Here is a 60948-nt window from a genome sequence, read left to right as displayed (position 1 = left end):
GCCACCGCTGGGAAGCCCACTGCACCACGCCACGCCCTGTGGGGGCACCAGGCTGTTCCATACATGTGGCAAAGCCCCGCCCTCGAAGACCCCAAAACCAGTCGAGGGTTAGATGTGGCCCCCATGTCTGCTCCCCCATCCACACAGCGGCAGCAGGGGCAGGTGTGCGGACCAGAACCTCTCAGGTAGACCCAGGTGCCCCCGCCCTGCTGTCCCGGGACGGGTCTCGTACAAGGACAGCTGAGGGAGGGAGCTGGCCGTCCTCAAATTTTGGCAAATAACTGCTTCGGGGACTTGTTGGCACTTTGGGGAACCTGCTTCCGGACTTGCTCACCCCATGCCAGGCCGAGCTGCCCACGCTGGACAGCCCAAGTCCTTGTGCTACACCCACCTCGCACCTCCCTCTGCTGGCTGCCCCCTCCCCCTCAAAGCCTCCAGCCACGCCCACGAGATTCCTGGGGGGCCGTGGCCTTTTCAGGTGGCCGAGGTGTATTGATGATTAACGTGTTCCTACATCTGCTCTCGGAGGAAAGCTGGGTTTGCGTTCACGGGAGCCCCACGCCCCCCGGGAGGAAGCAGAGAGCAGAGGGGGTGCTGGGACACGTTCCCATCTGTGACCAGAGGTCCTCGGGCAGAGCCCCTGGCGGGCCTGGGTGGGCTGGGCCTGCGGCCTGAATCTTATATAAACTGACGGTGATGGGGACCCTCCCGCAAGGGAAGAAAAATAAGGTGATGCACTCTGAAGTAGGTAGCAGACAAATACCTAGAGAAAAACTTAAACACCATCAAGTCACAACTTCAAAACTTTTCAAAAGCAGGCGAATAGCACAAATAACCACAGAATTCCGCGAGGCACTTCCACCACTTCATTCGACAGCACCCGCAGTCTTTCCTGGCTGTGTCCTCGACCACGTCCTTGACTGAGGAAGTCACCCTGCTTTCTCCCTGTTTCCCTGACGCTGGTGTTTGCGGCTTGCTCCCTTCACAGCCACAGGAGGGCCTGGGAGGTCTGTGAGCCGCGGGGTTCTCGGGACCTGGACCTGCTAGCGTGACCTCTGGCCTCACGGGGCAGCCGGTGGTCATGTCCGGCCTACGCGGTCCTGAGCCATCTGCCTGCCCGCCCGCCCTCCAGCGTCCAGAGGGAACCTGGGGGGCCTGCCTCTCAGCCCTGATGAGTGTGGAGGGAGACGTGTCGGGGCGCCCCGCCCAGCCCTGGGGGCCACACGACCCCGGGGCGAAGGTGGGTCCGTCCTGAGTGACCCCTGACAAACTGCCGGTGCGCTGCTGGCTAACACCCGTTTTCCGGGGCGTCTGCAGCATCTGCCTTGCCCGGAAGGCCTTGGGTCCCAACCCACGCAAGACGAAGAGACGGTTCTCCCGATGCCGCAGAGAAGCCTCCTTCCCCTCCTGGGCAGGGGCCCCCCCGCCGGCCTTCGCGGCCTCCGGGCGGGCGGGACGGGGAGGGCGGCCGCTGCGGGCGGGGCTGGAGACCCGGGCGCGGTGCCGCCTGGCCTCCGACCGTCCTGCGCTCGCCCAGCCCCCGCGGACCGCCCGGTGCTGAGCGGACACTCGGCCGCTTGCCGTGTCGTGTCTCCGCAAGGCCCAGAGGGAGCGCAGAAATAGGAACAGAGCTCCGGTGGCTTCCGGGGTCAGCCAGCGGTCCCTGCCGCCTCTTCCGCCAGGGACACAGGGGCTGCGCCCAGCCTCCCTCGGCCCCTGGCGCCGGCCACCCTCAGGTCGGGGTGGGTTGGATCAGGGGTGACAGACGCAAGCGCAGCCCGCGTTCGGAGTCGGGAGCCACGCGGCCTGAGCGGCCCGGCCCGGCCCCGCCCCCAACAGGCCCAACCCCGAGGCCACGCCCCCGCCTTCCTGAGCCGCCCCTGAGCCGCGCGCGGGCGGGACGCGCCCAGGTCCCCGCCGCCCCGGAGCCACAGCGCGCCGCCAGCGCCCTCTCGTGGCAGCCGCGGGGCGCGCGGGGGCGGGGCGGGAGCGGGCGCTCAGACGCCGGCGCTCCGAGTCCCCGCGAGGGGCTCCGAGTGGGCACCCGGTGAAAGCGTCCCTCCACCGCTCCGCGCCCACTCACCCCTTCTGCCCACGTTCGTGTGCACGCGTCTGCTTGCGTGTGCACACGTATGGGTGTGTGTGGGACAGCAAAGCAGTCCGTTAGGCTGGGCTCCTGCTCCCAAAATTTCCTTTAAAGGGCCCTAGACCGGGGCAGATGCAGCCTCAGTTCTTACCATGGGGACCCGACTCTGTGACCTCGGAAACTCTCGGAAAAGCAGGGGCTCAGGCCCGCAACAGCTCTGGATGCCCATCCCCGCCTTCCAGGGCCCCGGCCACACCTCCCTCGCCACCTGCTCTTGTGGCCACAGGCTGGGTGTCCACGGGAGCCCTGTTTCGGGGCGGCCCAGCGGGGCATGTGGGCACCTCCTGCACAGGGGACTCTGAAGGGCAGCTCGGGAGGTCCAGCAGCACCACGGCCGACCCCGGCCCTCACCGCGCGCCTGGCTGGGGGGCGCTGCCCCCGCCTGGCGTCCACCCAGTGCTGGCACGTGACCTGCCTCGGTGACGTCTGCTTAACGAGGGAAAGACTGAGCAGATGAGGCCACCTCGACCGACCCCTGGCCGCCTGCCGGCCCGTGCCCCACGGCAGCAGTGGCCTTCAGCCACCCCCACCAGGCTTCTTTAAAAAACGAGTTAGACAGATATGAACTCCAAGGGCGGGGGCTGGTCTCCCCTCCAAGCTCCTCCGTCCACGCAGCGCTAGGGCACCGTGGTTCCTCACGAGGTGAAGCTTTCCGTGTCCAGGAACCTTCACCGCGAGAATCTAGTACCCGTGTGGCCGCCCCGCCCAGCCTCCCGGCGCCCCGCCCCCGGCGCAGGCTGCCCAGGTGCAGACACACGGACGTGTGTGCAGCCCTTCATTACACATGCGCGGTGTGTGCACGAGCAAGATTTCCTTTCACAGGAAGGACCAAGAGGCCCGGTTAGGACCAGGCTGCACACCCCGCCCCCTGGGCTCAGGCTCCACCCCGTCCCCCAAACACGGCCCGTGTGGGGTCCTCAAGGCGTGAGCAGAACAGGGAGGGGACGATGGTGTCTCGGGCACAGTGCCTGGGACTATCCGACAGTGACACACAGGTCAGTGCATCCAGACAAAGAGGGCAGCAGGTGTGCAAGGGGGGAGGGCCAGAGGGACGCACAGGTGAATTAAGCCACACCACGCCACGTGCCTGTCACCAGCCTCAGGCTGGAAGGGTGGTGTTACCCGTGGAGTCCCACCTGTTCCAGAGCAAGGAATGCAGGGCCCAGCTGGGGTCAGGAGACAGGTGAGACACGGCACCAGCCCTGCCTTTCCCTCTGGGGACACAGAGTGCCAGCCTGAGGCCAGCTCCCTCCACCATCTGGGCTCAGCGCAGCCACTCTGCACCGTCCATGAGGTGGACGGTTCGAGAAGGCCCCCTGCACGCAGGGCCCTGGAGGCGCGGTGGGGGCCACGTCTCAGCCCTGGGGCAGCTGCCCTGACTTGGATGGGAAAGCACAGCGTTAACTACAGCCCACCCTCCTGGCGCCCCGAGCCCGGCGGGTCCAGCCCCAAGTGGGACACTCGGCCTGCTCACCGGCCTCTTAATCACCGGCCAGTACGGCCCCCAGCGAAGGTCAAAGTCCCTCAATACGCTTTTCCAGAAATCGCTGTGAAACTCCACTCAGCCGTTCAGCCACTGGTGGAGCCGCCAACTGGAGAGGTGGCGAAGCGCGGAAGGGGTCTCCTGCCCCAGACGAGGGGGGGTGGCGGTCCGGCCCCATCCCTGTCCCCCCCTCCCATCCAGTCTGCTGACTCGGGGAGGGGGCAGTGGCAATGAATGGCCGGTGGGCGGGGGGTGACCAGTGCTGACGAGATGTCCCGGCTCCCTGGTGCCCAGACGCCCTCCGGGCTGGGTGGACACCGGGGCAGGAGGTGGGGAAGGACCACCTTCAGAGCCGGACTTGCGATGGGAGAAGAGAAAACTCAGGCTCTGCGCGGGGGGCTTTCTTCTGGAGCCTTCCTTCTGTGGGTCAGAGTAGATGACGGCTTCCTCCTTAGCCTGCCCCTCCCACTTCCTGCCACCAGCCCCACGGGACCAGTGTCCACGTGGCTGTGCGGTTCCAGGCCCGGTGCCTCTGTGTACCCACGGCGGACAAGGTGGGCTCTGCTGAGGGTCTGGGGTGACGCAGCTGGGCGCACGACTCACAGAGGCGCCTCTGTCCAGTGGGCCCAGGGCTGTGAGCAGCAGGGGCTGCAGGGAGGGTGGTCTGGGGACCCTGTGGCCAGTGCAGTGACAGCGATGGTGACCGTGCGCTCAAGGACTCCCGGGAAGCTTGCTGTTCCTGGTCTCACCATCCATCGAGGAGTTGGTGGCAGGGGAACCCCAGAGGTCTCTCCAATGTCCGCGAGCAGCTAGGACATTGGTCCCCAAACTTTCTGGCATGAGGGACCGGTTTGGTGGAAGACCATCTTTCCACAGGCGGGGTGGCGGCGGGGGTCGGGGGGGGAAATGATGCGAGCTCCGGAGGCCATGCTGTGCGGCCCGGCTCCCAACAGGCCGCGGCCGGGCGGTTGGGGACCCCTGAGCTGAGACACCTTCCCTCGAGCGTTAGAGGCAGCGCGGCCCACGCGCCACTGCGCAGAGACTGGAGCCCCGGACCTCGGCTTCTGCCTCCTGGAGACGCGGACGGAAGATGCTCAGACCGGCCATAGTCCGAGCAGCAGGGAAAGTGAGACCTAGTCGGCACCGCCAGGCCTGACAGAGCTGGCTCCACCCCTCAGACAGGTGAAGGTGCAAAGCCACCAGGTAAAAGGGGCGGTGCCAGGGGCCCCGTTCAGCCTGGCGGTGGTGGGAGGCGGGAGCCTCCAGGGCAGAGAGGGCCGGCGAGACGCGGATGGAGAGGTGGACAGAGCCGAGCGGCGTGGACGGAGCCCCGCGTGGATGGAGCGGCGCTGCAGGGACAGAGTGCCAAGTGGGCGGAGGCGTGCGGCGTGGACGGGGCCCTGCGGGGGTGAAGCGGCGCCCCGAGGCGTCTACACCACAAACTCCTCAGGAAGCTGGTCTTCTCCGAGCAGGTCCAGGGAGCGGGAGTTCACGGACCTCCTCGGCCCGGGGTCCAGCGCGCGGCGGACGGGGCAGCTGCGCGGGGCGGGGCGCGGGGCCGAGCGCGGGGCGGGCGCGGGGCGCACATCGTCCACGCTGCGGCTGTGCGGGTCCGCGGGGCCGGCTGCCGCCCGGGCCTCCGGCACCTGCAGGGAGAGACCACGAGGCCGTCCTGCAGCCGCCTCACCCTCCCCTCCACTCTCCCCACCTCCCGCCCCCGCCCCATCCCCGCTGAACTCCAACCCCCTGCCGGCCCCCCCCCCCCCCCGCGCCCGCCCGCCTCCCTCTGACTCAAATCGCACCCTAACATTCACTCCCTTTCCAGGGTCACCACCCGCCCACTGGGGCTTCCCCAGGTCCGCCCTAAGCAGGGCCCGGCACCTCCAGCCCCCCTTCCTCTGCCCCACCTCCCAGGGCCACTGGCTTTGGCCCCCCTCCTGCTCCTGGGGGCCGGGGCGCAGACCCCCAGAGCCCCGCACTCCTGGGGCCCGAGCTGTGCCGGCCTTGTTCACACCGCACACCGCCTGGGAAGGGGGCGGGGCCGGTGGACGCCCCACTCGGCAGGCCTAACTCTCAGCCGCCGAGGCCAAGGAGACCCAGCTCCTGACCCGCCTCGTTCCCTAAAGCCTCACGGGTCCCCCACTGCCCGAGGGAGTCTCCCGGGGACCCTCGGGCTGGCGTAGGGCCCCTGACCTGACGGGGCACGATGTGGAACAGGGAGCGGCCGCCTGGCCCACGTGGGGACCTACCTGGTGCAGGGCCTCAGCGCTCGGGCCCCTCGTGCTCACCAGCGTGACCCGAACCACGGCCAAGGGCTGCTGGGGAGAGGCTGCGAGGAGGGCGAGGGCACGTGAGCAGGGCCTGGGGACACCCGCCTGCTCCCCGCAGAGGGCAGCCCACCCCAGGGCCCCAAACTCTGGGATGAGACTGGGTGCCTCTGTGGTTCCCGCACCCCTCCTCTCAGGCCTCGGGGTCACAGAGGGGTGGGCTGTGACCTTGGCCTCCTGCCTGCAGGTCATCTGGAACCCCAGACTATCACGCGTGTTCTCCACGTGAGGTGTCGGAGCCCCTTCGAGGAGCGATGGTTTCCGTGGGCGACCCGGGGTCCTCCCCTTAGGTGGTCCCCGCCTGTCCCAGCCTTCTCCCCGCAGGGTCCCCCAGGACCCCACCCACTCCCTGCCCCCCACTCACACTGCCCTGTCCTTCCGCACCGGGCTGCTTTAGTTGTCCAAGTGCTCTGATGTCTAATCAAAGCAGGCGCTTACTGGGCAAACACCATCTTATCATTATTATTGCTCATACCAGATTGCAGACCACACACTTGGGCAAAACCTCAGAGATGGAGACCGATCTGTCCTTTATCACTCAGAATGTAAAGATGGACACGGCGGGTTGACCAAAACCACCTGACACTGTGTGATCTTGGGTGACCTTGGGTGACCCTGAATTACTCTGGTTGGTCCTAGGTGATCTTGGGTGACTAGGTGACCCTGGGTAGCACTGGGTGATCCTGAATGATTCTGGGTGACCTGAGGTGACCCTGAATGACTCTGGGTGGCCTTGGGTGATGCTGGGTGACCCTGCATAACCTTGGGTGACTCTAGGTGGACCTGGGTGGCCGGGCCCTGAGGCTGGTCCCCACGATTACCCATTGCATCCACTCTCAAAGACGCTGCAGGTGCTCAGGGAATAGCAGAGCCTGCGTAACCTTCCTGGGGTGACAAGGAACCACTTCAGGGCCCCCGCTCCCAGACCTACTGCGGAAGCATCCCTGAGGACAAGGAGCTCATGCTAATCCGGGTGGGTGCTTGGTCCTAGAATGGCTCATAAGTGGCCGACTGTCACGTGACTTCTACTGACCCCGCGGGTAGCAAGAGAGAAACCTGGCTGAATGCTTTCCGATGGGATCTTACATGAGGGACGCCGGCCAGGCCAGGCTCCCTAGGAGTTACCAGCTGCAGGGGGACTGAAGGACCACCACCCACCACGTCTTGCAGGGAGGGCCCTGTCCTCCCTCCTCTGCTCCCAGGCCCGGTGGTGGAGGGGCCCCTGTGTAACAAGGTCCCCAAGAACCAGGGTCACGAGCACCCCAGCCTCTCCCGGCACGCACAGCGATGACGCAGCCGGCATCTAGCCAAGCAGCACACGCACCTTCCCCCTGGCCCCGGGTGTCGCCCTCAGGCCCACCTCTGCCACCACCAACCGTGCCGCGGCTGCTCTGGCTGGTGCCGGAGCTGCAGGGCGGCTCCTCCCCGCGGAGCGCCGCAGCCCCGACGAAGGGCTCATCCACCGACGTCTCCCCCGGCTCCGCGGGCCCCGCCAGCTGGGAGTCGGCCTCGATGCCCGCGGAGTGGGAGCTGCAGTGGCTGCCAGACGAGAGGAGGGAGAGGCGGTGCGGGGGACGCCAGCCTCCGTCCCCATTGTCCCCGCTGCCAGCGGAGCCAGGGGACGCCCTGCTGGCCGGGTCCAGGTCCAGCTCCAGCTCCAGCACGTCGCTGATGCAGGTCTCCCGGTAGCACTTCTTCTCTGTGTGGGGGGAGGGGGGCGCCGGTGTAAGAACAGCGCTGGAGACGGAGCCGCAAGTGGCCGACAGAGGCCCAGGGGTCCAGCCCACCGCCAGGCCCAGGAAGATGCAGAGTGGGGGGAGGGAAGTGCCACCCAGAGACCAGGGCCCCGAGTGTCCGCTGTCATAGCCCAGGCCCCCAGGTGGCATCTGTCCCCGGCAGCCGGTAAACTCCTAGCACTCGCCCTCGTGCTCACTGCCCTAGGGCTCTCAGGTCTCAGTGCGAGGGACCCCACGCAGCCCCCGCAAGCGGGCGTGCACACACGTGCACACAGGCACGTCATGCTCGCACACGCATGCGTGCGTGCCAGGGCCTCGAGGAACCGCCTGGGGGTTACTGCAGCGCTCGCCTCGCCTCCCCCCCGGCCCCATCTTTAGAATCAGGCCCCAGGAGAGCTGGAGGAGTGGGGTCGCCACCACCCCTTGCCAACCCCCCGGTGGGAAAACAGGGTGCGACGCGGGCTGCCGCGCCCCGAGCGTCCGGCCTCGACCGCAGAGGAGGGGTGGGCGCGGGCGGACGGCCCCACCTTGGGCCTCCTCCAGCTGCCGCAGCCGCTGCAGGGCGGGCTGCAGGGCCAGGCGCAGCTGGTGGCTGGCGCTGAGCAGGCGCAGCAGGTGGCGGGAGCGCCAGGGGCAGCCCGTGCGGTACACCAGCTTCCGGGCCGCGGGCAGCCCGTCCGGCCAGAGCTCGAACTTCTTGCCCTGAGCGGAGAAGAGACGCGACGTGACGTACCGAGAAAGCCAGAGCACAGCATCAGCCAGGCCCTCTGCTGGGGCTGCCCTGTTTCTGTCCTGCCACCTGATTTCTCCTGGCGGTGCGGGTGGGGGAGGGGCCTCAGGGCAGCTGTAACTCGGCGCCCGCCGCGCTGGGCTGGGGGAGGCGGACCCCGTGGCCCACGGCCCTGTTGGGCCCTCGGGTGCAGCCTGCACCTAGGGCCCACCGTCCCTGCCACCCGCCTGGCGCCAGGCCCGGCCCAGGGCGTCTGGATGGAGCGCGTCTGCGGCCTCCTCCTCGCCCCCCTTTATTGTCTCCACCCAGGAGCCAGAAGTTCTCCTGGTGACGAGAACCAGGACACCCAGCCTGGCAGGAGGGCACTGCCAGGGGGCGGGGCCGTCTCCACGCGGGACACCCCCCAGGCCTCAGGCTGTGCCTGCACCTCGTGGGCCATGACATGCCTGGTCAGTGTCCTGAAGGACAAGCGTCTGCCAGGCTCCCCTGGGCTCCTGGGGGCTAAGACACCCCTGCCCCCAGCCCCGACCCCATCAGACACGCACCAGAAAGGCCAGCTTCCCGACGTGGCGCCAGGGGAAGTCGTAGAGCAGCTGTGGAGCGTGGTTCACCTCCTGCAAGACAGCAGGGCCGCGTGCACAGGGCCAGCCGGAGGGAAGCAGCAAGGCCAGCCCCCGTGGGGGAGGGGAGGAGGCGTTAAGGAGAAAGGGGGGGGAGGGGAGGGGAGGGGAGGGGGAGGGGGAAGAGGAGGAGGAAGAAGAGGAGGGCCCCTGCCGGTCACCTGATAGAACTGCACTCCTCTGAGGGTCAGTCCCAGGACAATGGTAGGTCGGTCCTCCTTCTTATCCTAAGAGGACACAGACGTTGGCAAGGTCTAGAGCCCCGGGCCTGGGGTTGTGGCCCTCCTCGCAGACCCTCGCTGGTGGACCAGGGGTGCCTGAGGGCTGAGGTGGGGTCCCCGGGCCTCCTCCCATTTCCCCTCTGATGCTGGGTCGGGGTCCCGGTCCTAGGACAGCCGTGGGGACTCTGTCCCTCCTGTCCTGGGTCGGGGTCCCGGCCGCCCTGTGGACCCTCGGGGAGGTGCGTCCCGGGCCTGAACCGCCCTCCCCCGCCTGGCGTCCCCGCAGCTGGACCTTGTACAGCCTGAAGAAATGCACGGGCACGTCCTCCAGGCGGCAGGCCTCCCGGATGAAGTGCAGCACGGCCTGCTTGGGGCTCAGGCCCCGCTGCTCGCGGTGCAGGGCGGGCGTGTGCCGGAGGATGTAGGCGCTGCCCCTCTTGGTGATGATCTGGGGAGGGAGCCGCAGGCCATCTGTCCAGCCGGCTCCCCCTCCTCCTCGCCCCCTCTAGCCCGGGGACTCCCCCCGCCCCCGGGGGCGGCGGCCAGGATGGAGAGAGGGGCCTCACCCACTGCGGGAAGTAGGCCTGCGGCTCAAAGTAGCGGCCCGAGTGTGCCGGCTCGCGGTAATTGCCCAGGTCGGCCTGCAGCCCGTAGGCAGCCAGCAGGAAGTAGGCCTCCTCCCGGTGGGCGCACTGGGACCGCAGCACCCGCTCCTTCAGGTGGCAGTAGTACAGGTGCCTGGCCCTCCTGTCGCTGACAGGCGAGCGGGCTCGGGAGGGCTGTCCCCCTGCAGCCCACGGCCTCCCACCCCGCCAGTCACCGGCCCCCGCCCGCCAGGCCCCGTCTCGTTGCCCCAGGGCCCCAGGACCCTCAGGGCCCTGTAGCGGGGGAGGTTCAGGTGGATGTGCTGCCGCCCCCCAGCTGCTGAGAAGCCAGGTGAGCCTGACTTCGGGCAGGGCTCCTGGGACCCAGGACTCTGGCAGACCCGGTTTATAGCCGCTCATTCCCAAGAGACGGGCCCCTTTCTTCTGCTAATCTCCCAACACACACAGGGAGCAGGGCCCCCGGGAAGCACAAGTTCAGATCTTCTAACACTACCCCCAGCGACTGGCCCCATAGCACGGGGCAGCCACGCTCCCTCCCCCCAGCCTGCCTGTTCTCCCCTCCGAGACTTTTCTAGAACCTTCCCTCCCCCCAGCTCTCTGCCTGGGGAGGCTTGTGGGGACCCTGGCCCACTTGCACCTGCTCAGGGGATTCCTGGGACACGGGCCCCGCTTACCCGCCCCTGGTCTGGGCTAACTCGTTCCTGGGGCGCCCCAGGGTCTGTATTTTCCCACATGCTCTGGTGGGGTTCTCTCGGGAAGGTAGCCCCAGGAACTCAGAAGGAGGCCCTCCAGGTGTGCCAGCCTGGGGCCCTTTCCCATCCGGGCGGGGCACCAGCAGCTGGGCATGCAGCCCAGAGCAGGAGGATGGCCCCCACTTACAGAGGAATCCGCAGACCCGCCAACGCACACCTGGGAAAAACCCCACCCTAGGGCATAAAAATACCCGTGTTTGAAACACTCTCTTGTTTCTGCCCTAGTCTTTACATGTTGGTTAATTAAAAAGAATGGCTGCGCCTCTACCCCCCAAGCAACAGCGATACCGCATCCTGACAGGTGGTCACCCTTCCGGGAACGTGCCAGAGAACCAGCGAGCAATTTTACCTGATAAGCCTTCCGTTTTCCACGTAGTGCTGCACCCTGAGGAAGGCCACGAAGGGGGCACCGGGCCTGCCGCTTCCCTGGGGGTGGAAGCGTGGAGAGAAGGCGGTACTGAGACCTGGGGGGAGGGGGCTGACCCCCGGCTGGTGCTCAGGAGGGAGCCATCACCTCCGTCACTTCAGACCCAGCCCGAGGCCACAGCTCAGGTCCATACTGCGGGGCAGTCCATGATTTTATGTCACTTTGTTAAAAGGAAAAGCTGAGCACATGTCCAGAACACTCAAGGGCATGCACCTGCACCCACGTGGCTGGCTTCCCTGCGCCCGGCAGACTCCGCACCGGGACCTGGGGTGGGGGGCGGCCCCCCCGGGGGCCAGCAGCTGGGCCTCCCGGGCCCCTCCACCCTGCCCTCCCGCCTGGCAGTTTAGCTCACTCTACGCATTTCTCTCTTCCAGTCCTTTGAGAAGTATTTGCTGAGCTTCTGCTCCAAATCCATGAAGACGTGCTCGCTGTCTACAAAGAGAAGCAGGGCCTGGAGCAGAGCGTGCTGGGAGGGGCCCATGTGCGACCAGTCACACGTGGTGGCCTCCTCGGGGTGGCCGGCTGAAGGAGCGTGTCTCCTGACGTGCAGGCTTTACCGGGTGGTTTTCCAAAGTGTGGAATCTTTAGATACTGAAACCTAGACACTGACATCGCGATGGCACTGGAGCTGGTACTTGCCGGGGGCGCGACCGTCGGGAAGGGTCTTCCTTCCTCCCAACAGCCCCTCTCCCAGCTGTAGACCGAGTCCTTCGAAACTGGAAAGGCCTATAAACCTGGGACTAAGCTCCCCAACTTCAAGTCAACAACCAGGTTAACGTGGTCACGCTGGGAATGGTCACGGGGGACCCTTCTTTCCAAATTCTACGCTCTGTGTTTTCGGACTATTACGACCACGTGTTTCCTTTGTAAGCTGGAGAAAAATGAGATTATTCTAGAGAGGAGCGTGGGGCGGGCCGGCCTCCATCCGTTACCGTCGGGCTCAGCTCCAGAACCGGTGACTCTCAGGGCCTCGACTGCGCCACCTGCAGGCCCCTCTCTGACGACAGCAGGACAGCCTGACCCCTCCCAGCTCCAGGAGGCCGCCTTGGAGGGTATAGGCAGGGCGGTGCCAGGGGACCAGGGCAGGGCCGCCACACCGCTCAGCAGCCCCCGCCTCAGGAGGCGTGAGCCTGCCGTGTGCAGGCTCTGGGCTTGGGACCCTGAGCCAATCCCCGCATCCTCGCGTCCTCAACACCTCGGCTGTACCTATGCTCACTTTGCAGAGGAGGAAACCGGGCCTTGCAGAGGCTAGGAAACACGCCAGTCACACAGCTAATAAAGCCCTGGTAGGGGTCCTAGGGTAAGCCCCACCCCACCCCCAGGCCAAGGACCCTCGAAGCCCGGGGTCAGCAAAGGAGGGCCCTAGGCCAAGCAGAGCTCAGCCAGGCTCCTCTGTCTATGCAACGTCTGTAGCCGCTTTCATGCTGCAAAGCCAGAGGCGCTCACTATCTGGCCCTGTACAGGAAGTGTGCCCACCTCTGCTCTGAGCAAACACTGCTTTTCATTCATCTAGACCATCCTCTGCGGCCGGGAGGCTCCCCCAGGGTGGTCGGAGCCCATAGGCTTAGCCATCGCATGCCGTCTGACCTTGGCGGTGCTGTTAAAGGATCGGGGTTTTGTCTGAGGAGCCCGCATGTGGGAACAGGAGTGAAAAGCCAAGCCCGCCTTGCAAGGCGCTGCAAGGGCCCTTTTTCGCACATGATTATCTAAATCACCTTCCTGCTCCTTCCAACCTCCCCCCCAAATTCACAATAAAGAATAGAAACAAACAAACCACCTTCAGCTTAGGTTCAAGCTCTAGAAGAAAAGTCCTGACAGCGTCACTAACCTAGACGACAAAGGCACTAGAAACGGATCGAATGTGTTGTTTCTCAAAGTCGCCCACTAGCCCCCCAGCTGCAGCCCACCCGCTGGATGTGGGCTTCCAGCACTGCCCACCTGAACCCACGGGCCAATCTTGCACCACTAGAAGTAGGGCCCAGACGTGGCGTCGGGTGACGGACACGCCCGGGGCCAGGCCTGGGGTACGTGTGATGCTGTCCCACCCAGAAGGCTGATTGGAGTGACTGAGCCGTCCAGCCAACCTCCGGGACAGGGAAGTGTGGGGTGAGAGCCAATTTAGGTGATGCTGGGAGGAAATGGGACCCTAGAGTGTGGGGCTGCCAGCGGGACAGTGGATGCACTGGCCTCAGCAAGCCACTGGCACGAAAAAGGGGAGGGGTGTCAGGAGCCGCATGTGTCCCCAAATTCTTATGTTGGAGCCCAAACCCCCAGGACCTCACAGTGTGACTGTATTTGGAGCTGGGCCTTCTAAGAGGTGATTAAGTGAAAATGAGGTCACTAGGGTGGATCCTGTTCCGGGACTGGTGTCCACATAAGAAGAGGGGCTCAGACACAGGTCTGCACAGAAGAACGGCCACGTGAGTTCCAGGGGAGAAGATGGCCAAGCACACGCCGAGGAGAGAGGCCTCAGGAGGCATGGCCCCACTGACCCCGGGATCTCAGACCTCTAGCCTCCAGATGTCTGTTGCGAGACAACAGGTTTCTGTCGTTTAAGCCGCCTGGTCTGAGGTACCTGTTACCTGAGGCCCAAGCAGGGTGCACAGAAGCTGCCCCTGACCCTAAGACGTTTCGGGACAAGGTGACAAAAACACAACGCGGGGACGTTATTTGGGTCCTTATTCTTACAAAACAGCTATAAAAAGACATTTCCGAAACAACTGGGAAATTTGAATATCAAGCGAATATTAAATAATATCAAGAAATTGTTAATTCTGTTTGGGGTACAAATGGCATTGTGGCTATTTAAGAAAATATTCTCTTTCAAGAGATATGTAAAGAGTATTTAGGGATGGAATAGCATGAAGACTGGGATTTATTTTAAATAATCAGCAAAACATTCAGGGTTCAATGGAGCAGGTATGGCAAAAGGCTGGCAATTGCTGCATGCTGTTTTCTCTACTTTCATGGATGTCTGAAAATTCTCAAAATACTTTTTCAGTAAAATGAGCATTGCACCTCTCCTCTATCCTGCAGGGCTACCAGGACGGGGGGCTGGCTGCGCGTCCCTCCGTCCTGGGCAGAGGGAGACTGAGGTGGGCCTGTGAACCCCACCGGCCCCCCTGCTTCTTCCTCTGAGACCTCCTTGCTCCGGTGGCCAGCCTGCCACCCCTCCCCCGACATCCCTCTATTATTTTACTGCCGGTGGCCGGGCTTCAGGTCCATCCTTATTCCTGCGTCTGGAGCCCCCAGTGTGCCCACCCACTGAGTCTGAGCCCGCCTGCACGTCCCACACCCAGACCCCAGCGGGGCCTCAGAGGGTCAGGCAGTGGCGGCACTGCACCTCAAGTCCTGGCGGGGGGACCCAAGGGCTGGCGGCTGTCCTGGACCAGAGAGGCCCGGAGTGGCACACGTCCTCAGCTAAGCCACCTCCAGATGCTCCAGAGGCCCAGGCTCCCAAGTGACAAAGCTCAGGAGGAAGAGGGGACCACTGAACCCAACCACCGCGTCCCAGGGGTAGGGCGCCCCCCAGAGCCTGCGACCCCCCTCCCCCCAGGGCTCCGGGTCTCAATGAGTCCCCGCATGAAGTCACCACGTGTGTGCGTCCCCTGTCTCTGCTTTACCGCCCGCGTGTGCCCGGTCCTACGCCATGAGGCCTGTGCCACGAAGTGAGCAGGTCCCGCCACCTACACCAGCCCCCCCGCTCAGCCTCCACCAGGCCCACCAGGACCCTCTCTGGAACGATGGGGACTTCATTTCCATGAGGTGGGAAACTTCTAGAACAAGACGACAGACTTGTTGAGGAAAGAGCACTGGCAACCCCCTCCTCCCCCAAACGAATCAAACTCCTTAGAAACGCCCGCGTCCTGATTGGTTGTCTGCGAGGACCAGACACAAGGTGGCAGCGTCCAACGGCTAAGACGGCGATTCTGGACAGAAGTGTAAACTGGCAAATCGGGAAAAGTCCACTAATATTAAAATTTAACCCAAAGCTGCTACTCTAGGACGTGAACCCCATGCTGGGCGCCGGGCCCCCTGCCTGCAGCACCATCTTACCGAAGTCCCCCGATTCCGTCCGGGGCCCGGAACTGGGGAGCTCTTTCCTGACAGACAGGAGAAAAGGCTGTTGTCTTGAGCTCTACCACCTCCCCCGGGCCAGCCTGGGGGTCCCACACGGGACACCCCAAGTCCACGCCAGGGGGCGCGTGGCGGGGTCTAAGGGCAGGAATTCCCATCGGGACCTTGACCTGTGACCCCACCTCATCCTCCTTCTCCTCCCTGCTTGGTCCGCGCCTCCCCCACCACCCCCCTAGCCCCTAGGCACTCGGCCACCAGGAGTCCCAGGGCTCGGCTCTCAGCCACGCTGAGATGAAATTACAAGCTGCAAAGAGAGCCTGGCGAGGACGGGAGTCGCACCAGTGACAAGCCCGGGGCCTCCATCTCTGTGCTCGGGGCCCGGAGGGGTCAGGCGGCCCAAGCACGGAATCCTCTCTGCGGCTGGGGCCGAGGGAACCCACGTGGGACGAAGGCCTGGGTCATCACGCGGGGGCCACCGCGGGATTGTTTCCCTCGGAGAAATGCTTACAAATCGGCAGGACACGCTGCACGGACGGCCGAGGGAGAGGCCGGGTCCTCAGAGCCCATGTCCCCATGGGGTCTCCCCATCTCACTGGGCCCCCACCTGGACGCCTGCCTGGGGTGCGCGGGCTGGGGGATCCAGGCGGAGGGTCAAGCTCCCCGGCTCTGCCCTGTGCTCGTCCACTCAGCCCGGGGGCCTGGAGGGAGCCCGGGACGGGGGGACAAGGCGGCCGCCCCACCTCCTCTGCCAGCACTGCCCCTCCTCATGCCAGGGTTCCACGGAGGCTCCATCTGACCCACGGCTCTGAACTGGGCCCTGCAGACCAGCAGGGCCAGGGCTTCCAGAAAGCAAGCTTCCAGCCTGCTCACCCTCTCCCTCCAGAGGAGGGGAGTGTGCAAGTGTATATGTGTGTGTGTGCATGTGTGCACCAGTGTGAGAGCATGTAAATACGTGTGAGTGTGTGCCTATAAGTGTGAATAAGTATATGAGGGTATGAGTGTGCAAGCATGAGTGTATGTAAGTGCGCACGTGTGAATGTGTAAGTATGTAAATATGTGAGACAGTGTGCACGAGTGTGGTTATGTGTGTTTGTGTGCGCGTGAATACTTGAACATGTATGTGTGTGCCTGAGTGTGCATGTGTGTGAATGTGTAAGTATGTAAATATTTGCATGTGTGAGCATGAGTGCACGCGCCTGTGCTCCGGTGCAGTGAGAGGGAATCGCCCAGATAGCCCGGTGCCCCTGGAACACGTCAGCACCAGGCGGCACCAGGCAGAGGCCTGGGGTCTCCTTCAGACTCAGCCCCAAGCACCCGCCCTCCCTGCCCTGGGAGGGGCCCGGGGGCCCAGGGTCGTCGGGTGACGCTTGCTTACTTCTTATCACACTGAGGCCAAAGAAGTGGGCTTCTCTGATGCCGGCCAGGTCGCACACCTGCTGGAAGAGCTCGTGCCCGGTGGCCTGCACCTGCGATAGAGATGGGAGGTGCTCAGGGCGCCGAGCAGGGCGACCCCTGGAAGAGGAGGGAGTCCAGAGGAGGGTCCACCGAGCCGGGCTGGTGGGCAGGGGGTCTGGCTCAGCGGGCTTCCCGCTCAGCAGAGTCAGGGCTCGGGGTCCCTGGTCACTCCCCAGGCTGACGGCTAGAAGTCCCCCCAACGCAGCGGGCCGCCTGTGAGAGGGTGGGACCCTCACGAGGGCAGGGGTGGCGTGCCCAACCCCAGGACAGGAGGCTGCTCCCTGCAAGGACGGGGTGTGGGAGGCTCCGCCCCCAGGAACCCCACCGGGCTCTCTCCTCACCCTAAGCCAGCATCGCTAGGCGACTCCTGAAAGCGGGGCTGGCGTCTGGGCACCCCTGAAAGGGGCGTGTGCTGCAGGGGAGGCCCATGTCTCCCCACGCCCCACTTCTGCCACAGCAGCCGTCCTGCCTCACAGGGACCTCCTGCCAGGCTTCGGGGCCCAGGCCGAGCCCCCAGCGCCGTCACCTCCCCGCCCCTCCCCGCTCCCACGCGGCCCCAGTCCTGGGTGTGCGTCCACGCCTGCACGAGTGAGGTCGCTCTTCCGTCGGTGTGTGCACACGGAAGGGCGGGCTCTCTCCCTCAACACAACTATTAGCCAGTCGGCTTCCCATCACCCACAAATGCTTCATTACGCCTAAAATGTTAACAACAGCCTATATCAGCCATCCCACACGTTCAAATTTCCGGTTGTCTCACAAACGTCAACGTCTTCATGCTTTGTTGATTTGAATCCAGACTCAAGGAAGGCCCCACCCCGGGACCCTTCCCCGGCCGTTGATTTGTTGGGCACACAGGGTCCTTTATCCCGTAGCCGACACATCTCCCTGGTGGGTCTGGCCCTCCGTCCTCTGTGCTTCCTGGGCCGGTGGTTGGTCCCCACAGGCCTACGTTGCCGCCTGGCGCCCGTGTCTGTGTGTGAGAGGCCGGCTGCTGGAGGCTGGGGTTCACCGAATGGAGACCCATTTACGGGGGCAGCTGAGGGGCTGGAGTGCGACGGCCCCGCGGCCCGGCTCTGGGCAGCCTGAGGACGCTGGTCGCAGGCTTCCCGGGGACGGGCGGAGCTCCGGTGACTCTGGGAGTCCCGCTTCTTAGTGGTCAGTGCCCGGGAGGCCGGCCTTGTCATCGTCCATCTGGTTTGGTGAGGGACAATCCCTCCGCCCGCGATGACGGTGACGCATATTCGCAGCAAGGCTTTTCCCAGCCCGTGGCTTCCTAATGCTTGGTGTGAAGACGCACGTGGTACAGTTAAATACGGGGTCCTCCCTCGCTGCTAGCCCAGTGTGCACACGTCCTGGAAGTAACTCGGCTCCGCTGGCTCCGAGTTGCAGGGCCAGGAGGGCGAGGCCGTAGGCGCTGGAGGCTGGGTCCGTGGGCCCCGTCGCAGCCGAGATCCACGTCTCCATCTAGAGGGTTCAGCTCTGTTCTGGCTGCACGGTCCTTCAGGACGGCCTTCCCGTGAATTTCACCGAGGAACCAGGCTCACGTAGGGCAGGGCCAATGCCGCAGGACCTCCCCTCCCCTCCCCCACTCTGCCCCAAGTCCCCTTGCTGCACCCTCCCCGTGGCACAAGGCACCTCTAAGGACACAGCAAACCCCCGGAAAACCCATCGATCAGCTCCAGCATCTCATCGCTGGATGGGGACGCCGAGGCTTGGGGGCCTTGACTCCAGTACAGAAGCGTGTCCCTGAGCAGAGGAGAAATTCCCAGGACTCAGACAAGATATTCCCAGGAGCCATGGGGCATCTCAGATCCCTTCCGCCCCCTCCCAAAGGCAGCCCCAAACCAGCCCTGCAGCGACCAGCGCTCTTCACCAGACCCCTCCCACTTCAAGTGCTGCGTTTTCATAAACCACAGTTAACCTTCAATGAGGTTACCCCCCTCCCCCAGGGGCCAGCCAACTTTCTAGGCGCTTTCCGTTGCCTCTCAACTCAACTAAGACAGGCAGACAAGGTGAGAGTAGGAAGGAAAGACAGACAAAGAGATTCCATCTTCCTCTGATTGGGCCCTAGACAGCCCGAGCATCCGCGATGGCTGAACACATGAGATAGACGTTTCCACGTGGACGTTAGCTTCCCAGGTTCTCCGTCCCCCTCGCACCCTGCCCCCCGCGTTCCCAGAAACAGGAACTTATTTCTCACAGTCAGCAACGTCCATCAGGAACACTCCCTTCACAGGCCAAATGGGAGGGCTGACCCCTCCCCGGCACGCCACCAAGACGGGGCCTGGGGCTCCAGAGCACAGGAGCCCGTGGCCTGTCCAGCTCTGCTGCCCTGGCTCTGCCCCCCTGCGGGCAGGGGCCGCACCTGCAGCGAGAGCGCAGACGGGCTCTGGAACCAGGCGGCCTGGGCTGCAGCCCCAACTCGGCACCGAGTGCTCGCCAACCCTGGGCCTCAGTGCCCCCGTCTGTGAGATCAGACCAACGGGGGGCAGGGCCCCGGCTGCGCGTGGAGAGGGCTAAGGGAGGGGGCAGAGCCGGACACGCGGGGGCACCGGTTAGCGCAGGAGGGGCTGCTCCGGGCCGAGATGGGGAAGAGAGGCCTCGACCTCAGCTCAGACACGCCCGGAAGGCCACTGCAACCGAGCTCCAGAGACCGCCTGGCACCGGAGGACTCAGGCCACTTCATTTCCTCTCGGGCAACTGGAATGAGGTGGAAAGACATCAGAATCCCGGCTGGAAGCGACCTGGCCCTGCACTGACCCACTAGACGCCCCGTGTCCCGAGGGCCGGAGCTGGAGCGCAGGCAGCCCGCGGTGCAGGCTCTGAGTCGCCGCGGGGCACAGCGGCGGGCCCACAGCGTGGCCGGCTTGTCCGGTGTGTCCCCGCGGGTGTCTGTGCTCAGGCCAGGCCCCGCGCACCCCTACAGCTGCTGTACAGAGACGGGGGCTCCCCTCCCCGGCTCTCCGTACCCCTCCTCCCCGGGAAGTCCCGTCGGGGAGGGTCCCTGCGGGGCCAGCGTGCAGCCCCTCCCTCATTCCGGGCTCTCCTTCACAGGGAGGGAGGAGCAGGCGGGGCCGGGGCACCTGCGGGGCACCTGTGTCAGCGGTGCTGGCTGACACAGGTCGCCCTGAAGACGTCTGCGTGACAACCGCTGCCCCTGGGGTGGCCGGGGGCCGGGGGAAGGCGGTAAAGGCGACCTTCGTCCCCAGGGGTGCACTGGTGCTCGCAGACAAAGTGTCATTCAGAGTCGGGCACACGCCACCTCTGTGATGAGGCTTCTTAGCTAATGGCTCTGACTTCAAACAGCTGCCTTGTCTGGTGGGAGTTTGCAGGAGTCACATGCTTCCTAAAGAGAGCCTCCATCCTGCACCTGCGCCTGGGTGTCACCCTGCGTGTGGAGTGAATCCATGGATTCCTAAGCGACAATTCACATCTCCCCTGAAAGGACAACCCGAGTCACGTGGCCACCAGCTAGAGGCCAAGCAGGGTCTCTCACGGACACTGTCGAGCGAACCCCTGCTCCGCTGTCCCCCAGCCCAGCGCTTAGGGGCTGCCCTTCCCAGGGTAGGCGGGAGCCACCTTCTTGGGAGGACAGACCCGCAGTCTCGCCCCTCCAGGCAGGACCTCACGGTCACCCGCGGACAAGGTGTGGGCGGCCTGACTCCCGTCTGCCAGGTCAGAATCTGGTTCCCTCAGCAGCTTTAGTGTTTATTCCAGGCCGAGGACGCAGCTGCCCTCAGATCCACCCCCGCCCGGGTCACGGGAAGAGGCTCCAGAAAGGATGGGCCCCTCGGAACAAAATCAGCCCATGCGGGCACCGGACGCTGCGGACTGTGTCTGGCCTGGGCCACAGCCGGGCGCTACAGACCGAGGGACACACACTGTGTAAAGGTGGCCAGAGCCAGCGTCCGTTTCTCTAAGCTGGGGGGCAGTGGTGTGATTAGAACACAGTGCGGGCCCAGAGGGCAGGCCCGCCAGCACACTGGCCCCATGTGGTCCCCACGGCCACCCCCTCACACATGGCCTGGCTCACCCCATGGCCCCTGCTGTCCCCCTGCTGTCGCCCACCCGGCTCTCCTCCGCACTCACCCCCACGACCAGCCGCAGCCGTTCCCGCGTGGGGAGCAGCACCAGGACGTCCCTGTGCTCCGCGGGCATCTCGCCGTCCCGGGGCCACTTCCACCAGCCGCACATGGGGTCTCGGGACCAGGAGCCCTCCATCCCCTCCTGCGGGAGAGAACTCGTCAGGGGCGCGGTCCCGGAGGGACAGGACCACGTGTCACCATGTGTGGGCCCTCTTCCACCGGCCGGACACAGGCGCGACCCTGCACCCCCAGACTCACCCAGCTCCGGGCTTCCTGGGACAGGCACCCTGCTGAGCTCCAGGCTGGGAAACCGCCCGCGGTGGAGCCCGGCCAAGGTCCAGGGTCATAAATAGCCGGCTACGTGCAGGTTGATTGGAATGCAAATAAACAACGCGCCAGGCTGGCACCGCCCAGCTCCAGCTAAGCCAGCTCCCCCATGTACCACCTTCTCCTTTGCAGGGACCGAGAGTAGGGCCACCCGAGGCCCTTGGCACAGACCCCGGAAGCAGGGCTGCCGTGGAGGGCACTGGAGGAGCTGGAGCTCGCCCGGGTCCCCACAGCAGCCCCTCCCGCTCGCGTCTGGAAATGAATCCCGAGGTAGCAGACAAGGTAGCAGACACCGGTCCCCAAACACGGTCTCCCTGAAGGCCCGCTCTGATCCCTTTGGGCCGAGGTCACAGCCTCCTGCCGGGCCCTGAGCCGGTGAACTGCTGAGCTCGTGAGCTCTGACCCGCGGGGAGGAGCAGTGCCAAAGGGCGGGGCCCCTGGAGCCCCCTGAACGCGGTTTCTGCTCCCACAGGCCGGCCGGCACCCCCGTGTTTCCATTACGGGGTGAGCCTGGAAGGGTCCCGAGCTGTCCCCCTTCGAGAGGGACTCCAAGAGGCTTTTATTTGGCAAACACAGGAAGCTCCTCGACGGGCAGCTGGGCAGGTCCTAGGGAATTCGGTTCCCGCTGTCCCTACGTCTGGCCCTATGGGGTTGGAAGGTGGGGAACACAATGGAGAGAAGGAAACCTCTTCCCGGCTCTATCTGACTGTGATTCCTGCCCCCCCCCCCCCCAAGCTGTACGGGTCGCACATGAATCTGAAGAGGCTTCCGCCCTATCTTTTTCTCTCCAGGGTGAATGCAAAATTATTCTCTTCCGAGATGTGTGTGTCCTTTTTACCGGCAACTTAATGATTTTTAAAATGGCCAAAGAGCCTGAAAACAGATGCCGTATCCCGTGATCCCCTGCACGTGCACCCCGGTTGCTCGATTCACTGGCCGAGATGTCCTGTGACCCACTGATGAGAGGTCCCTGGTGCTCCTGCTGTAAGGAGCAAACTGGGAGGACGTGAGGTGACCGGGCAGCTGCACAAAGTGTGGGCACGCACATACACACACACACACACACACACACACACACACACACACACACACACACAGAGGAACCCCGAGGTGGTGGACGGAGGGACACGGAAGTGGGGCTTCTCCCGAGGAAGGTGCCAGGGACAGACGTCAGCCCCTGCTGGGCAGTCAATGATCCACAGCCGAGATGCTCTGCCCCAGGTTTGCTCCTCTGACCAGCACTGGGTGACGGTGCCTCACTTGCCTGTTCGGTGCTGGCCGTGCCGTAGGTGACAGTTGGCAAAGGAGCTCCAAACACCTCCGGTGACGAAAAGGAAAAGAAAGGCTGCTTCTTGTTGATAAATGCTCCACCTTGCATCACGTATCAGGTATCAGGGCAGTGGGTGCACTTCCTGGAGAGGCTGTAGAGGGTCTGCACCAGGTGCCCCAGGGCCCCCTCCCACCAGCCAAGGACCCCTGTCCTCTGGCTTCTCAGGAAGGTGGGAGTGAGATAAACACACTTCAAACACTCGTGTCTTCAGCAAACATCATTCTCAATCGTGAAAAAGTGAAAGCATTTCCTTTAAGATCAGGAGTAAGACAAGCTTGTCCACTCTCACCACTCTTATTCAACATAGTTTTGGAAGTCCTAGCCACGGCAATCAGAGAAGAAAAAGAAGTAAAAGGAATATAAATTGGAAAAAAAGAAGTAAAACTGTCACTGTTTGCAGATGACATGATACTATACATAGAGAATCCTAAAGATGCCAACAGAAAACGACTAGAGCTAATCGATGTATTTGGTAAAGTTGCAGGATACAAAATTAATGCACAGAAATCTCTTGCATTCCTATACACTAACAATGAAAGGTCAGAAAGAGAAATTAAGGAAACAATCCCATTCACCATTGCAACAAAAAGAATAAAATACCTAGGAATAAACCTACCTAAGGAGGTAAAAGAGCTATACTCGGAAAACTATAAGACACTGATGAAAGAAATCAAAGATGACACAAACAGATGGAGAGATATACCATGTTCGTGCATTGGAAGAATCAATACTGTGAAAACGACTATACTACCCAAAGCAATCTACAGATTCAATGCAATCCCTATCAAATTACCCATGGCATTTTTCACAGAACTAGAACCAAAAACATCTTAAAATTTGTATGGAGACACAAAAGACCCCGAAGAGCCAAAGCAATCTTGAGGGAAAAAAACGGATCCGGAAGGATCAGGCTCCCTGACTTCAGATTATACTACAAAGCTACAGTAATCAAGAGAGTATGGTACTGGCACAAAAACAGAAATATAGATCAGTGGAACAGGATAGAAAGCCCAGAGATAAACCCATGCACCTATGGTCAACTAATCTATGACAAAGGAGGCAAGGATATACAATGGAGAAAAGACAGTCTCTTCAATAAGTGGTGCTGGGAAAACTGGACAGCTACATGTAAAAGAATGACATTAGAACACTCCCTAACACCACACGTGAAAATAAACTCAAAATGGATTAAAGACCTAAATGTAAGACAGGACACTATAAAACTCTTAGAGGAAAACATAGGCAGAACACTCTATGACATAAATCACAGCAAGATCTTTTTTGACCCACCTCCTAGAGTAATGGAAATAAAAACAAAAATAAACAAATGGGACCTAATGAAACTTAAAAGCTTTTGCACAGCAAAGGAAACTATAAACAAGACGAGAAGACAACCCTCAGAATGGCAGAAAATATTTGCTAACGAATCAACAGACAAAGGGTTAATCTCCAAAATATATAAACAGCTCATGCAGCTCAATATTAAAAGAACAAACAGCCCAATCCAAAAATGGGCAGAAGACCTAAATAGACATTTCTCCAAAGAAGACATGCAGATGGCCAAGAGGCACATGAAAAGCTGCTCAACTTCACTAATTATTAGAGAAATGCAAATCAAAATCTACAGTGAGGTATCACCTCACACCGGTAAGAATGGGCTTCATCAGAAAACCTACAAACAGCAAATGCTGGAGAGGGTGTGGAGAAAAGGGAACCCTCTTGCACTGTTGGTGGGAATGTAAACTGATACAGCCACTATGGAGAACAGTAAGGAGGTTCTTTAAAAAACTAAAAATAGAATTACCATATGATCCAGCAATCCCACTACTGGGCATATACCCAGAGAAAACCACAATTCAAAAAGACACATGCACCCCAATGTTCATTGCAGCACTATTTCCAATAGCCAGGTCATGGAAGCAACCTAAATGCCCATCAACAGACGAATGGATAAAGAAGATGTGGTACATATATACAATGGAATATTACTCAGCCATAAAAAGGAACGAAATTGGGTCATTTGTAGAGACGTGGATGGAGATAGAGGCTGTCATACAGAGTGAAGTAAGTCAGAAAGAGAAAAACAAAAATTGTATATTAACGCATATATGTGGAACCTAGGAAAATGGTACAGATGAACCAGTTTGCAGGGCAGAAAGTGACACAGATGTAGAGAACAAACGTATGGACACCAAGGGGGGAAAGCAGTGGGTTGGTGGTGGTGGGATGAATTGGGAGATTGGGATTGACATGTATACACTAATAGGTATAAAATAGATAACTAATAAGAACCTGCTGTATTAAAAAAATAAAATGAAATTCAAAACAAAAAACCACTCGCGTCTTCTGAGCTGGGAGGGTGCTCAGGTGGGAAGCGGCCACCTGCTGAGGGTCTGTGGTTCCGGGTCTGGGGGGAGGGCCACCCCTGCACTGGGCCCTCCTGAGGGCCGCTGCCCCGCGATCCCTTCTCTGTGCAGCCTGCCTTTCTCTGGATGATGGTCTTTGTCCTCTAGCATGAGCTGGACCTGCCAAGAATGTTCTAGAAATGAAGCTTCTGAACCATAAGCCCATAAAGAACAGGTGTCACAAAACAACGCAGGAAAACCATTCAGCAATAAAAGGGAGCAGAGTACTGGTACGTGGACAAACGTCAAACAGTCACGCGAGCCGAAGAGCACATCTTACATGATTCCATGAAATGTCCACAAGGGGCAACATCCACAGAGGCAGGAGGCAGGTGCGCGACGCCTGGGGGGAGGAGCCGCACACGGCGTGGGGACGTGCCACAGCAGACGGTGGAGGCTGCACAGTCCTACGTCTACCAAAACTCACTCAATTGGTCACTGAAGATGAATGTATTTTACAGTACGTAAATCCTGCCTCAATAAGGCTACTAAAATACATGTTATAAAATAGTAGAAAACCACAGGAAGCCATCAATCGATGGCACGGAATGCAATGCAACCATCTGCCGGAAATGCCCCTTCCAGCAGGTGTGTGTGCGCGTGCGCGAGTGTGCACGCGTGCGCGTGCGCGTGCCCTGACGACGGGCTCTCCTGCACCGTCAGTACCGCGTGTGGACCCTTCCCCGTGTGCCTCGCCTGCCCTTTACGGAGCCGGGCCTGATGGTCGCAATGGCCCATTTCAGGGACAGGGGATCTGAGTTCAGGGGTCGAGCTGCTTAGTTAGCGGTCGGGGGGGTGGTGGCCCGCCTGCCTCCCGCCCCACCGCTACGCCCACGTGCACTTTGCCCACTCCCTCTGGTGCGCCTCCGGGCTGACCCATCCCGCGTGCGGTGAAGAGCCCAGCCCAGCCCAGCCCAGCCCAGCCGCCCTGGGCCGTTCTCACACCGCTTCTTAAAGTGCTTCTTTCATTCTCGCCTTTCCTGAAAAGGCGGTTGGCCAGATGCAGCGTATTTTGCTCATTTTATCCGTAGGGAGCGTGAGGCACAGAGAAGCCAAGTGCCGCGCAGGGCCCCTGGCTGCAGCACCTCTGAGACGCCCCCCAGAGTCACGTGACAGGCGCTCATTCTCATGGACGCGTCCAGGGTGACTCCCGCACTTGGGAACGACAGATGTCAGCGTTTGGGGAAGCGCAGGGGTCTGACTGCCGCCGGGAGCTGGAGGTGGGTGCGGAGCGCTGGGGGGTCCCCGATGTGCCTCTGCTGGGCGACGGGAGCTGAGGGCCCCTCACAGCGCCAGCCCGGTGACGGAGACACTGGAGGGGTCCCCCCCGCGGGTGTCCAGGGCCCGGGTGCCTGGGGGGCTGAGAAGAGCCGGCCCAGAGGAGAGGCTAGGCGGCTGCAGCGCTGCCTGCTGCCCACGCGGGCGGGCCGGGCTGCGTCTGCCGCCCGCTCCACCTCTTGACCTCAATTAAAACCGAGGGCCCAAGAGCAGGGTGTGGGGCAGCGTGCAAGCCCGTCGTCCACCCCTTCGGTGCACCAGCTGCTTTTCTTCCAGCTGACCTCTGGCCAGGGTTCCAAAGCGACGCCCTGCAGGGAGTAGCTCCTGGCGAACTCCTCATTTCCCAACAGCAAGCGCTGGCACCCCCCCAGACCCTGCCACGCAGTTGGAAGCAGGGCTCCTGGGCTCAGCTGCCACCCACAGGCCTCACACGGCACATCGCAGGGCGCCTCCGGGCCCTACTCTCAGATGAAGATCCAGGGACACGATGGTGACAGACAAGGAAAGGAAGGGGGCCGAGGGACCGCGTTAGCGGACACAGTGGGACGAGGGCCGGGCCCACCACAGCTACAGGAGCACCAGGCCCCCGGCCCCGGGGGAGCGACCTCCCAGCACACACCGGAGACCGCTGCCCCCAGGCTGTGCTCCGATGTCCCTCTCACGCAACTCTCTAAAACCAAGCCACCCAGTCACTCGCCCTGGCACCGCAGCCCCTGCCCAGTCCCCCAGTCCTGCTGGGGGGCTGCTGTGAGCGAGGGGACCTGCTTCTGGGCTCACTCCCTGGGCCCTGATGCCAGTGCGACAAAGCTCCCGAGTCAACTGCCCATTTGTGGGACACTTGCGTTTCTAGTGTCCACGCAGCTCTCAGGAAGAGGGGGCACAAAAACGAGAACTTGGGGCAGAGAAGCGTATCTCAAAGATGTGTGCCTTTTGCGTGTGTTCTAACGGAACACACGCAATGGTTTCTATTTCAGAGAAATGAATCATAGAGAACAAAATTCTATGAAATCAGAAAATTAGCCAACCTAGTTGAATAAGAAATTAAATAAATGAATTAACCCGAACAGTAAAGGCATCTGAGAAGCACGGTGGGAAGGACAGTGAAACTGTCAGATCGTGGGAGGAGCTGCCCTGTCCCCACGTCCCTGGGCACAGAAATGGATCTGAAAGAATTTGCTGAGACATGGGAACACGTAAGGGCCGACCGTGTGGGGCGTGGACATGGCTGGGGCCCGTTTGGGTCCCGGAGTTCGGGGTCAGCAGGTATGGACGCCCACACTAGGATGGGGGCTGGCAGCAGGAAGTCCGCTGGCGCCCGGCCCCGAGGGGGACACACTGGGGGGCAGCAGAGTGAAACACCTCTTTTCCGTGAAACCCGAGCCCTTCCCAGTCTTCAATATAAATCAACTCATGTGTTACGTGTGACACTTTATTTTCAAGACTCCCTAAGCCAAGGTCTCCCACACCTGCCCTGAAGCCTTGTGGAGGGCATGAGGGCAGGGGGTGCCCGGAGACCTTCCCCCCCAAAGCAGCAGGTGAGGAGGGGGCCCGCTGGCAGCCCCAGAAAGGACTATGGTGGCTGGTGAGGTCAGCTGGCTCACGTGTTCAATTAGCCTTGGCAAGATTTGAAGGAAACCTCTGTTTCAGGCCTCTGCTTCTTCCCCCGGGGAAACAGCCTGTCCCAGGACCACCAGCCCCTACGGACGTCAGATTAAAACAAGCCCGTCACACTGCAGCTGCCACCATCACCGGGCCTGGAATGGAGCTGAGTAGGGAATATCGGAGCGATGCGTGTAGCAAAGATTCCATAAATCTGCACCCGGGGCTGGGACGTGCGCTGTGTTTGTGCTTCACGAGTGTGAAAACCTCATAACCCCTGGATTAAGGAAGCCCAAGGGAGCAAATGCTCACAACATGCCCCTGAACGCGCTGCCCCTTCCCGTCGGTTGCAGGAAGACGAAGCCGGCAGGAAGGGGGAGTGTGGGGGGAGGTGTGCGTGGTGCCCCGCAGCAGCAAGGCCCCCCCCGAAACAGACTGCGCTCGGCCCGGCCCCAAGAACCCCGCCACGCCCCCCGCCCCCAGGAAACGCTCCCCCACACACACGAGCCACCCCCTCCCTCTGTGTCAGTCCCCGCTCGAGTCACGAGTCACGGTGCCCTTTAGATCAGGACAGCGCACGGCCCTGCAGAAACAAAGCAGCCTCCGGGCCCCAGCTCTGCAAGGCAGAGAGGGACACAGGGTCTCGAAGCTGAGAGGCAGCCCCTGGGGCCACAGCCTCGTTTCTCCCCGTCTGAAGGGGAGCAGGGCCCCTGCGACGGGGTGGTGCCCACCACAAGGTCGAGGCGAGCTCACTCCTGCCACGGGCTTGAGTCCACGGAAAGAGGGAGGTGCGAGCAGCCCCATGAGATTACGCCTCCGCAGTGCCCACCTCCGTCACAGGGCTGACTTGGGGGACGGTCACCCTCCAGCAGAGACCACGGCCACGCGCTGATCACGCGCAGACGGGGCTGCAGAGCCGCCTCTGATCTTAGGGCTGGGAGTGAGGCCACAGCTAAGGTCCCACTGGGCAGGGGCCTGGGGACGGGGCCCTGTCCTCCCAGGACTGACGCACACACGGCTGTGGTCAGCGGGTGCCTGTGAATGAACGCAGGGAAACCCGTGTGTCGGGGAAAGCCTGTGGGGTCCAGGGGGCCGGCAGGCGTGGGCTCCGAGGCTGGGCGGGGGGCTGAGGAAGCTGATGTGAGGCCGAGGCAGGAAGCCTGTCCTGGAGGACGCTTGTCATTTGCAGCGACTCCAGCGAAGGTTTCGAGTCTTCTGTAGAGAACAAGGGACGGGTGGCCTGGCCCTAAAGACCATGACAACGGGGTGTGGGAAACGCAGGGGGGCTGCAGCTGCTCCAGCAAACCTGCTCCGTGACCTTCCATGGCTCCCAGCCGCCCAGCACCCCTCCACCTCCAGACACCACCTCCCCAGAACAGGTATCACTCGAAATCTCCGCCTGGCGGGGTGGATGGGGGGTAACTTTGAACATCAGATAGAATGTAAAGGTCACATCAGTTAAGAAAGGAGGGCTCCCTGCCATTAAGGGTGAACCTCGCCCCCAGCCGGGGCCGCAGTTCTGGATGCAGCCCGTCCCGGCGTGCTCACTGTGCCCTCCTGCCGTCCTCCCCAACCCCCCACCTCCTGCTCAGGCCCCGGCCGCAGCCCCGCCCCCAGTCTTCCTGCAGCTGCCTCATACCTCCCCTCCCCCCCAAGCTGGCACTGTGTTATTTCAGGGGAGCGGGTGCTGGGGGGACTGCCCGTGCCAGCGTCCCTGGTCACGGTCCCCTGAGCCGCCCTGGAGCACATCCCCAGCCCCATTTTCCATCTCACCCCTGCATTCCCACCACCGATTTGGGTCTCAGCTCACCTCTCACTGTGAGAGCTGCTTCCCAGAGGGCTGGATACGCACACCAGCGGGGCTCCGGCCAGGAAGCAAGGCGGGGAACCCTAAGCCCAACCCCTCTGAGGCACAGAACGGGAGAGCTGGGGGCCGGCGCGGTGGGGAGGTCCTGAGGCCCCCAGTTACTTTCCCCCTAATGTCGGCTCTCCTCGGGTCACGTCACTTAAAGCGTGAAGCAAGACACTGTCCTCGTACCCCCTCCATTTGGGTAGGGTCTCCCCTGTGGATGGTGGCCCCGTCACCCTCTGGGGCCCTCCACCCCTCCTGCACAGGGCTTTAAGTTGTGCACCCGGAGCACAGACTTGGAAATTGGGAACGGGGCAGGGAGTGTGGGTCACAAACAGACGGAGGGTGTTGGCGGTGGACAGAATTTGGTGTTTGCAGAAACCGCCCCCGCCGCCGCAGGACGGCAGGGCTGGGGTGTCCCTGGGGAGAGCTGGCTCTGAGTCACGCTGATGGGCCCCCGCATCCTATGACAAGCTGGGGGCAAGGACATCCTTGTTCCCATTGCAGGGGTAAGAGCACTGAGGCTGGAGGAGCCAGGTGCTTGTCCAAAGGCTGCAGCTGTTCCTTGGTGGGGCAAACTGGGGCTGTTCCAGTTGGGGACGTGGGGTTCTGCTGCTCCAGCTGCCACCCTCCTGTCGCTGTCACCAGCTCCGTAAGGACGGCAGAGGACCCCTGGGGTTGCCCGGCGTCCACCCTCAGTCTTGCTCTGGGGCGGCCCAGGATGGGAGGAGGGAGTGCAGGAAAGGACAGGACTCAGCCAGTTACTGCAGCTGGGCAGAGGCCCGGGCCCCACCCCCAGCTCCCATTTCCCCCTTCTGCCCAGAGAGCAGCTTCTTAGATTTCCCTCCCTGCCAGCCTCCTCTCTGTGCTGAACTTGCCATGACTGTGAACTTAGGAATTAGAGCCCCCCTGCCGCCGGCAGGCCCAGAAGAACGAAGTTAGCTGTGCACAGGCGGCAGTTGGCCCGACCGTGTGGCGCAGAGGACAAGGGCTTTGGGGAGCAGCTTAGCACCCACGCTCGCAGCCCCGGCCAGCGGACGGCCGTGCACACGGCTCAGCTGCAGGAGCTCCTGCCTGCGATCCCGTCTAGCAAAGCTTACCACTTCCAAACTGTGAGTGATCCAAACCACGGTGCCTGTGATGTATTTGTCTGTCTGCTGCTGGGTGACTCGTTTCCGCCCCTCGAGGCCTGCCTGACAGCTCCGCTGGGTAAGCGCCTGCCCTCGCTGGGAGCCCACGCTGTCCCACTGCTCTGCCGCACAGGGACACTGGAGCTGCAGCTCAGCAGAAAGACACGCTTTGGAAAGTACAGTGGATTTTGGCAAAAGGCTATCCAGGTGCCAGGGCCACACGCTGGGGCTGTCTCCCCTGGGAGGCCGCGTGGGGCAGGGAAGGTGCTGACACCGGCGCCAGGCTGCGGGTTCCTCCCCGGACTGGCCACCGGCAGCGGGGTGACATGGGGAGGGGTCCCCGAGTCCCCGCGCCTCCGCAGATCCTGTGCTAAGCGACCTGGTGGGCGCGGGGCAGAGGGGCGAGGTGGGGACGGCCCACCCCACGCGGGGGGCTGTGCGGCTGACACTCGCCGCGGACGGCGACAGGAAAGCAGACCTGTTCAGTGCGTTTTATTGCTGCTTTTGAATCCTCTACACATGGGGCAGCACGTCTCACCCGCGCGGGGGAGGCCCGCCCGAGGCCTCTGAGGGTCCCATGCGGGCTGCGGAGACCCAAACGCAGACCCGGTCACAGCGGCCCTGCTCATCTGAAAGCAGGACTCTGCCCTGAAACAAGCGTGAGGACCTCGGCAAAGACGGAAGGTCGCGGGACACGCAGTGCCGGCCGGGCGGAGCGGGGCAAGTCACCCCCACGCTTGGCGGGATCCATCCCTTCATTTATCCGGGAGGCGTCTGCTGAGCCCACAGACGAGCTGCCAGGTGCCGCCCGAGTCCCTGGGAAACAAAACAGCCCCTCAGCCACGGTGCTCCGGCCCTCCTGCCCTCTGCTCTGGACAGCAGGCTTGGGAGCGGCCTGGTGTCTTGCTTCTCCCGCCCCAAGTCCAGAGCGTAGCAAATCCTAACGGTTGTATCATCAAACCACCCCAGCGCCTTCCGGCCACGCCCCCCCCCCCCCTCCACTGCCTGGTCCACACCCCTCTCATCTTTAGCCTGGACTACCGCAGGGGCTCCCAAAGTCTCCTCTCTCAGCCCCCAGCCCTGCGCTCTTAACATCTTGGCCCCAAATTCTTGCTACAACACGGGGCAGATCACACACTCCAGCTCAAAGCCCGAGAACGGCGCACACCTCCCACCAAGGAGAGACCGGAGTCCTGAAAGTCACCTCGGCCTTCAAGCCCCTGGACCTTTGCATGTGTCCCCTTCAGAACTCAAGGCCGTGGCCATCACACGCCCCCCCTCCTTGAGAACTCAGGGTCATGGCCATCCGGTCATCCCACATACCCCGCCTTCTCCTGGCCTGAAGAGAAGCCCTGTCAATGGCGGTGGACCAGTGCACTTGGTATTACACTTGGCCACGACCAACCCTAAGCAGAAATGTCACTGTAGACCTTGACAAGGATCCTTCCAAGTTTATAGGTCTGTTTGACTTTTACAAGGTGGCTCAGATTTCCTGGACCAACCCCAAGGGTTCCACCTGCTCAAGGTCACAGCAGTACCCGAGAAATGTAAAGCAAGATGGACTCAGAGTCTTTTCTCAGAACCTCCAATGGGTTCTCAGGTCTGGAGAAGCACACCGGGGCATTCAGAGGCCAAAAGGTCTTTGGAAGTCTTTGGAGATGCTGTTAATGGCACGTGTTGGGAGTGGAATTCACGTAATCTGGACCCTCCCTCATGATGAGACTCTCAGAACAGCCACCTAAAGTGTTGCTCTTCCAGCACTTTCTGCTTCTTCACTTAGGAAGCTGAGTTCTGGGGCTGGGGGACCCAACAGATAAGCTCCTTTTGTTGGCGGGTGGAGTGAAACGAGGCTGTTGTCTCAAGTGTCATGTGCCGTGACCCCAGCGCCCCTCGTTCAGTGTAAGAGGCGCGTGTGCTCACCAGCCACTTGCCGGCAGGGGACCTCGGCAAGCTAGCTAACTCCTCCCACTCAGGAGTCCTTGAATCCCCTCCCTGCTCAGCAAAGCCTGACCTTCGCCTGTCGCCTCCTCCTGCCCCTTCTCGGCAAGGTTCCACCTACGGGGAGCCTGGCTGAGACCTTACGTTTGCACTTTTATGTTTTCTTTAAATATAATGCATTTTACATTTCACTTCTGTACCTTATATTTACACTTTAAACTTTTCCAAATGCTTTTATTTACACCATCCCATAAGACAAAAAGGCTCACCTTACTTCCATTTTACAGTTGGAGGAAACTGAGGTCCAAAAGGGACAAGAGAAGCGCCCAGAAACAGAACCAATCACTGAGACCAGAACCGAGATAGCCGGCCAGTGCTGCGTTCACCCCGCCTCCACAGGGCTAGCAAGACCAGGGGCCTCCCCGCCCGGATGCCCGGGCAGGTCCTCCGTGTGTTCTGAGGGGCCTTGGCTCGCTCTGGACCAGAGAAGTCCTGGGTGCAGACCTCCCCGAGGGGCACAGAGGGGCAGAGCCTCCCCAGCCCCTGGAGCAGGAAGTGAGGCGTCCTGCAATTCCAGAGAGAATTAACAAGACTACTCTAGTGAAAGGGGAGGGTGGCTGCTTTTTCTCGGCTTAACGTTATGAATTTACAAACCAGGGGTGGAAACTTACAGACGGGGTACTGAGTAGCAAGAAAACCGCAGACTGAGCTCCCGCACGCCTGCAGCACGCCAGGCACACGGCACAGCGACGCCCGCGTCAGCCCCTCCCTGCTGGATGACGCCCCCGAGGGACCCTTCCGCGAGGCAGCGGCGCCCCTGCCGAGAGTTGAGGGCCAGCTCTGAGGGGCGCTGGGACTGCAGCGCGATCTGCCGACGGCTGAGAAGGGGAATGAAAGCCCGAGCTGGGCTCTCTAGCTGCCCAGAGCCCACAGCTAGGAAAGCACGGTACTGAGGAAAGGCTGAGCCTCAGGCCAGACCAGCCCAAGCTCCAGCCGACTTCGGGCCCCTTCCCCTGGGCGCCAGGACACTGGGCTCGTGCAGGCAGGCTGGCCACAGACGGGGCGCCCAGCCCGCGGGGCTCGCGTCTCCGACGCCCAGCTCTTCTCCTCGTCCTCCCTCTGCTGAGGGCGTGCGGGTCCTGACTCGTGCCATCTGGAGCCTCAGAGCACCCGGCACCCGGCACCCGGCCCCTGCAGCAGCCCCGGCCCAGTGGAGAAGCCGCGCCTGGTGCCTGCTTTCGGGAGGCCAGGGAAGAGCCACGGCGGGAGCCTCTGCACAGCCAGTGTCTTCAAAGACGTTATTGATCCAAGTTGCTGTTAATGGCGAAGAATCAAGAACGATTTCAAATACACACCAACTTCAAACCAACAGCACCAAACCAACAGTTAAAGTGTGAAACACACACCATTATTCATGAAACGGCGCTGGTTTAAGGGCAAAGCCGTGGTGGGCAGGAAATGGCGGGTGTGGTGACCAGTTATCCGAAGCCAACAGCCCGATCCTATTTCCCAGCGCGCAGGAATGGTTTTTCCAAACCCTGGGTGTTTTCCGAGGGCGCTCCATGTCCGGGCGGGGCACAGACACCCACCCCAGGGCCCGGTCTCAGGGTCCAGCACCAATAAGCGTCCTCTCTTTCCAGAACCCAAAGGAAGAATCCCGACGGCAAACCCCCTCGAAGCTGAGAGAGAGCCACTCAGACCTAAGGTGCATCTGGGTGAGGGACGCTTGCTCTGGGGGAAGAGGCGCCCTGAGAGGAGGAAAGGGAGGCCGCAGGGTGGCAGAGCGTCCTGGGGGGCCGGGGAAGCACCCCTAACAGGGACCAGTTTATCTGGCTCACTAGTCACCTGGCAAGAGCTCTGGGAGAGGCACGATGCCAGGAAGGTGGACAGATGCCCGAGTGAGGGGCTCCAGCACCGAGATGAGTGGGCGTCCACTCCGCCGGCGGGGCCTCATGTGCCCCGAGGACGTGCCCAGGCCGCACGGGGCAGGCCTGACGCTGTGCGGACCCCGGGCGGCGGGGGGCGTGCCCTGGTGGGTGCGGGGAGCGGCTGCCGCCTGCGGGCTTCCCAGACCTTGCTGAGCAACGCCTGGCAGACCGGCCTCAGGTGACGGGAGCAGGGAGGGGAGGGGCCCGCTCTCGCCTGCGGCCCTGATCCCGCTGCGGGCGAGCGCTGCCCGATGCTCCCTCTGCCTGGCGGGTGGGCACTGGGGCTCCCGCGCCCAGGACACAGAGGTCCCCAGACTGGGGAGGGCCCAGGGCCCAACCCCACGGAGCAGTGACCTGAGGCCCGCCGCGGGGGGCACCTCCTGGGGAAGCAGAGCCTTCCTACACGGCGCGCCCCAAAGGGTCTCCATCACCTTTCATCTTGCACCCAGCACGTGGCCTGCGAGGTCGCTGGGCGGGGTTCGGCAAGCGGCCTGGTGCCCCCGCCCCTGCCTGCCGGCCCCCAGGGCTGTGCCGGCTCGTGGACCGCGGCCTCGGAGGAACGCGCTTCACCTGTGATCGGGGTCACACACGCGTGTCGGCCCGGAGGAAGCGCGAGGCCGCCAGCGGACGCCCCACGGTGGAGGCGGCCATCGAGAGAACGTGACCACCGGCTGACCACCAGCCGGACCCGGACGATCCACACCCCTGTCCTCGGACGCAGGCTCTGCCGCCGGTTCCCGCAGGAGCGGCAGTGCCAGAGACGCGCTGAGGCCCTCTGGAGGTGAGCTCAGCCGGACCGTCAGGGCCTCCGTGTGAACTTGAGACTCTGGCGGGCGGGGTGCCCGAGACGGGCGTCGCACCCAAGTCCCTGCTTAGTAAGCTTGCACCTGCCGCCCGGATGTCTGCCTCTTTCCTGGTCTCTCCCGCCCTCCACGTACAGAGCCAGCTTCAACTGCCACCCGGGAAACTCCCGAGGCTGCGACCCAGCCAAGGGCAAAGCGGGGTCGGTGGGTGAGCGCTGCGCCCTGAAATCGCTGTTCCCGCGTTGGGAGCGTGCGCTGGGGCTCCGGGGAAGCCTTTACTTAGCGGGGTCCCAGTCACGAATGTTCGCTGGCCGCTCCTGAGACCCCAGGGCCCCAGCACCCGAAAGGGGCCCACAGACCCGGGCCCAGCCTAGAGGACCACGCGCAGCCTCGTGGCTGCCCGGCCCTCGTGTGTCCGCCTGGCTGGGCCACGTGCCCGGTGTCGACTGCTGCTCAGAGGGGGTCTTCGGGTGAAGTCATGGTTTAAACAGCTGACCTTGAGTAAAGCAAATGAGCTCCGCAGTGTGGGAGGGCCGCATGCAAGCCGTCCAAGGCCTTGAGGAAAGACTGAGGTCCCTGGAGGAGGAGGCCCTTTGCCTCCAGACGGCCTTCGACCCGAGTTGCAGCGTCCGCCCTTCCTGGGCCTGCAGCCCTGCCGCCCGCCCCGCCCTGTGGATTTCAGACCTGCCAGCCACGCAGGCACGATCCAGCTCCTCAAAATACAGCTCTCTCCCTGTCCCCCCACTGGTTCTACAAAATACAGCTCTCTCCCTGTCCCCCACATTGGTTCTACAAAATACAGCTCTCTCCCTGTCCCCCCACTGGTTCTACAAAATACAGCTCTCTCCCTGTCCCCCCACTGGTTCTACAAAATACAGCTCTCTCCCTGTCCCCCCACTGGTTCTACAAAATACAGCTCTCTCCCTGTCCCCCCCACTGGTTCTACAAAATACAGCTCTCTCCCTGTCTCCCCCACTGGTTCTACAAAATACAGCTCTCTCCCTGTCCCCCCAACTGGTTCTACAAAATACAGCTCTCTCCCTGTCTCCCCCATTGGTTCTACAAAAATACAGCTCTCTCCCTGTCCCCCCATTGGTTCTACAAAATACAGCTCTCTCCCTGTCCCCCCACTGGTTCTACAAAATACAGCTCTCTCCCTGTCCCCCCCATTGGTTCTACAAAATACAGCTCTCTGCCTGTCCCCCCATTGGTTCTACAAAATACAGCTCTCTGCCTGTCCCCCCATTGGTTCTACAAAATACAGCTCTCTGCCTGTCCCCCCACTGGTTCTACAAAATACAGCTCTCTCCCTGTCCCCCCCACTGGTTCTACAAAATACAGCTCTCTCCCTGTCCCCCCACTGGTTCTACAAAATACAGCTCTCTCCCTGTCCCCCCAACTGGTTCTACAAAATACAGCTCTCTCCCTGTCCCCCCCATTGGTTCTACAAAATACAGCTCTCTCCCTGTCCCCCCCCCACTGGTTCTACAAAATACAGCTCTCTCCCTGTCCCCCCCCATTGGTTCTACAAAATACAGCTCTCTCCCTGTCCCCCCCACTGGTTCTACAAAATACAGCTCTCTCCCTGTCCCCCCCACTGGTTCTACAAAATACAGCTCTCTCCCTGTCCCCCCCACTGGTTCTACAAAATACAGCTCTCTGCCTGTCCCCCCCATTGGTTCTACAAAATACAGCTCTCTCCCTGTCCCCCCAACTGGTTCTACAAAATACAGCTCTCTCCCTGTCCCCCCAACTGGTTCTACAAAATACAGCTCTCTGCCTGTCCCCCCCATTGGTTCTACAAAATACAGCTCTCTCCCTGTCCCCCCCATTGGTTCTACAAAATACAGCTCTCTCCCTGTCCCCCCCACTGGTTCTACAAAATACAGCTCTCTCCCTGTCCCCCCCACTGGTTCTACAAAATACAGCTCTCTCCCTGTCCCCCCCACTGGTTCTACAAAATACAGCTCTCTCCCTTTCCCCCCCACTGGTTCTACAAAATACAGCTCTCTGCCTGTCCCCCCCATTGGTTCTACAAAATACAGCTCTCTCCCTGTCCCCCCAACTGGTTCTACACAATACAGCTCTCTCCCTGTCCCCCCCACTGGTTCTACAAAATACAGCTCTCTCCCTTTCCCCCCCACTGGTTCTACAAAATACAGCTCTCTGCCTGTCCCCCCCATTGGTTCTACAAAATACAGCTCTCTCCCTGTCCCCCCAACTGGTTCTACAAAATACAGCTCTCTCCCTGTCCCCCCCACTGGTTCTACAAAATACAGCTCTCTCCCTGTCCCCCCCCCACTGGTTCTACAAAATACAGCTCTCTCCCTGTCCCCCCAACTGGTTCTACAAAATACAGCTCTCTGCCTGTCCCCCCCATTGGTTCTACAAAATACAGCTCTCTCCCTGTCCCCCCCATTGGTTCTACAAAATACAGCTCTCTCCCTGTCCCCCCCACTGGTTCTACAAAATACAGCTCTCTCCCTGTCCCCCCCACTGGTTCTACAAAATACAGCTCTCTCCCTGTCCCCCCCACTGGTTCTACAAAATACAGCTCTCTCCCTTTCCCCCCCACTGGTTCTACAAAATACAGCTCTCTGCCTGTCCCCCCCATTGGTTCTACAAAATACAGCTCTCTCCCTGTCCCCCCAACTGGTTCTACAAAATACAGCTCTCTCCCTGTCCCCCCCACTGGTTCTACAAAATACAGCTCTCTCCCTGTCCCCCCCCCACTGGTTCTACAAAATACAGCTCTCTCCCTGTCCCCCCCACTGGTTCTACAAAATACAGCTCTCTCCCTGTCCCCCCCACTGGTTCTACAAAATACAGCTCTCTCCCTTTCCCCCCCACTGGTTCTACAAAATACAGCTCTCTGCCTGTCCCCCCCATTGGTTCTACAAAATACAGCTCTCTCCCTGTCCCCCCAACTGGTTCTACAAAATACAGCTCTCTCCCTGTCCCCCCAACTGGTTCTACAAAATACAGCTCTCTGCCTGTCCCCCCCATTGGTTCTACAAAATACAGCTCTCTCCCTGTCCCCCCCATTGGTTCTACAAAATACAGCTCTCTCCCTGTCCCCCCCACTGGTTCTACAAAATACAGCTCTCTCCCTGTCCCCCCCCCCACTGGTTCTACAAAATACAGCTCTCTCCCTGTCCCCCCCACTGGTTCTACAAAATACAGCTCTCTCCCTGTCCCCCCCACTGGTTCTACAAAATACAGCTCTCTCCCTTTCCCCCCCACTGGTTCTACAAAATACAGCTCTCTGCCTGTCCCCCCCATTGGTTCTACAAAATACAGCTCTCTCCCTGTCCCCCCAACTGGTTCTACAAAATACAGCTCTCTCCCTGTCCCCCCCACTGGTTCTACAAAATACAGCTCTCTCCCTTTCCCCCCCACTGGTTCTACAAAATACAGCTCTCTGCCTGTCCCCCCCATTGGTTCTACAAAATACAGCTCTCTCCCTGTCCCCCCAACTGGTTCTACAAAATACAGCTCTCTCCCTGTCCCCCCCACTGGTTCTACAAAATACAGCTCTCTCCCTTTCCCCCCCACTGGTTCTACAAAATACAGCTCTCTCCCTGTCCCCCCCATTGGTTCTGCTTCCCCGGAGAGCCCTGACTAAAGCCCCATATTCGACACCCACTCTATTTATCTAAACCCACATTCCTGCATCCTGGTGACGCCCGTGGAACACACGCGGGCAGGTGGGGGGCTCCTGCACAGCCCTCTGCCCTCCTCCCTTCCAGAGCACCCCGCCTGCCGGGTCCAGGGGAGCAGACCCGTCCCACCTCCCGTTGGCTCTGCGCCACGCGCTGGCATTCCCCTCCTTTCTCCTCCCACCAGCCCTGCCACCGGCCAGGGGCCTCCTGCTGAACTCCCACCAGCCTGGTCTGTGCCACCCACGTGTCCCGCTTGGGCCAACAAAGCGGCCTGCTCCCCCTGCCCTCCTTCCCTCTCCTCACAGCTGCCCAGACGTCTGAAAGCAGGGTGGGATGCACCCGCCACCCGCCCAGGGCAAGTCCTCCGAAGGCCCCCACTGCCCCTCAGGGCCTCTCCCCCTAACTTGGCGCGGCCGGCCTCTGTCGTCCTCACCCTCCCCCTCTCCTGCCCAGCCCCTCGCCTTCTCCGCGTCCAGAATTCTACGGGGACTTCCCACCACGGCCCGCACGGGCTCCCCACCTCAGGGTCCCCCCACCTTGGGGACCCCACCTCTGCACCGTCCCGAGTACCGTTCCCTCCGCCTGGGATGCACTACCTCAGGCCAAGGCCCCTTCCCACCGTCCACTGGCCTCTGGCCGCCAGCCACCCTGGCACCGGCCCTGTATCTCCCCGGGCACGTGGACTCCTGTGTGCCAGACCTGTGCCCCCCGTGTCCTCGGGCTGGTCTCCCGGTGCTGCGCCCCACACTTCCGAGGGCAGGTCTGTGCCCGGCTGCTTCGCTGCCCCTGGGCCCAGCTGCCCGGTGCGCACGCATGAGAACCCCAGGGCCACGTCCCTCTCTTGGGAGCAGAGAACAAGCTGCAGTGTCACCCGTGGCTTCCTCTACAAGAGCAGAGGCAGGTCCGCTCAGCCCCGCGTCCTGGCAGGGGCCCGACTCATGGCACAGGGCATGCACGTGTGAAGATCCCCTTCAAGAAAGGACTGACTTTCACCCGCCCCCCCAGACTCTTCTCCCTGTCGGGTGGGGCTGGCAGGGAGGCGCCGACAGGGGGTCTTGGCCGTGGCCTCAGGGGACGAGGAGGAAAGGCCAAGGGCAGGGTCCGCTGGGCGGCCAGGCGCACACGCAGGCACCGCGGCCTCAGGGCTCATCCTGCAGGCGCTCGGCCTCCCTCCTGTGTGTGCCCTGCTGTCAGGATCACGCTCTCCGTGTCCTTACAGCGGGATTTGGGGCCCTGGGGCCCACGGGCACCCTGTAAACCTCTCTGCTTCCTGCTCCATTATGTTATCGAGCGAAGTAACTGGAATAACGACCCCCTTGGTGATGACAGAAGCTTAACGTCAGCATCACAGTCAGGCCCGTGTGTGCAGGCGGTGCCCCGGGAACCAGCGGCCACCCAGACCCGTCCAGAGGGGCCGCTGGCCATTGCCACCAGGGGTCCCTCCACGGGTGCCTAGAGAAGGGAGCCTCAGGTGTTGGGCCCCGTCGTGCTCAGTAGACAGGACAGGGAGCGTGGCCACGCAGGCCGCGTCTGGGCTTGTGTGGGGAGCAGGTGGCGGGGTCCCTGGAGCGCTGACACTGGTGTCGGGCGCGCGGCCCCCTTTCCTCACCCCCGTCCACACGTCTGTGTCACGACGGCCACAGTTGCTCTCGCGCTTGCTCACTGAGCCGCCACCCTGACTGATCCACGTCTCAGCCTGGCAGCTCCACCAGCCTCCCGCCGGGCTTCCCAGCAGGGGCACGGGAGGGTGTGGACTGCAGGGTGAGAGGTGCCCAGCCCAGGGGTGCAGGACCGGGGAGGGGGCCGAGCCCAGGGGTGCAGGACTGGGGAGGGGGCCGAGCCCAGGGGAGCAGGGACTGGGGAGGGGGCCAAGCCCAGGGGTGTGGGACTGGGGAAGGGGGGCCGAGCCCAGGGGTGCAGGACTGGGGAGGGGGCCGAGCCCAGGGGTGCGGGACTGGGGAGGGGGCTGAGCCCAGGGGTGTGGGACTGGGGAGGGGGCCGAGCCCAGGGGTGCGGGACTAGGGAGGGGGCCGAGCCTGGGGTGCAGGGAGATGCAAGGTTCCCGTAGTCAGAGGCATTCCCACCCTGCTGGCACCCACCCTCAGCCGCGCCCTGGTGCCTGGGTCACACTGTGTGTCCTAAGGATGGGGGAGAACGAGGATCAGGGGACCCCGACGCTCTCCTGAGTGACAGCCACCCTGAGACAACAGGTGTCACCTGAGAACATCCCAGGCCCGCGGTCCTGCCACGGCAGAGACCTGACCGGCTCCTCCAAATCCAGTCATTTCGAAAACAAGGCACAGTTCTTGTCAAGTACAAAGTACCCGGTCTTTGCGTCACGGACACTTCAAACTTTAAGGAAGCCAGCGATTCCGTGTAGGCAAGTCTTGTACTTTTCTAAACCAACCACCTTCCTACAAAGGCTGAGGCCTCGAAACAAACGGGCCAGGAGTCAAGGAGCAGCTCTGCTTGCCCTGAGCACAGGGAAGCCACCTCTGCCGGGGGCCCAGCCACGCCTAAGAAGATGCACAAACGGCCCGCCTGGCGGGATCAGGTGGGCGAGACGGGAAACCCGCAGGCCTGCACCTCGTCAACACGGCTGGCTGGCGTTTAGCCCGCCCTTCTCGAGAGCAAAATGGCGCAGCGACGGCTGGCTGATTAAAGCTCCTGGGAAGTTATTGCTTCTAGAAGAGAGGAAATGGAGGCCCTCTGCAGGCCCCTGTTAGGAGGAGGGCAGGGTGCCCCAAACAGTCCCCGCGGGGCAGACCAGCCCTGCCTAAACTGGGGCTGGGGTGAGGTGACAGGTGACCAGGCCTTGCCCTCTGAGTAGCCGGCAGGCCACCCACCCCTGCCATGTCCTGCTGAAAAACATGTTGAGGTTCTAGTGGGCCTGTCTTCCCCGTCTTGGGAGGCCTAGGATTTCCTGAGGTTCAAGTTCACATCTCTCGTTCACTGCAGGGACTGGTCCGTGCCAGACCAGAGTCCGGGAGAATCAGCACCTGATGACAGCTGCTCCTGGAAAAGCCACTCTTCACTTGGGGGCCACAGGGTCCTGCCACGCACACAGCCCCGCACGTCCCACCTACAGCCCCACCGTCGGGGCGTGGACCTCAACATACCCACCAGCCATCCAGCTCGTGCCCAGAGGCCAGGAAGGGGCTGCCACAAAATGCCCACCTGGGCCCACAAGGCCACCACTTTAATAACCTAACCCAGGTCAGCAGGTGGCTGGGGCCTCTGTGCCCTCGTGTCACCACATCCTGGTCACCAGAAGATCCTTGAAAGTCCAAGGGACTTTGTGAACTGGACACAACTATGTTACATGGGGCGTGACTTATAGAGCCTCCTCGTGTCAGCCAAGCAGCTGGCCCTGCACACCCCGGCCCCCAGGTAAGAACAGCCACGGGGCCTGGGCTGGGCCTTCCTGCCCACTTCCTTGTGTCTGCCTACCTCTGCTGGGAAGACAGGCTGCACCCGCCCCTGCCCCGCTGGAATTGGGTGGGTGGGCGCAGGACGCACGTCCCTTTTTGTCTTCAGTCACATTCGTCCATCCTTGATGGAGGCCGGGGGCCGAGGTTCCACAGAAAAGTGGGGACACAGGTGTTTCAGGGCCAAGTGGCCAGCAGCCCCCTTCCCGATGGAAAGGCCCAGCTCCCCGCCAGCAGCGTCCCAGAAAAGTCCACTCACCTTCCAAGGAAACTCGAAAGGTGGAAGAAGACACTCACCCACTGACCCCAAGCCGCCCCCTGCGCCCCAGCGCTCGCCTCACCCCTCCCCCGCAGCCCCGCCCCCGCAGCCCCGCCCCCGCAGCCCTCCCCGCTCCGCAGCCACTGTCTGCTCCAGCCTTCCTTTCTGGGGAGGCAGAAGAGAGGCGCTGTGGCCGCGCCGCTGAACCAGGGAACGCCCTCAACGCGGCGATTCACAGCTAATGTCAGTTTGTTGCCTTGCGTCAATGCCACCAACACCCCACACACAAATCACCCAGAACAGCCCGACCTTGTGACCTGGGAAGTTCCAGTTCTCCTGGGAACCCCATATCCTGCAGGCAGGCAGGTACCCCTCACCTGGGTGTCTCCCTCTCGGTGCTTTTGCCGGCGGTGCCGAAACGGGAAGCTCTTCCCCGAACCTCAGACGCCCCTCCTCCAGGTCAGCCTCAGGCAATGTTCAGAGTCGAGCCTTCTCCAAAGGAGCTCAGAAAGCCCACGTTTCAGGCCGCACCTGGATGGAGAGTGGCGGGGGCGGGATAAAGGAGGCCGCGCCGCCAACGCGGACCAGCGCCGCCGCCCCGGCCTGAGTCGGGAGCACCGGGCCACCGCGGGGTGTGGGTGTGGCGGTGATGGGGCTGCGGGGGAGGGGCTGGAGAAGCCGCGGAAGGAGTGGAGGGCGGAGTGGAGGGCGGAGTGGAGGGCGGGGGGGGGGGCCGGAGGGGCGGGGGGACCGGGGGGCGCCGGAGGGGCCGGGGGGGCCGGGGGAGCCGGGGGGCCAGGGGTGCCGGGGGCTCCCTCTAGAAGGGCTGGCCGGGGCGCGCCGGCCCGCTCCGCGCACAGCCTGGGCCCGCACCAGGTCTCTAAGTAAGAAGCCGCCCAGGGGCGACAGCAGGCCCGGGGGAGGGTCCTGACCTTCGCCTCTGGGTGGGACCTAGAGGCGTAAACCAGGAAAGGCGACGGCGGTGAGGTGACAGCCGTCGGGTCCGGTGCCCGCGACCCCCGGGACCCCCGGCCGGGGCCGGGGTCGCAGGAAGGGGGTGCCCCCCGCCGCGGAGACTGACACGCTCACCTGCGGGGATCAAAGTCAGGGTCCAGACAGGGCTCACGGTTCCGGGTCCGGGTCGGGGTCTGGGTGGGCGTCGGGGTCCGTATCGGGGTCAGGGTTTGGGTTCGGGTTCGGGTCCGGGTCGGGGTGAGGGTCCGGGTCTGGGTCAGGGTCCGGGCCTGGCCCCGGGTCCGGCTCCGGGTCGGGGTCGGGGTCCGGCTCCGGGTCGGGGTGAGGGTCTGGGCGAGGGTCCAGGTCGGGGTCCCGGGGCGGCGGAGTGAACGTGGCCGTAGCTCGGTTGCGGTCAGGCTGGAACCCGCGGGGGCGGCGGTTGGGGGCGATCCCCAGGGGGAGGTGCCCGGGCTCGGGATTGGCCGGCGCCCCAGCCACTGCCCGCTGCCTCCCGCCCCCGCCCCGCCTTCTCCCCTTTCTCCCAGCCCCTCCCTTCCCCACCCCCACACCACCGCGGCCCTCCCTCCCCGCCGGACCAGCTGGACGGCCCGGCCGCGGGGCTTGAGCATCCGGGGTCGCACCTTCCTGAGGGTGCAGCCTCACGGGGTCGCAAGGTCCTTGGGTCCCGTTCTCCGGCGTTCGCACGGGCCCGGGCGCTCCGGTGGTGTCTGGGGGAAACGTCCCGCCGGACCTCCACCAGCCAGCGCGCACCCGCTCGCCCTGGAGGCGCAGCGCAGAGCGCGGTGCCTGGCGAGCGGAGGTGCCCCCAGGGACCTGGTGACCTGCGGGAGGGCCCAGAACCCGCCGGTGGGACGCGCGCGAGGCGGTCGTGGGCGAGCCCGGCGTGCGCGGGGAGGGATGCGCGCCGTTTCCAGTGCCGCGGGGCCCGAAGCTGAAGCAGCCGCGGGGCCCCGAGGAAGGGCTGGGGTGTGATGTCCAGAGAAAAGTAGGCCCAGGGCCCTGGGAGGGGCTGCGAGGGAGCAGTCCTGAACCCTAAACCTCACCAATTCCCAGCTTTGTTTTTCTTCAGAGCTCGTGTCAGCTTCTAGTATATTACCTTATTTACTCTTTCATTTTGATCAAGTCCCCCCCCACCAGGGCAGGTATTTCTGTTTGCTGCTGAGACCCAAACACCTAGAAGAGTGGCTGGCAGCTCACGGTTATTTGTTCCGTGAGTAAGTTCGTACCTCGGGGTCACACTCAACCAACAATTGGGGTAAAGCTGTTCCCAACTCCATTTACTCACGGCTTCCTTGGGACGCTCTCAGTACTGCAAACCTCAATTATTTCACAGCCTCATTTGCAGTGTGATTTTTCAGGTGTCTCCTCCCCACTCAACCAAGAGAGCCTCGTACTTGGGTACAAGCTATTTTTCATAATGCCAGCCATCTACTGGGTACTCAATAGTATGCTGAATTCTGCAAGACAGGGACCATTCTTCCTATTTTATAGAGGACAGTGAGGGTTGGAACAGATCAAAACTCAGGTAAGGGCGCACAAAGCTTTCTCCTGCTGCACAGCCTAGAGAATATCCACCGTGTCCTGCTGTCTGCATTTGCTCTTTTTTTTTTTAAAAGATAACTGAAATTTTTTTTTTTTAATTTATTTATTTATTTTTGGCTGTGTTGGGTCCTCGTTTCTGTGTGAGGGCTTTCATCTAGTTGCGGCAAGCGGGGGCCACTCTTCATCGCAGTGCGCGGGCCTCTCACTATCGCGGCCTCTCTTGTTGCGGAGCACAGGCTCCAGACGCGCAGGCTCAGTAGTTGTGGTTCACGGGCCCAGTTGCTCCGCGGCATGTGGGATCTTCCCAGACCAGGGAGGAAAATGGCAGAGTCCATGATGGAAAGTCACTGGGGAACCTGCTTGGATTTGTTGTAGAAAAAGGAATTCCCCCCTGGTCTGTAAGTGAATTTACTGCCTTAGTTAATCAATACATAAATCCGGTAGACTCTAGGGTTAGAGAACCCAGAGCCTCCAGTCAAAGGAAGCCAACCTAGGAAAGGCCAGAGTCAGCAGACCTGCTAAGGATTCAGAAAGTGAAAACGGGCGGAATCAAGGACGCTGTTTCCCAGCTCCGGGGATGCGTGAACACGGGCTGCCACGCCCGGCAGGGAAGCAGGCGGGTGACGGTGTTGAGGCTGGACTTAACTTCAGGATGTGTTGTTTCTGAGATACTTGCGAGATATCCAAGAAATCAGAGAGAGGCAGTGTCCAACGTTCCTTTGGAAATTATTGATATTACTGAAAATATACATTCCACAACACACATCAAAGTTATACCTTTTTACTCACTTTTAATTGTATTTGCTCTGTACTGATCTGACAAAATATTTTAAATAAAAGTAATGTTGTAGCAAAATTATGCAGGAACCAAACTTCAATGCACACAGTGCCCTGAAAGTTATTGAAAGATTAAGAAATTATTTCAATAAAAAGAAAGCAATCATGTTTACAAAATGACATATTATTAATGTCAAAATAAAGATGACAAAGTCTCTTGACAGTTGATGCCAAGTTTGCCAACAGAGAAAATAATAGGAAAAGAAAAAAGAAGGCTCATTCTACCTGTGCAACTTATATTCAGCCCATCTTTGAAACATAAGACAATTTAAGAATAATTTTTTTCTGTGTTAGAGACAATAATAATTTTGAAATAAAGTTTTGAGATCCTGAAATAATTTTATGGCCTTTACAGTTTTCCAGATGCCTTATGAAATCTGAAAATTAGATGAATTCTGCCAGCACATAAAATGTGTCTACACTGAATCTACTGCTGAACATGGTAAGAAGGTGATATTGGCTGGGGTGGGTGGGTGGAGCGGGGGTACCAGGGTATGAGAATCTAGAAATTTCAGGTTGTTTTCTGAAGCTGGATGACTCCCATTAAAGTCCTAAGATATATTTGCAGCAGTAATTTATTGGATACATTTCTAAATCACTTCGAATCTCTCAGGACATATACAACTATGCCAGTGTCATGTGCTAGTGGAAAGTGCAGCTTCTCAAAATTTACCCAAAACCGCTTGTGATCCACAGTGTCACAAAAAACTGTCAAATCTAGGGACCTGTTCTAAAATGCAATATTGAAGCCAGTAAGTAATGAAATGCATTTTGAAAATTTTCTCAGCCAAAAGCAAGGCACGTTTTTATAAATATTATATCCTAGTGACATAGAGTTTCTAATTATTGTGATTAAAACTTAAATTTTTATTATTTCATGTTTAATAATTGCTTGTACAAGTTATACAGACTGACTTCATGTATTGTAGTAGTTGTTGAGAAATAAATAGTATACTAATCTGACAAAGTTTACTAATAAAAGGTTTTGCCCTTTAAAATTCACACGGAAGGATGGGCTGCTCACTACCCTGAAAGAGACAAGATTATAATGTGAATCAGCGTTATTAAAGTGGATTGGCCAAGGATTTCAAATAACTATGTTAAATATATCTAAACAGATAAAGAAGATTTATCAGTACAAAATAAAACCAAGAAACCATAAAAAGGCCCGAGTGGAAACACTCAGCGTGAAAAATGCAGTCGCTATAATGAGAACACGCTGTACAGCGGCAAGAGCTGCACCCAGTCCCTGGGTGGGGGGAGTTCCCCCACCAGGCGATGCCCCAACGCCAGCTGGGGGTCCTGCAATTCAACTCAGATCTGGCACCATCTACCTGGAGCTGGTGTCAGACCCCACCAGGTAAGGGCTCAGTCCCACGAGACACCCCCCCACACACACACACACACTTTAGACACCGATTCCAAGCCCCGGTCATCACCTGTGCTTCCGACCCACAGGATATACATCTGAGGTTCCAAGGACCCCTTTCTTGGTTTCTATTAATTTGCTTGAGTAGCGCACAGGTCTCAGGAAATCAGCTAAACTGGTTTGACCAGTTAACTCAGGAAACTCACTAGATTATGGGTTTATTAAAAAAGAGGGAACAGCCAGAGAAGAGACGCAAGGGCAAGGCTCTGGGGAAGGGCTTCCATGCTGCCCAGGTGCATCGGGCTCCCAGCACCTCCAGGTGTCCACCGACCCGGACGCTCTCCAAACCCCATCCTTTTGGGTTTACGGAGACTTCACTGCACAGACAGGATTGATTAAATCATTGGTGGTTGGCGATTGAACTCTGTCTCCAGCCCCTCTTTCCTCCCTGGGGGTCGGGGGTGAGACTGAAATTTCCAACCCTGTAACCACATGGTTGGTCTCCTGGCAACCAGCCTGCAACCTTAGAAGCTTTCCTAAAGTCACCTCATTAACACAACAAAAGACAGCTTTATAGTTTATCAGTTAGGAAACTCCAAGAGTTTTAGGAGCCCTGTGCCAGGAACAGAGGAAGGCCAAATATATATACATATATGTTTATAAAATAAATCACAATATCACAGGTGGGTACGTACAGGATGGATGAACAAAATAGGAAGCAAATGGGAACAGCCCTCAAGAGTCTGCAGGAAAGAATAAAGAAATAAAAACTGCACGAGAAAAATAAAGAGATACCAAGGGTAGAATTAGAAGTGCCAATTATAGCAATCTATCCATGCCAGGTTAGAGGAATTGCAAAAAAGAGCTTTAAAAAATATAGATGAACTATTTGGAGGGAAAAAAAGCTGAGGGCCTCTGGTTTGAAGCCAGAGGGTGGAGCCGGAGCAGAGCCAGGGCCAGAGATTCTCCCTGCTCCAGGGAAGGGGGGCCTCTCCCATGTGGCTCAGACAGACTGGGTCTTGGGGGCGTTTCCACAGGGGCTGGCAGAGCAAGAGGATGTCCCAGGAGCATGCTGAAAGGAAAGAGGAAGGTCGTGAGGACCCACGACGTGCAAGGTCCCTGGGGGTCATCTCAGCACATGGCCGCCCCTGTCCCCCCACAGAGGTGCCAGGGCCTTGAACAGATGTTACCACCGTGGGCCGAGGGTGGAACCTGCGGCCAGCACAGGGGAGCAGGGGACAGGGTGGGGATGGCAGGCCACCTCCTGCAGCTCCCGGTGTCCCGGGGTCTCTGAATGCCCCCCAGGGCCTCAGCCAGGGCTTGAGCCTGTGGGCACGTCAGGCCTCCTCCAGCCCCGAAGGCACGGGCTTGAGCCCCACACACGTCTGGGCTTGTGCCTTCCTTGGACCTGAGTGCCACCCGGTGACCCCCAGAGACCAGCTGCAGTTGGGCCGAGTTGGGCTGGAGCAGGCGGCGGGCGATGGGGACGATGGGCCCTCAGGTGCACGTGGGCCCCCGCTGCCCCGCGCCCCATCCTCTGCTCCGCTACTGCAGAAGCGAGCATCTCAGGCCCTGCCGCTGGGTTGGAGTGACACCGAGTGTGGCGCCCTCTTTTCAGTGAAGGTGGTTGTTTGCCGGCAGATGCGGGGCCGGCTAGTGGCCGAGCGTGTGTAACTGGGACAAAGCGGTCGCTGCTGGCACGGCCTCCTGGCTGGGCAACCTGCTGCTGTCGTGCCACATATAAGGTCATTTCCAAGCCCTTAACCAGCACTTCCGGTGGGCGGCCAGTGCCTGGACACCGAAGCCCTGGTCACTCCCCATCAGCGGTCTTTCCAGATGATTCCTCAGGTCTGCAGAGCGCTGAGAAAGGACAGGGCTCTTCAAATTCTTAGCAGGAATCGAGGCTCTGGAACCTGTCTTTTCCTGAGGCCCCCGCCTCGGATCCCATCCCTGTTGGGGGCTGGTGGTGGACACGCTGAAACGAGGGGTCAGGCTGTCATCTCCGGAAGAGACTGGCGGGCACCTGTGAGAAGACAGAAGCGCTGGCTGGACGGATGGACGGATGGCCCCCGTCTCCCCAAGGCTCACGTGGACTCAGGCCATGTGGGATCCCCTGGGACCTGCCGAGAAGGTTGTCTGATGCTGTTAACTCCAGTCACCAGTCCAGGGAAAGCTCACAGACGTGGGCCACGTGTGAGGGAGAAGGCAGAGCTGGACGGTGGTCTGGGGCTCGGCGACTGGCAGATGATCAGAGATTAGAAATTTGTCTTTCATGAAAGTTCAACTCTTGCCATCCAGTGTTTGAACATGGATTTTCACAAAAGTGTCTTTCTTTTCAAATTCTTAGATTCATACCAATGTGCTCAAAACAGGCATAGAACTCTAAAATCAAGAGAGCTTAGTAGCACTTCCCTTCAAACCTTTGAAAATCACTATTATTTTTTACTTCGTAGGAATTTATGCATTTACTTTTCAACTTTATCGAGGTATTATTGACAAATAGAATTGTAACATATTAGAGTGTACAACATGATTTGATAAACGTAAACACTGTGAAAAGATTCCCTCCATCTAGTTAATGAACACATTTATCACCTCACATATTTCTTTCTTTTTTTTTTTTTTGGCTGTGCCACGAGGCTTGCGGGATTTTAGTTCCCTGACCAGGGATCAAACCCGGGCCCCCTGCAGTGGAAGTGTGGAGTCCTAACCACTGGACCGCCAGGGAAGTCCCATATTTTCTTTTTTTTTGGTGAAAACAATGAAGTTCTGCTCTCTTACCAAATTTCAATTATACATAGGGCGGTTTCAACTATACTCACCATGTTTTAAATAGATCCTCAGACCCTGAAAATTATTTTTTAACACAATTATCCACAGACAGTGCAAAAAAAGAACATCTTAATAACGACCCCCAATACCTACCCCCTAACATCACGCAGACCCTGCCAGCTCCTTCCTGCTCATGTGTGCACGTACATATGTGACTTTGTTTCAAAAATGGGATCACACTGTCATACAACTTATTTTCCTACTTAGCAATAAATCTCAAAGCTCTGTTTTATTAACATATAGAGTGATAACGTCATTATGATAGCTACAAGGTATCCCGTTTTGGGCACATCCTACAATTCCGTAACTGACCCTCCTAGTTGTCATTCAGGTAACAGCCGATGTCTTTGTCTCCTAAACACCTGTTCTGAGCATCCCCGCACTTCAGTCTGAGGCCACTTGACCAACAGGCGGTGGAGACAGCAACTCTGTCACCCCAGGTGTGTCCCTCTGCTGGCGTGGCATCTCCTGACGTCCGCCTCCTGGGGCCAGACCTGTCTGCTGGAGAAGGAGACCATGGTGGGGGGGCCTGGCAACAGAGGACGTAGCTGTCTTGGGCATCGGCCTGACGAGCCTGGCGTGACTGCCACTGAGGTGGCGGCCCGGGGGGGGGGGGACTTCTGGCCGAGCCCAGGCTGCTCAGAGAACCCAAAAGGAAGTGAGGCATTGTGGTCCTGCACTCAGTTTGGGTGCTTTGTCTTGTAGCAAATGGTCCCGAGCAGGGGCCAAGACAAGGCGTTTATTGACCTCTGAGAGGCTCTTACAACAGACACTCGTCGAATCAGATCCTTACACTAGCCCTGAGGGTTGGTTCTCCTGCTTTCATTGTACAGACCATGAAGCCAAGGTTTAGGACAGAAGCCACCTGCCTGACCACACAGCACAGGGAAATGCAGGGGTGAGGGCTCTGCCGCTCCCTCCAGGCTGAGGCTGAAGTCACCCCGCTCTGCCAAGAGCCCGATCGGCCCCCGGAGCAGGTGTCCGGGGTCAGCTCTGAGCAGCTCGTGTACGCGCGGTGGTGGCTTGTGGGCGTCCGTAAGTCAGAGCTAGGTCGTCTGCCTCGCCACGTGAAAGCACTCTGACTTGGAGGGTGTCATGCGTTAAATTAACCAGGACGGCTTATCCCACAGCCGTCGTGGGATCACACCTGGCGTCTGTCCTGCTGATCTCGGGTGGCCTCGGCCTGCAGTGGCTTGAAGCAGAGTTTCGGTTCCTGGCCAGTGACTGAGGCCGGTCGAGGCAGTGAGAGCTCTGAATCCTAGCCACTAGACCAGACGGAAAGTAGTGAAACAAGTAAAGTATTTATTAAGAGAAAAAAAGAGTATGTGTAGATAGACACACGAGCAGACTTAGAGAGAGTCGTGCCCTCGTGGCAGTTTGAATCACTTTTATGGGGCATTTCTTCCGGGTTTCTTTTGACCAATCATTTTGATTTGCCTGGTTCAAAGTCCATATTTGGTGTAGCTCAGGATTTTCCCGTGTGTGTGGGCACATCTCTTAGCCAAGATGGATTCCACTGAAGAGGCCTATGGGTAGTGAGCATTAGTTGCCATCCCTTAGCATCACTCCTCTTTTGACCTCCAAGGAGCCTTTCTGTGCATGTGTAGTTGGGGAGGTCTCCTGACTTCGAGAATGAGGAATATGTGGTCTCTTCTGTCTGGGCAGGGCCCAGCCTCCTCTCTCAATTGTCCTGTTATTCCCGTATCGGAGTATCGGTCCACAGGGAAGGAACTCAGACCATTTGCCCGGAGGGCCCATCTGTCTCTTGCCCCGCTGCACTTCCAGGTGGGGATGGGCCCTCCATGCTTCTCTTCCCCCATCTCTCAGCACCACACCTGGTGGTGGGGTGGGCTTTAGCCGGACACCTGTTACCACTGCGTTTCCATCCCCTCCCGGGCTGAGATGACAGACCTTAATGAACTGCTGGCCTCGGGGCGCTGACATGTGCTCAGCCAGCCTGTCTGGTGATGGCTGATGCGCTCAGAGCCCGTTTCCAATGGGATTGCTGACGGCGGTACAAGTGGAAGTCGGTTCTGAACCGTGAGTGGAACCAGGATTTCCCCCAAAAGGGCACTTTCACCAAGGGCAGAGGTCACTCGCCTCCGTGAGTAGGGACTGGGGTAACACCATTACCAGCATCCCCGACTCAACTGAGCTTATCCGATTCTTACAACCGCAGACCATGATGAATAAGACATAAAAGGCTCAACACATACGAATGTTTCCAGTGACAGAAACTGGAATTAAAACATATTTTCCTGTCGATGTTGAATGGGGTCAACTATAAATTGAGGTGAAGACAGAGTCTGAGAAAGAGTGACTGAAAATAAAATACTGATCACAATTGACTAAACAAGGTACGGTCTCATCTGGGTGACAAATGTATGTTTTTTATAAAATCTGCACTACCTTATGGAATCATGAGATCTTAATACAGGTTGTATTATACTGAGCTGAGAACTACTGTACTGTAAATATCTGGCTACACAGGAGAATTGTATTTTAATTTTGCAAATTACTTAGAGCAACCAGGCAAGGTGGGTTCGGGCGCCCTCTGGTGGCAGCGTACAAACTGCGGGGAGTTTTTCATCTTTCTTCTCTCTTGGGTTGACGTCCACGTGCGAAGTGCCCTCCTCCTTCTGTCCACAGTTCCTACTTGAGTCCCTTTCTGCTGGGCTGTAGCATCCTCCCGTTTGTCCTCAGCCCGCATCCCCTCGTGCAGAATACCTGAACCAAGAGAAAGGAAAACAGCTTTGAAAAGAAAGAGCTACCCTAAGAACCAGTGTGCTGAGCCTCCAAGGCCTTGAAAAGCCATGTGCGTCTGAGACGTCTGGTCTCTTAGACCCTGTCTCAGCACGCCTGTTTCCTTTCTTACCCTGAAAAATAAACAACCATTTGGCTATTTATATTTTTTCTCTTTTCAATACTAGCATTGCTGTAACATCAGTTTCGACTTTTAATTGCATTGCGTATGAAACATGTATCTGTAAATTAGCTTGAAACTAAAATCATCTCCGATTTCATGGGAACGTGTTTTAAACGTTGCCTCTACCTTCTCGGGACTGATGATTTGTGTGCCGTTCCAAAGCCTCTATAGGCAGTTTTCGACAGAATGGAATAAGATGTGGTACATATATATGACGGAATACTACTTAGCCATAAGAAAGAATGAAATCATGCCATTTGCAGCAACATGGGTGGACCTAGAGATTATCATACTAAGTGAAGTAAGTCAGAGAAAGACAAATATCATATGATATCACTTATATGTGGAATCTAAAATATGACACAAATGAACTTATTTACAAAACAGAAATAGACCCACAGACATAGAAAACAAACTTATGGTTACCAAAAGGGAAAGGGGGTGAGGGAGGGATAAATTAGGAGTTAGGGATTAACATATACACACTACTATGTATAAAATAGATAAACAACAAAGACCTACTGTATAGCACAAGGAACTATATTCAATATCTTGTAATAACCTATAATGGAAAAGAATCTGAAAAAGAGCACATATATATAACTGAATCACTGTGCTGTACACTTGAAACTAACACATTGTAACTCAATTATACTCCAAAAAAACAAAAGAAACTTAAAAAATAAAAGAAATACCAAAAAAAAAAATTAAAGGCCGTTTTCCAGGCCAGGCTTTGTTTTACTTCACCCTCTGTCCTCCCAGGAGTGTTTCCTCCACCACCAGAGGCCCAGCTGAGAAGATCCAGGTGTGTGCTGTCTTGATCTACATCATTCAGAGTCAAAGAAATTGCCCACGCCAATCAGAGCGGCTCCTTAGATGCACTCAGCCCACCGGCTCTGACTTGTGAGGGCAGGATAAACACTCGCTGCCATGGGAACCGTCTGTCTGTCTGGGCTGTTTCTTGCCGGCAAAACCAAGTGCTCAGAAACGCCACAGGTGCCTTCTGACAGAGTTCTTTGTTTACCATGCTTACCACTGAGCCGATAACTTTACATTCCAGCTGCTAGAGACAGCTCTGCTTCGTGCTCCAGACATTTTTCTCTCCTAATATGTCATTCTTTTGGAAAGGCCCAGTAATGTTCCGGTAATGTGGGCGGTCAGATTACCCAGCAGCACAGAGTGTCTCACTGCAGCTACCAGCTTCCACTTCAAAGATGTGTCATCACCGTTGTCACCTTCACCATCATCATCGTCATCACCATTACCATTGTCATCACCATCACCACCACCACCATCATCACCATCACCACCATTATCACCATCATCACCATCACCATTGTCATCACCACCACCACCATCACCATCGTCATCACCACCACCACCATCACCATCGTCACCATCACCACCATCACCATTACCATCCCCCGCCATCCATCACCACCACCACCATCATCATCATCACCACCATCAACACCATCATCACCGTCACCATCATCATCACCATCACCATTGTCATCACCACCATTCTCACCATCATCACCATCACCATCATCATCATCACCACCATTATCACCATCATCACTGTCACCACCATTACCATCCCCCACCACCCATCACCACCACCATCATCATCATCACCATCATCATCACCATCATCACCATCACCATTCTCATCACCATCACCACCATTACCATCCCCCACCATCCATCACCACCATCATCATCATCACCACCATAAACACCATGATCACGACCCTCACCATCATCATCACTGTCACATCAACTACTTGGCCAAAGGCTAAAAAACTACTGAGTGGTAGAGTTTGCATGAAACTCTAATGATGACTTCAGAATATACACCCTCTTCCCCACTGGACTCTATTGTACTAACTTTACCAGCCTCAGTTTCTTCATCTGTAAAACGGAGACAGTGATGGCACCTCTCCAATGAGGGTTTGTGCAGGTGAAACGGGAGCATGTGTATAGTTCTCAGCATGAAGCCTCATGTGCACTCAATAAATGCTAGTTTGTGGGTCACAAAGGTGTGTTTGCCAGACCCTCTAGGAAATAGTGGGATGCTGGCAAGGCCAAGTGTCTCTATTCAAATTTCAGCCTTCTGTTTGATATATTAGTTCCTTCATTGATAGAGTTTTTGCTAATCGGAGTCAAAGAAGATGTGCACTGTGAAGGGAAAGAGCCCTGGCGCAGGAGGCAGGAGGCCTGGGCGCTGAGCCTGCCACGCCTCTAGCTCTGCGGTTTCCAGGCGCGGCCCCAGACCAGCAGCAGCAACATCGCCTGGGAGCTCGTTAGAGATGCTGCTTCCTGGGCCTCAGCCCAGACCCACGGGGTCAGACACGCGGGGGCTGAGCCCGGCAACCTGGGGGATCCTGGCTCATTCTGTGCTGTTGGTCACGTTATTCAGTTCGTTCACCTGTGAGATGAGAGGTCCGGAGAGGGTCGGCCAGCACCCCGGCCCTCCTGCACGCGTGTGGTGCCGGGGACGCCCTCGCTGGGGGCGGCTCACACCCTGGATTTTGACTTCACGTTTCACTTGAAAGGAGGGGCCTTCCTCGACCTCAGGGTGTAGACCCCGGGCTAGCTGAGCCCCGGGGCACCGTCAAGGCCTCTGCCCCAGGACGGGCACCACGACAGTTGGTGGGGCAGCAGGGCGTAGGGGCCGAGCTGCCTTTTCGGGCACGGGTGTGACGTGTCTTGAAGGTGCTGAGATGGTTTGGTTGCGCTGTGGGAAATGAGAGGGGAGAGCTGTAAGTACGGAGGTGAAGGGGGCGGGAGGGAGGGAGGCCGGGGGACGCTGGCTGTGCACGAGCCCTTCATCCGGCCCCACTGCTGCTCCCACGAGATGACGTCTGAAAACTACAGTGAGGCCCTGCGGAGCCCGCCTCCCCCGGGCCTCGACACGGTGAGGGAGGCGAACCCGCCCTCCTCTTTGTCGCCTGTCTCCTGTTGTGCGTCGCTGAGCTGATAGAGGCTGACGTTAAGTGCACTTGACAGTTGCAAGGCTTCAGTGAGGGGAGGACTAGAGTCAGGGGTAAGAAACTCGCGTCCCCTCCCTGCCCATGAGAGGTCCACAAGCTCAACATAAAAAGGTGGGAAAGTATCCCCGAGAGACGCTGGTCGTCCTCAACTTCCCTCCGCCACAGACCTCCGGTTTCTGGGGTCTGAGGAACGTGGGCGACCTCTCCGCATTTCAGTCCTGACTGCGATGAAACAGCCGATGAGAAGGGCGGATCCTCTCCTCCTTTTCCAGGGCAGGCGCCGTGGGCTCGAGGTGAGGTCCACCCACTGCCTCTGTGTTCACCATTCTCAGGCCTGGCTTCCCCACCCGTCAGACGAGAATGTCCCGTGAGCAGACAGCCGTCCACAGGGCTTCAGGCAGGGACCTCACAGACGTGCTGCCTCGTCTCAGGCAGGTGCACAAATGCCCCCCATTCCACCGAAAGCGGCCTCGGCGTCACCGTGGAGATACGTGCCGACCGGGGCCCTCCCTGTTGGAGAAGCAGCACGATCTTCAGAGCCACGTGTCCAGGGCTCCGTCTGGGGATTTCCTTACGTTTCCCTGCAGCACCTTCCTTGGGACTTTTCTTACATACACGTATATTTGACGTGATTAAGATTGGGCGGACCGTACCACTATGTCTCATGCTTTTATTACACAAAGTTATTTCTTAAGCACGTTTCCCGGTCCCTAACGCTTCTCATAAAGGTGTTTTTCCCGGACTGCGCGATGATCCGTCATAAGGTGGTTACGATACAGGAAACTGTGCTTCGGGCGTCTGGGAGCAGTCGAGGCGCGCAGCGGGGTACACTCGGCTTGTTGAGAGAGGGCGGGGGAGCAGGCCCAGTGAGGGGCAGAGGAGACAGCGGCCCGGGGCCGTCGGAGGTCATGAAGAAGACACGGGCTTTTTCTCAGAGCAAGGCAAGAAGCCGTTGGATTTCTCAACGCTTTTGCTATTATTATTATGATTGAGAAATAGTTCATATGTCATAAACATCGCCATCTTCAGTGTGCAGCTTAGGGACTTCCAGCGCATCCACTAATTCCAGAACACTCCCCCCATCTCAGCAAGAGACCCCGTACCCCGTGGAGTGACTCACCGTGGACTCTGGTGGCCAAGGGGCTCCAGGAACCAGGCAGGCACCTGCCTCTTTGCTGGCCTTTCTGAGGCCACCCCTCATGCTTCTCCACACACCTTTCACCCCAGCTGCTACAGTCTGAATGTCTGTATCCTCCCAAAGTTCAAGTGTGAAATCCTAACCCCCCAACAGGATGGTGTGAGGAGGTGGGGCCTTTGGAGGTGATGAGGTCATGAGGGTGGAGCCCCATGAACGGGGTCAGTGCCTTATAAATGGGACCCCAGAGAGGCCCCTCGCCCTTCCCCACATGAAGACGCAGCAAGAAGACGGCCGTCCATAACCGGCTCCTGGCAGAGCAGTGCCCGTGCCTCCCCCGTCCCGGTCCTCCTTCCCCCGGGGCTCCGCCACCCCCCTGTGCTGTGTCTGGTCATGGCCGTCTCTCCTGCTGAGAACACGCCGGGCCCCCAACTTGCTGCTGGACAGACCCCCTGGGCTGGGGCCGGCCCTGGCATACAACGTATGCTGGATAAGTGGTTACTGAGTGAATAAATCTTAAAATTTAATTTATCAGGCATGGGAAGAAAGATGCATCGATACTTAGCAGCCCCTCAGCAGGCCTCCAGAACAACGTGGGTGCACCTTCGCTGGTGCTGGCTTTTGCCTCCGCAGCTAGAGCGTCCCGGCCTCCGAGACGAGACGCCTGAGGAGGGCGAGGGGTGAAGGGCAGCACAGGGGGCTCCGGGGTGGAGCCGGGGTTCATGTTTGATTGTGCCAACCCGGCGGTGGGCGATTCCGGGGATGCTGCTAAAGCCCCCCAGTGTACAGGCGGGCCCACAGCAAGGATGACGGGCCGATATCAACCGGGCCGAGGCTGGAAGAGCCGGTTCTGCAGCCGCGTCTGCCTTCTGGGCAGGGACGTCCCCAGGAAGCCTGTGGCCGTGGACAGGACGTGCGGCCCGGGAGGGGAGGGCCAGGCCGGGCTCGGTGAGCGCAGCAGGCCGGCCCAGCTTTGGAACCTGGGCATCCATCAGGGGGTGTCCGGCACGTCCAGGTGCGGGGGTGTTTGGACGTGGAAGCGTTTGGGAATTCTGTTAGGGGCGGAGGGGCAGGCAGTTCAGGGAGCTGGTCTCCAGGTCTGCGAGGTAAGCAGCCGAGGTCGGAGCTGGATGAGGCCGGGCGCTGGCAGGGATGGGTACTTGCGTGGGACGGGGTCAGCACCCGCTTCTGTTCTTCACTTGGTGCCGGGACCTGGGGATGTCTCATGTCGCGATGGAGAAGATGCAGGGGAGGGAGGGGCGGCAGGGGACGGAGGCAGGGATGCGGGACTTCCTGGGATGGCTTGGGAGCGAGGCCTGGGACACAACTGCCCGGGTGCATCTGGGCCTTCCAAGGGTCTTCTGCTTCCTGACCTGTGCGGTGGAGATGGGCATCAACCGTCCAGAGTCAGCGTGAGGGCTCCGTAAGAACACAGGCTCCGAAGGGTCCCGAGTTCGCCTCGCAGACGAGGTGCTTGGGCACTGCTGGTGAGGTCACGACTGTGGGAAGGGAGGGAGGAACTGGTGATGGGGGGGGGCAATCGCCTGGGGACAGGTGGGGCCCCCTGAGAGACTTTTGGATGCCCTCAATTTGAGGAGTTTGCCAGACACCCAGCTGGAAATGTAAAGGTGCTGTTGGGTCCACTGTACATCTGGAATTGAGAGGAGAAGTTTAGGATGGAGGTAAAAGGCAGGGGGCTGGAGCCATGGACAGGGGAGACCAAGGACAGACCGTAGACACAGAAAACCAGGGACGGAGCCTGAGGAAGTTCCATTTGTTGGCAGGAAGCGTGGGAGGGGCGGAAGGGGGAGGGGAGGGGAGGAGGTGTTGAAGGCAGGTCCACTCCATATACTGGACCATTGCATCCTGTCTCCTTCCAGAACTTTCCATGCTCTGAGTCCCATGTTTGGTAACTGTCAGTCTCCCCCTCAGCCAGGAACCAGGGCATTTTGTTCACCTCTGTAACTCCATCACCGATGATACTGTCTAGCATATAGTAGGTGCTCAGTAAAGATACGTAGAATAAGTCGAACGGAACAGGGTTCCGTAACTAGAACCGGGCATGGATGATCTGCCCTTGTTCCGCACGAGTGCAAACTTGTTTCCGTGTCTCTCAGAATTTCTCCTTCAAACAAACACTGGAAAGGGCCAGGAATTGGCCCCGTTCCGCCCTGGATTTCTGAGACCCCACCCGTCCTCCAGTCCTCCCAGAATCAGGTGTTCAGTGTGCGGCCCGTGAGCATACCTTCTAGGGTCAGATGGCCCTGCGTCACCCAGAGCACCCGGGCCGGGACCTGCCCAGTTTCCAGACTTCACAGGAACTCGGGGCTCAGGCCTGGGAAGAGCTGGGGGTTTGCTCAGACCTGCAGGTCTGAGTGGCCCCAGCGCCAGGGCCCTCTGCGGCCACCTGGGAATAGAGTGGCTGGAGGGCTAGAAGCCCCATGGGTGGGGACGAGGCTACCACGCGGGGACCTCAGGGGCTGGGCACCCGAGCTCACCAGTCTCGGTGTTGCCGCCTCGTGGCTCCTTGAGGCCCCGGCTTCCTGGGCTTCCAGAGATGTCCCTGGCCCACTGTCCGGTGTCCAGGAGGCCCCAGGACGGCTCGGAGATGATCAAGGGCCCGATTTCCAAATTGATGCTAAGAGTAGCTAAGGAGAAGGGACTTCAGGGAAATTAACGGAAACGTTTACATGAAATCACCCTGCAGGCGACCCTTACAAACTGTGCAGCTGTGGAAAAGGGAGGGACTAGTACAGACAAGAGGGCGGGAGCCGTTCAGACAGAATTAGCAGCAGAATCAGTCACGTCCCGCACCCCTGCCCTGTGCACACAGCTGTGGTCGACGGCTGACCTCACCCCGGGAGCTGCGGAGGCAGGCAGGGTCCCCGCACTCACAGACCCCGGCTCAGAGCCCGCCGGTGACCAGGTGCCCGAACGCCAGGTGAGGGAGGGAGGGCAGGCAAAGCGCTGCCGTGACTTAGACACCAGGACACGGAGACTGGGGGCGAGGGGGGCTCTGCAGAATCGAGCTGCAGACATTTCATTTCCCACAGAAGAGCAATTATCCAATAATGACTTTAAAACACCAAAACTGCGTGAAATAGCTTCTGTTTCAAACTCAAATACGTGCTCTCATTGGATAGCCAGTAATGGAGAAAAAAACCTTTCGAATTTCAGTGAACAGGTGCCAGGACGCTTGCACACACTGTCAGGCCGAGAAGACCCCCCCGGCGGGCCCGTCCTCCCGCGGACATGGGCCCCAGAGCGGCGGCCTGTCGGCTGCAGGGTCCAGGCTCTGGTCCCCCCAGCGGCCCTGAGGCGGCCGCCCAGCGTCCACTGTGGTTTCCTTCCCCGCCACCGGGGCGGGTGGCCCTTGCGTGGCCACTTCCCAGGGCCCCATCCCGCAGTCCGGCCTCGGGAACCTTCTCCGCGGCCTCCGGGCCGCAGCTCGGTCTGTCCTGTGAGCACTGCCTCTCTGCCAGCTGCCATCCAGTTCTGGTCTCAGGGCTGGCCATCTGATCCCAGAACGTTCACTGCCTCTGGCCCTTACAGGCCGGGCAACGGAGACGTGGGCGTTGGAACCACAGGCTGCCTTGGTGCTCGGTGAGCCCGCGTCCTAGAGCCCGCGGCTCACCAGAGCCCTCCTTCTCCCGGGACAGCCGGGCGTACGGGAGCCAGAAGCTCGGGTCAGCTTTCGGGTCTCATCCCCCCCACACCCCCTGTTATTTTCTTC

At 59.7% G+C, this 60948-nt stretch overlaps 1 protein-coding gene across 4 annotated transcripts; it reads right to left on the bottom strand.

Annotated features, from left to right (window-relative positions):
- Positions 1–843: 843 nt before the first annotated feature.
- Positions 844–44217, bottom strand: FRMD1 (FERM domain containing 1). 4 transcript variants are annotated; one of them, XM_059940823.1, is made up of 15 exons: positions 44199–44217; positions 43690–43974; positions 42978–43131; positions 20669–20806; positions 16500–16590; positions 11400–11479; positions 10970–11046; positions 9830–10016; positions 9556–9711; positions 9204–9269; positions 8968–9036; positions 8220–8394; positions 7317–7655; positions 5879–5958; positions 844–5275 (listed from the first exon to the last, which is right to left on the bottom strand). In XM_059940823.1, the coding sequence occupies exons 4-15, from the start codon at positions 20798–20800 to the stop codon at positions 5060–5062; spliced, it is 1668 nt and encodes a 555-aa protein (XP_059796806.1). In that variant the 5' UTR covers positions 20801–20806; positions 42978–43131; positions 43690–43974; positions 44199–44217; the 3' UTR covers positions 844–5059. The 4 variants fall into 4 exon arrangements, with proteins under 4 accessions (XP_059796806.1, XP_059796808.1, XP_059796807.1 ...); XM_059940825.1 differs by having other exon boundaries at positions 9830–10010; XM_059940826.1 differs by having other exon boundaries at positions 5191–5275; positions 7333–7655.
- Between the last annotated feature and the right edge of the window lie 16731 nt (positions 44218–60948).

The sequence above is a fragment of the Balaenoptera ricei genome, chromosome 12, assembly GCF_028023285.1.
Source record: "Balaenoptera ricei isolate mBalRic1 chromosome 12, mBalRic1.hap2, whole genome shotgun sequence".
In the NCBI taxonomy this organism is placed as follows: domain Eukaryota; kingdom Metazoa; phylum Chordata; class Mammalia; order Artiodactyla; family Balaenopteridae; genus Balaenoptera; species Balaenoptera ricei.
Note: the sequence above shows the minus strand (reverse complement) of the source record. Positions and strands in the feature narration are given on the sequence as shown.

What these genes read in the sequence shown, in the direction of transcription:
- FRMD1 (XM_059940823.1), bottom strand. Translation starts at nt 20,800, where the DNA reads ATGGAGGGCTCCTGGTCCCGAGACCCCATGTGCGGCTGGTGGAAGTGG. An exon ending in ATTTCTTCAGGCTGTACAAG is followed by an intron (nt 9,270 to 9,555) that starts GTCCAGCTGCGG and finishes GTGTCCTCTTAG; the next exon opens with GATAAGAAGGAGGACCGACC. An exon ending in GCAGCTGGAGGAGGCCCAAG is followed by an intron (nt 7,656 to 8,219) that starts GTGGGGCCGTCC and finishes CCCCCCACACAG; the next exon opens with AGAAGAAGTGCTACCGGGAG.